The 72,089-nt window shown below is 33.5% G+C and overlaps 2 protein-coding genes across 6 annotated transcripts; one reads left to right on the top strand and one right to left on the bottom strand.

Annotated features, from left to right (window-relative positions):
* Positions 1–40,686: 40,686 nt before the first annotated feature.
* On the bottom strand, positions 40,687–48,591 carry LOC123698360. Of its 4 annotated transcripts, XM_045644964.1 has the most exons (4): positions 48,420–48,588; positions 47,831–48,039; positions 46,760–46,931; positions 40,687–40,848 (listed from the first exon to the last, which is right to left on the bottom strand). In XM_045644964.1, exons 1-3 carry the CDS (start codon positions 48,518–48,520, stop codon positions 46,846–46,848), a joined length of 396 nt encoding a protein of 131 aa, XP_045500920.1. In that variant the 5' UTR covers positions 48,521–48,588; the 3' UTR covers positions 40,687–40,848; positions 46,760–46,845. The 4 variants fall into 4 exon arrangements, with proteins under 4 accessions (XP_045500920.1, XP_045500919.1, XP_045500918.1 ...); XM_045644963.1 differs by lacking the exon at positions 46,760–46,931 and having other exon boundaries at positions 47,831–48,030; positions 48,420–48,591; XM_045644962.1 differs by lacking the exon at positions 46,760–46,931 and having other exon boundaries at positions 48,420–48,590.
* Positions 48,592–49,190: 599 nt separating this feature from the next.
* LOC123698345 lies at positions 49,191–64,992 on the top strand. Of its 2 annotated transcripts, none has more exons than XM_045644941.1 (11): positions 49,191–49,476; positions 51,455–51,564; positions 52,550–52,586; positions 52,661–54,791; positions 55,078–55,231; positions 55,606–55,696; positions 55,944–56,108; positions 56,381–56,568; positions 62,456–62,610; positions 62,776–62,995; positions 64,251–64,992. In XM_045644941.1, exons 1-11 carry the CDS (start codon positions 49,422–49,424, stop codon positions 64,581–64,583), a joined length of 3,639 nt encoding a protein of 1,212 aa, XP_045500897.1. In that variant the 5' UTR covers positions 49,191–49,421; the 3' UTR covers positions 64,584–64,992. The 2 variants fall into 2 exon arrangements, with proteins under 2 accessions (XP_045500897.1, XP_045500896.1); XM_045644940.1 differs by having other exon boundaries at positions 56,360–56,568.
* Positions 64,993–72,089: the final 7,097 nt, after the last annotated feature.

Raw genomic sequence — 72,089 nt, 5'->3', positions numbered from 1 at the left:
AACTAATATTATGAGGGAAATAGTTGATCAAAATAGTCCTGGAATAATACAATATTGTATCATATTTATAGCTCTTTTGGTTAGAGTTAAAAATAATAATATTTATTTAATATTTTACCTTCTCTCGGTACATACTAGGTACATATAGTATACTGCGTTTACTTATTTAATAATTTATAATTACACAAACGTAAACGTTAGTAAGTTTTTATTTTTACAAAATTGTTCTCTTAAATTAGAACTCATAAGGAATAAATACCCATGTTCTGGAACCTTCCAAGGCGTACCATTATTAAAGAATAAGGGACTAAAAACTAGCGAATGTGGGGGCAGGAATAATAAAATCGCGGCCAGCTATACTCACGGGATTGTTTCGACAAATTGCTACTGAGGAATTTAATATAAATCCGGGGTGAAAAGGGGTTGGCCCTTGGCCCATGATTATTAGACACGGGGTGATAAAATGGCGCTTTCTACACGATAAAGTTTACGAATTTAATTATTTTTGGGCTTCAACTTGCAGTAATTTAGGTATTTTATTTATTTTATTTACGGTTTTTATAAATAGACAACCAATCTTTCTTTTATAATAAATTAATCATTTATTATCATATTAATACTTTGAAAAGAAGGCTATGATATTATGTTAGGCACCAAAATAATGAAGTGTATGATTTATGTATGAAAATATATGAATTACTAAAACGACAAACTTACCACGAAGTCGAAGAGAAAACTTTATTACAAAACTCTACCAATCTACTCACGCACGTATCGTAGCCTTCTAATTCTGAAATGCATGAAATACGATAATAATTTTTGAAAAACAGCATTTTAGCGCTGAGCCACAAGCACTTAAGGCACATTTCACAGTTCTTCGTGAGACCTTAGCGGCCGTTCGTTTTGTTTCGTCGAAAGCGAATAAAATACGCCATAGATAAATTTGGAACACCTTCCAATGTTTTACAGGTAATTGCATCTCTATTTTGTTTGCATTCCGTTTTAATTTGAACACGTATTTTTTGTTAAGGTACCTATTGACTTAGTTTGGCTATATTATATTCCACCCTGTATCTAAAGCTTGTGTGTTTCTATAAATACACATACATAGTAGTTCAGAGTATAATGTAGATTAGTGAAATGTATGTTTCATCGCGATACGTGCAAAAGAACATATCTGAGAATTTTTACATTGATGTCGAGTTTCAACCACGGAACAATCATTCCATATCCAAGTACCTATATCGTTTGGCGCATACAGATTTTCTCTTTACTGTATAATTACAGAACTTTAATTTTATCATTTCCATCTTTTTTTTAATGTAAAGTACAATATTATTTCCATTCGATCATAACTCCAGATATCAACAACTAACATAATAAATTTAAAACACAATCTCTCAGGCTGATTTGCATACCGCTCAAAACATCGTGAAACCCCCGAATTTGCATCGGAATGAGCGTAAAATGACCGCGACCCTCATTAGGAGACAAAACTCAAGTCCTTGCTACTTTTGTCTAAGCCCCGCCATTTTATCACATTTTATCAGCAAGATGGCCGAATGAAAAAACATGCATTGTCCGCTGTGAATGCGGTGACGTAAAGCATTTTATATTTGCATAAAATTTGCGTATTTTTGTTTACTTGAATAAGTTATTCAGATAAAACGGCATTCAAGTATTACGCGTTCTTGCAAAGAGTTTTTTAATTATGCGGACGAATATAAAATAACGGCGGTATACAATTCAACCTGGTTGCGTGACGGAAATATTATATGCCCTGGGTATGCTAGATTCATAGATTTCATTTTATTTAACGTTACACGTACGCAATGAATTAAAGTTTTAACGCCTATATGTATGTTGGTTAACATGACTTTATTATTTTATGGGAATCTAGATAAAAATTCTCGTAAAAAGCCCACTATGCTATAAAGAAAAGTAGGTATGTATGTTTGTAATACGTCAGACGCTCTTAAATGTTACGTAATAGCATGCAGTCATAATAATTAAGCTTCTCTTTTAATTATAGCTTTCTACCGAACTATCAATAAATAAACTAACGTAAAATGACAAATATTTGACAAAATACTTACCGATCTTTATCTACAACACTTAATGTTTCGCTACAAATACTTATTTTAACGACACATACTAATACAAATAGCAAATCTACAGCTACATTAAATGCTAAATTGAATCATAATTCCAAACAGAAACTGCAGCTACACCCAGCGGTGCACGGGATGTTAAATTCGCGCAAATTTTTACCGCAACATTTCCTAAGTAATGCCTGCTGGGACATTGGAATGCTTCACGTTGTCCTGCTTTATTACACCACGTGTTGTGGTATAAACGGTAAGCGGTTTTATCCGGTTATGTTAGAATAAGGATGCTTTTCCACCAATAATGTGCGAGGATGTATGTGTGTTTGTAAATAACCAATAGTATCGCTTCAAACGCTAAACTCTTCAAACTTCAAACTAAATGAAGGGTACCAAGGCTACATTTTGAAAGAAAACACTCATAACGAAAAACATTCTTAAATAATTAAATATGTAAAATATTGTTCGCAGTTGACAATACGAGATGTAAATTAATAATAATTACCGTTGCTGTGTTATTATCATTATTCGAAAAATATATAATAACAACGATAATAACTATGATCCTCAAAGAATTCATACCTTCCTCATTCAACTATATTATCCATTCCATAAAATAAATATTAATAACTGACCTGACAAATGTGTGTAGTTTGTACCACACGCTTCATAGCCCAGTATCGGTAAAGAACTATTTACTATTGTCTATAAACAGTTTATTTGTGTCGAAAAGTTTTCTCATACTGCGCTCCCGGATTGGCCGTATTTTATATACTGCAGAACTCTTTTGAAACTTTTTATCCGTTCCTCAATATGTTCATTTACATGCTATTAGCTGAATAAACGCATTGAATTTGAGGGTAGACAGAAATTCTATGCGATAACGGGATTTGTGAAATCTTGGGATACCCTAAATGGAATCATGTGAAAAGGTAAGTTAGTTAATTAAATTGAAAGTTTCAATGTAAAAATAACAGTTGTAATATTGTGCTTTAGTATAGATTTAAAACATTACCAATTAGTAATTATGAACCAAAATAGTATGAAATAATGGTGAGTCATGAAGTGGATGGAATCCAAGCAGTGTGAAAAAAAATGTCATGCGAGCCCAAGCAAAACCGGGTGAGGAAAGCAATTAAATATAACATGGGACAGATAATTTATAATTAAACTAGATTTCCGCCCGCGGCTTCGCCCGCGCAGTCAAAGAAAAACCCGCATAGTTCCCGTTCCCGTGGGATTTCCAGGATTGCGTCATTTTCCCGGGATAAAAAGTAGCCTATGCCCTTTCTCGAGTATCAAAATATCTCCATACCAAATTTCATGAAAATTGGTTCAGTAGTTTAGGCGTGATTGAGTAACAGGCAGACAGACAGAGTTATTTTCGCATTTATAATATTAGTATGGATAAATATAAATGGAGAAGTCACAATAACAATAATATTTGCTGAGTACGTCTGAAGGTTTATCTATGTCGCCAATTGTTTAGTAAGAATTGTTTACCTAACATGTTGACTGTAGTTTCAGGATTAAATACAAATTTACTATGTAACCAACAACCACATTTCTTATTTACCGTGTACTGTTGGCAAAAATACTAGGAAGTACTCGATACAAATGTCTGTGAAAGTCTATTCCAATGAAAATTATTTTCAGATCCAGTTTGAATATTCTTTTGAACGCCGCCGAGTGTCTGATGCCAATTCATGGGCCAATAAACTGGGATAAGTCTTGTGGGGTGAAAATAATCGATACTTTATATAGCATTCCGGTATTTTTTTTTATTTCCTGGCTACTATTATAACGATAACGTTCAAACTCCGATTTCTGTTGTTCTATATTTATAGAAAGGAAAACTTAGCAAGTTTGTGAGTTTGTTTGTTGGAGTAATTCTTCTATCTTTTATTTTAATCAGAAATCGGTAGTAATAAACAGTAATCTTGATCTCATTCAAACCTAAAATAGCCAATGTTTTCAGGCATAATATCAATTACCAATAGTAAAAGAACTGCTGCGAATAATTTTATTGATTACAAACAAATCGTACATCTATAATATTCATTATCGATTATGTAAATTAGTGTACTCGTAGAAATTTACTAGCATTGCTATAATATTATAATTATCTAAATTTATATACCAGAAACAACACAGTACATAGCTATACTACAATTAATGACGTCATTAAAATCCTCACATAATTGAGACATGATTCCCAAATTCTTAACAGTACTTGAGGTAATACGATTATAGAAACTCGAATTGAATAGACATCAGTTGAATGCTTGCCTTGTTAGCCTTTGCCAATAACCAGCCAATTAGTTCTGCTTTAAATGATACAATATTAAATGTTTCGGCATTTGATGTGATGTTAGACTTTGTTTGCGGATTATGTGTAAAGGTCTCACCTGCGTGTAATAGACAGACATTCATGTAAATTGTCAATATTTTCTTAGGAATAATTGGGAATTGAGTACTTTTAGTATGTAAGTTCATTCGTCTTCGTTTTTTAGTTCCTAAGGTAATTATTATTTAATCTATTACCTCAGTAAGCTTAATTATCATTCAAAACGAATCAATGTTTTACTAAATTCTACCCAGTTTTGGTTCAACAATAAATCAACATAATATTATTTTGTTGAAAAAATTGCACACAGTTATTATGTTCCTGTACTATGATATGAGCATAAACCAATAGCGAGAGTAGCGATTGTTATAAAAATTCTAAACAATATATTTCCAAATAACAACCACTCATAAGACAATATAAAACACGTGAATGATCATACCTAGCATAAAACGCTATACGATTTTACATACAAATGTCACAATAGAATCGATGTTCAATCTTGGCTCCAGTAATTGGTGGTTGCATGGTGATTGAGCCCAGATCAATGGTCTATTCAAAGCAGACTCAGACGGTCTGAATACACTACACGATATTTATCAATAGATGCGGTTGGTAGCGATTTAATTGACAAGGATGCAGGATAATGGGAGTGCAGTACAATGATGGGATTATCAAGCGAGGTGAGTGGCCAAATTGGCGAGTTTTGTAAGGTTAGAGATCTTTAGTAGCCAAATTGGGAACTCGAGTTAGCTCAAAAATGTTCTAATTGTTATTAGAACATTTTTGAGCTACTCTCGACCGTTATATTTGGTAGCACTAAATGATGTATGTGATGAAATGGAGATTGAAAAGTTATATAATAATAGTGAAAGGATGCATAGAATAATGACGGTAGAACTACACAATAATAATGTTGGTGGTTGCACAAAATGGTGGGATATTGGGAATTGGGAAGGAGTTTTGAATAACTTTTTTTTTATTGTCGATAGGGAAGCGCTTGTCCACAATCTCGCCTGATGTTAAGTTGAGATGTGGTCTAAGATGGAACGCGCTTCACTAGAAGGTTGTTCAATCTACGCTTGAAGACCCCCATATTGTACTCGTCGGGGAACACTATTATAACTTTTTAGAGTAGATATTTATGACTTTAATATTTTAGTCAACTTCAAGGCTTTTCACTTATAATACCACAAGAGCTTCAAAATTATCGGGTATTTTCCGATAGGTTCGTTGCAAACAAATGAAGGAGTCAAGTTTTTAGTCAAGGTTAAAAAATCACGAGCGCGAAGCGCGAGTGATTTTTCCTGAAAAACTTGACGACTTTATTTGTTTGCAGGGAACCTTGAGGGAAATGCCAGATAATTTTGAAGCTCGTGTGGTATTCGGGAGATTATTTTTCATTTTTCCGTCCCAAATGTCGGCCAATATAATTTCACAATTGAATTCAACCTGACAGTTTGACGTCAACGACCAGAGAAAATTTTCAAAAAATTATCAGTATAATACCATGTAGGTTGTACCACGTGACGTCGAATGGTGCAATTCTATTGGTCGATATTTGGGTCGGAAAAATAATCTTTACAATTATAAAAGTTGACCTTTTTGTATCAAGAGTAATGTTTCATGGTAAGTAAAGATAAGATATTTGATAAACATCTGAATTCTGATAAACAGCTCTTTTCACAATATTTTTTCTTTGGGTCAACTGTGAAAAGAAATGAAAAGGTTTTTAGGTTTTTTATCTCCTTTCGCCTTCGAACCCTTTCTGCAAACATGGTTATTTTAGTAGTCAAAACGTCACAATCTTTTATTTATTTTTTATTTTTTCTATTTCTTTTTTCTTAGTTTTAATAATATAAATCGGATATAAATGCTTTAAAATAATATAATATTATGCACTTTCATTTCACGCACGTTTAATACCAATTAAAAGAGACGGAAGCAGCTAATTAGCTGGTTGTACGGCGTCGCTACGAGTTTATTTAGCAAAAATAACTAAATATACAGCTTCGTCAGAGTTCCATGCGTTTGTTAACTTCCCGCAATTCCGCTCCTAGACACTGTGTGTACTTCCCTTAAGGTTAAAGCATTTGGTACTGTAAATAATATTTTAAATATTAACGGATCATGCTACTAGAAACAGCAGTGGTTTGATGTGTCTGCGTAGGCAGATTCTTAAAGTTTATACGAGTAAAAAGCTTTGCAAAAAAGCTGGAGCATTATGCAATATGCATACTACGTGATCGACTTCTTGCGACAGTGGTTAATGGCCTAGCGTAGAACCGAGGGTCCTGGGTCGATTTCCGATGGAGACAAAAAAAACACGGTCTGGCAAAGCACTGAAGGTTGATCACGTACTTGTCCAATGTCCGTATGGCAAATTTATCAGTGTAACAGATATTTATTGTATCTGCCCAACTTACTTCTTTCACTTCAAGTGCTCAGCTAGAAATTGTCACTATAAACAAAGCAGTTAAGTAATTTTATTATGAAGTTATCAAAACCTTAAAAAAATACAAATAAAAACATTCCCAAATTCACCCTGATCACGTCGAATACCAAGAAAACAACAGTAAAGTCAGTCTCCGTTAACAAAGGCGCGACAATCGGGCGTACCAACTGTTTCCACGCAAATTATAATCGTGACGTTACTGTACAGTCTACAGCAATCACTCCGCAAATTACATGTAAATTAATATTTGCCGTTACTGACGAGGATTTTTGATTGCTTTGCGTTGAAATATTTTAAGGCGGGATGAAGACGAATAATTTACTATATTTTTTATGATAATATTTGGATTTATAACATGTCGGCGCAACGACAATAAACGACTACCGTCAAACTACTAAATAATTATAACTAGCTAAAGTTTACTTAAATCTTTTTAAATAAGTGGTTAAATTAACGAAATAATTAAATGTTTGTTAAAAATGATAAAAATTCATTGCAAAAATTAGAGTGGCAACACTCTCAAACTAATTCTTGTGAGTCATGGTTTAATTTAAATACGAGCGTCCGACGGCACAGAGCACATTCACGCGCCGGCCGTTGGAGCGTTCGGAGCTCTCTCTATAATTACGACGTGGAATAAAAGGGCAGTAAAAATACCCACAGGCGTTCTACTTCGAGTATGAGCGCCTGCCCTGATGATGGTGACGTCAGAATTGCTGACGTCACTCTTTTTAAAAATGGCCTTGGGCCTCTTCTTCCGTCAAACATAATAATATCTACTCTACATAAATACCATAAAGAAGAAAAAATTGAATTTTCCCCATATGTGTATTCAAAAGAAGTTTACTTCATTATGAAAATAATATGCTACTACTCTAGGAATAGCTGTTTGCAACAAGCAAAACTCATGTTGTGTCCTATGACAATGAGCCATGAAAGTTAATTTAACGTTCACCAAAAAAAACTAGCTAAAAATATTTACTAATAATGAATTTGATTTTAAAATTTGAATGTGTATAGACCGCCTTATTTAAATAGCCTAGTTTTGCGTAGTTCCGTTTAAATAAAATTTTATTACTAAACTTACTTTAAAATTGAAAAAGGTAAAATACCTGGCGGTATTTAAGGAAGAGGAAGAAAGTTTTAATTTCCATTTTTTATGAATTAAAAACTAATTGGACGCTTGCTGAGAGTATATTAGTAGAGTTAAAAATTATAAATAAAAAAATGTGTGCGTGTACACACGTAAGAAGTAAAACTTCTTTATGACCTTATTTTTCAAAAAATAATTTACTATACAGAAATACGTCGAATCACGCGTCACGCGTGGTAGGGATAAGAAAATGATGGCGCGTAACGGAAAAATGTCACGCGTAACGGAAAAATGTCACGTGTAACGAAAAAATGTTACACTAAATTTTTATTCCAACCCCAATAAAGAAGTTTCACTTCAATTATTGCTTTTTGCCCTAACTAATCTGTAGTACATTATTAAATCTATAAATAGTCTCAGATTCGACTCTATTGTAGATTGAACTCTATTATAAATAAATAAATAGTATGGAAAATATTAATAGCATAATATTCTCCGTTTTTATAGTTCCCATTTTATGCTTGTTTGAATATTTTGCCATGCAGTATATACAATCTACATATTATATAGGCCTTATAGAAAATATTGATATCAAACCCTTCTGAAAAGGGTTAGTCCCGCTATGGTATGGTCCCGGTATGGCACCCTCTTAAAATACCTATCAAAAAGTCCCGCTATGGTACCCTTCAGTTTTTGGTACTGTTGTAAAGAAAAGTTATACAATGCGTTAAGAAAAAAATAGTATTAATAAAAAATATCTTTTCTTAACTATTATAGTTAAGCAAGATAATATTTATTAATACTGTTTTTTAAACAAATCACGCTCGGTAATTGTCGTTTCACTTCAGGTAGTTACCTGACCAACCGGTTTTTTCGTAAAACAATAGAGACGAGCCCTTCCTCGAATTCGTATCTAGCTCTTCCCTTTTGTTTTTATGAAAATAGAGAGAGACAGTATTATTCCGGGTTTAGTTTGCTATTTGCAGGATAGCTTGTTAGTTTATCTATTGCAATGTCTGGGTCAAGTAGTGCACGTGGTGTAAATTTAATAATTATTGACAGTCGACGCGGTGGAAAAACTTTATTACGTGCCGGACATAAATATATTAAACGCAGAGAAAATAAAAATTCAAGTACTTGGCATTGTGTAAATAGGAGAAATAGTATTAAATGTAGTGGATATATAACTATTGACAATACCAATAATACAATAATTAAAGATTATAAACACAGTGCGTGCCACATTTTGAAGACAATGAAGTTCAAATGGCTATAAGTGAGTGCAAAAAAGAAGTAAATTCAAATTACGGATCAGTACAGAAAATTTTCGAAAAACACATGGGTAACTTAAAAGACAAAGGGTTACACCTTACAGGAAATGTTCCTGACTATAAAAAATTAAAAACAGTATTATACAGACACCGAAATAAGTCGTTGAACGTACCAAAAACACAATTTAAGAATGTGGAAGAAATTATAATACCAGAAGAATTTAATAAGTATGTATTGGCTGATTATTGTAATGAAGACTGTAATCGAATAATTATATTTTCCTCGACAGAAGTAAAGGAATATATAAAATGTGTAACGCATTACTTTGGTGATGGCACTTTCGACGGCTGCCCAAACCCATTCGAACAAGTTTATGTCATTCATGGAGACATGGGAAGCACTGAGTTATCCACGAATGTAGCACCATTATTTTATATTCTGTTAAAAAACAAAGAAGGGAAAACTTATGAAAAAGTTTTCGAATTGATTAAACAAACTTTGCCTGAATGGCGTCCATCGAAATTTACCTTCGATTATGAAATAGGAGTAATAAATGCAGCAGCGAAGATTTTTCCTGATATCAAAATAAATGGATGTAACGTACATTTTCAAAAGAACGTTATTAAAAAAGCGAAATCTTTAAATCTCATGGAACACGAAGAGTCCTCGAACCATGTTAAGCAATGCATAGGCTTGGCGTTTTTGCCAAAACAAGATATTGAAGACGGCTGGCTGCATATAATGGAAAATAGGTATAATATCTTGGTTACTTTCCAAAATGATGTTTGAGTACTTAACTCTAATTATATGGCAAAAAAGTAAAGAACAACAATATCAGTAAGGACCTGTTAATTTCATTGCTTTACAAGTACGAACGTTTAATAAGTATTTTTTTCAGTTTCGACGATGAAGCTATGACCAAATTCAATGACTATTTTGTCACTCAGTGGCTTGAATATCCAGACCTCATTTGGTGTTGCCATAATGAACGCCATAGAACAACTAACTTGGCGGAATCATGGAATGGCAGATTCAACAAAGTTATTGGAAAAAATCCCAGTTTATTATTGTTTCTGCAAAAAATTGGCAACGACACATGTCACTTTGATATAAAACAAGCCAAGTAAGTTGTATTTTTTAGACAATATTTTTAAGCAGATATAATATTTTTAAAAGCAGATATATATTTTTTTACATAATACGAGTACATAGAAGAATTTGAAAATGGATTTGATTTTATTTATTTTGGTAGATATTATTGGCTGTCGCCTTCTATTACAGACGGTTACTGAAAAAAATATAGCTTAACTTAAATAACTGATGATTTTTGTTATAGCTTTCGACTAAAAAGATCACCTATAAATTCAAGAAAAAGAACAAGTATAGAAATCGACCGCCAGATTCAAAAGCTAACAAAAAGTTACGAAAATAAAGCTATCTCCATTGGTGATTTTCTGATTAACATATCAAAGTCAACATTTCGATCAGAACATTTAAAAAAATAGTTTATTTTAATTTTGTTTTTAGCCTATTAAAATGTTTAATACTTTTTCTCGATGTTGATTATTTTTTGTAGTTTATGTTTACAATTTGCGCCTTTTTCTCCATGTTGATTATTTGTAATTAATATATTTGTCTAGTTGGTTGTTGATTATTTTTGTAGTTTATATAAATTTACAATTACTGCCTTTTCTCAATGTTGATTATTTGTAACTAATATTTATGTCTGGATGTTGTTTTTATTTGTAGTTTATAATATTTACAGTAATACTTTTCTGAGATGTGGATTTTTTATATTTTTTTTATTGTTGATTATTGGTAATTAATATTGTTGATTATTTTAAAAATTACATTGCAATTAATATTTCGTTTTACTGTTTGATATTTTTTTATAAATATTTTGAATTAATAAAAGACTGATTTAATATCGCAAACAGACGTTTTATTGATACACTCCTAAAAGTATTTATTTATAGATACACTTTTCTTTTCAGTTGTACCTTCTATTGTCTAACGTAGATCTAAAAGATGGGTACCATAGCGGGACTTTTTGATAGGTATTTTAAGAGGGTGCCATACCGGGACCATACCATAGCGGGACTAACCGTCTGAAAACTGTATACCTAATGTTGGAGAAATCCATTTCATAACCCTCAGAATTAGAATAGTTTTCAGCCCACCCTAATTAGGAAATCTATTAATTCGACCAGATGGTTTTTAAATTAATAGATAATATTGGAATTATGTATACTAATCTATACTAATATTATAAAGCTGAAGAGTTAGTTTGTTTGTTTGTTTGAACGCGCTAATCTCGAGAACTACTGGTCCGATTTGATAAATTCTTTCGGTGTTAGATAGCCCATTTATCGAGGAAGGCTATAGGCCTTATATCATCACGCTAAGACCAAGCGGAGCTATGCGGGTGAAACCGCGGGGATAAGCTAGTAAATAATGTATTCACATTTCACATTATAAAAAGAGTCGCTTTCCGTTGTAACTGCGTACCGGATTTATGGTACTTTGTGCTTGAACATGCATTTTTTTAATAACTAATCGAATTGCATCTTTCATTATCTATTGGTATGTTTCAAAGTACCTTCAACTTTATTATTAGGTGAATAAATCATTACTTAGTTCAACACAGATAGCAACCTCGTTATTGATAATAATCAACTATAATAACATAATGTGTTAATAAGACACAGACCAATCCCCATTATAGTAATAGAGACAACTTCCTTATACCTAATGTGACGTAATACGCATGTATATTCTTGCGTTACCATAAATCTAACACTCGAAATGATCCGCACGCCGAAGCACCCTCAAGCGTCTCCTTAGTCAGACCACGCGTCCCAATAATTAAAACATCGTAATTACAGTCCCCAGTGTTGCCGCACTAATTGCACAAAGTTTTCTGACTATCTCATTAAAACTGTTCAAATCGAGATACGTCAGGCCTTTTCGTGGAGTGTTTAAGAGTTAAATATTCTGTTATGTGGAACTTTCTGGATGCTAATGCGTTTCATTCATTTCTGTGGAGTGTGGAATTAAATTAAGTACTGAGAAATGGAGTTGTTTCCGTATTTTTAATGTGTGATGTGGTTACTTGGTATAGTACTTCTATTTTTAGTTGTAGGTTTAATCACGCGTTGCTGATTAGCAGCAATGCAAAATAACATTAATATTACAATAGAAACACGGATATTATCTAGCCTTATTGCTTTTTAATGTGGAAGTTAGGAAATAAGTTTCAACTGTTGCCGTAGACTTCCCAATTTCATTACAATTCAAGGCTTTTAAGGTTAATAATATTCAATAACAATATCTAAATTCATCACATAATTATTCTACATAATATTATGTTACATCGCACATTATAATCCCTACCTTCTGAGGTCACATGTGCGCTAATCACCTAGACCTTATAAACGATTCTAGATACACTACCAACTTAAAAAAAAAACATTTTTCAATAGCACTATGAATAAACTTTTAAAATTCACTCTACTTAAGTATTCAAGGTGCATGTTGGAAGTTAAAATTTATACGATATTGTAAAACTTAATCTTATTACCAGGCATTTCCAATAACGCGATTTTCAATACTTTACAAAGTAATGAAGGAAGTTTGTTGGGTTTTACATTGTTTCAACATAATATTACTGGCAGGATAGAATACCACTATTACCTAAGGATAATATAAAAATAACACTTTAGATCAACCACAGTTCAATAGATTTAGTCATAGCTTCCATTTTGTTTTGTATACAATACATCACTACATGTCTGAACCAACGCGTCATATTTTTTTTTCTCACATAATAAAAAATATACATATTATAGCCAAATTGAATCTTCAAGTAGCTGCCAATATTCTGAAGGCCTTCGTGCGTTAAATATGCTTAAAAAGCCCATAACCTTAAGCATAGTCTAAGTCTGACAGTCGGTAGCTGCCCTTGAGCACACTACAACTTGTCTGAAAATTATTTGGTTTGGATTTCAATTAACTTCTCTTTCGAATTCTACATGCTTTGATTTTATGAGCCATTCAATGTAGTAAATAAAACAATCAATACATTCTATAAACCACATTATTAATCGGTCGTAAATCGTGAAGTGGAAATAAAGAAAATCTTAAATACAGCAGACCGCGGAATAATATTGGGGTGAATAAATCAACAATATAGGTAACGAAAAATGCTGACAATACAAAATAGGAGGACAAACCAATAATATCAGATACAATAATATCGCATCTTATTAGAGGGTATTATAAAAATAAAAAATCAGTCAAGTGCGAGTTGGACCCACGACACGAAGGGCTCCGTACAAATCAGCTAATTTTTTTTTTATCACCTATCCAATTTATGAACGCGCGTGCCCACAGTTGCTTAAAACCGATTTTTTGTAACTTGTTGTTATACTAGCAACAGTAACAAATTCTCTTAAATTTTTAAAATCACGGATCACGAGGTACATTCTGGTGTAGAAGAACGGACACATAAAACAGGGAAGCCTCAGTAATAGAGTCCCATTTTGAATGTTTGGTACGGAACCCTAATAAGCATCTTCAATTTCGTGCAATATTTTCCGGAATAGCAAAAAATGATTATTCTTTATGTATATTTATTTATGTAATAACAACGCTGACAACATTTTATTTAGATATATAAATTCTATGAAATATCTGTTGCCTTTGTTGAAATTCTTAAAACTTCATGTGAGCTTGAACTAGTTTTATTTTTATTCACTTCATTTACTTATGAATGGTGTAACTATTTCGCAGATTCTTTTCATATAAATAATACCTTACCTATCTGTCTCGGGTGTCTCCCTACTTATGTTATCACAGACCTTCTTAACTGCTGAACTTATTTTGATGAAACAATACACAACTTTATCAAAATTTTAATATTTTCAATTAATTTATGTATTTTCAATGCCTATAGTCGTGAAATAAATGGAAATCAAGAAAATACTACCTATATGATCGGATTTATTTAATGGTATGTATACGACGTAGGTATATGACGTAGGTATATGTATACGACCTACGTAAGCGAAGCCAAATGAAAAACTTGCATATAAACAAATCAGGTCACACAACGTAAGCCAACAAAATTACGGACTAATACCATTTCGCAATACAAAACAGAAAGCTTTTATCCAACCGATACCGAATCCTGACCTAAAAATACTAGGACATAGATATTTTGCAATTGCACCCGACATGGCGTTAAACCTGTTACGTCACTTATACCACTCCCGATCACACAACCTAATTTCAACCTTAAAGCAGGGCATTATAACTCCTTTTCACATGTGCTATTTGCACTGCAGAGTTTACCCCAAGATTTCTAGAACATTCTGATGTCTTAGTTTAGTTCCTGGAAGGCGGTACATGACTGACGTATTTTCTTGTTGTTATGTTATTATACGAAACATACAAATTACTGGTTTTGCTACTAACGAGCGTATAATTTACCGTGACAGTTTTAAATTGAAGAGAAATCTACACTGTAATTTTGTAGAGGTAATTTTTGCTAATTTCTCAATACGGCAATTCGTAGGAAATAATCTATAAAACTATTGAAAAATGCTAAAAAAAACTCTTTGTTATTAGAGGCTAAATTTTAACTCGGTAAAAGTAGAAGCAGGATGAAAGATTAGTATATATAGAGCGTTAAAGTTGGTACTTTTCTTTGTAGAGCGTAAGAGAGTGAGAGCCCAGCACTACCAGACCTTACGTATTTACTATAGGATAAAATGTTTGAAATTATGTAGTGACTCTACGTGTATTGATTGCGCATACCTGCTTTATTGAGTCGTAGATGTCAAATAATAAAAATAACCTACGGTTTACATAACTAAAATACTAATTATATGGACACATATTCTATGCAAATGAATAATAAGAAGACTAGATATTACCAGACACTTCCGTGGACCAACCAATACAAAAAATTGTAATATTTAAAATGACTGGTTTTTATACATGACTTTAATAACTATTTAATGCATATATTTCCAAAGTTACTAGTAATAACTATAGTGACTAGAGTATTCCCAAGATTGCCTCAAATCCAATGAAAATCAGCCCACTGACAATAAGATCATCCATCAAGGGTACCTAATCTTTTTACCAAATGCCTTTCTGATCACATACAGCGCAAGGGCGGAATATATTTCATAAATGTTCTTTTGGTCTTCGTAAGGAATATCGATCTTATATGTTTAACTTTGTGTATTATCTCATTCGATTTAAAAATAGGTATATACAGACCCGATTGAAGTGTGTTTAAAAAATATTGTGTGTTAGCTCGCGTATTCGGCACTACTGGACACATTTTGATATAATTTTAATGGTTTAGTAGCAATTTTTTATAATAATTGTTGACAAAAATGTCGCTTTTAAAAATTAATATAAATATACCGCTGGCTACAGGCTATAACGAATATTTGAGACTTAATTATTTATTTAATTTAACTCTCAATATAAACCAACGAAATCACGTCATCCCTTTTTACAGTTGCAATACAATGAACAGACATCGTAAACTTTAATAAAAAAAGAACCATAATAAAAATCCATATTTAAATATAAGAGAGACTTTTTACAAATTTTCCTTTGAACCTTTTTCCAAAGATTATCCTGTAGCCATCCGAGAGCATTAATAACAAAAATTAACTTAGTTAATGCAATTAGTGAATAATTAAATTATCTTTTATTTGATCTCTATAATGAAGCTTATTTATTTACGGCCCTGAAGGCATTTATTATGTAAATCCACGCTTTATCCAAATTGACTTCTACCATGTTGCAAAAAAGGCAACTCTGTCGTTTTATAGCAAACTTTTGCTCAATATTATTCCACTTAGGTCGAATTCAAAAAGGCGTTTATTTTGTTAGGATGTTTTAAAACTGTTCAGTAGATTTTTAATGATTTTGTAGTTTCAAATATTGCGTGTTTAAATAATAACGTCATTATCAAAAGATATTTATGTAATCAAAGTTAATGTTATTTCTTATATTTTAAATGCGATATAATTATTCAATATTTTCACGCCTCAACTACAGAATAATCTTTAATATACGAGTAGACATAGAATATAAACCTTTGAGATAAAAACGGGCTTATTTTGTCAACAAAACTTGAAGTGGTCGCGAGGAAAGCACTCGCGCAATTTTAGAACAATATTTTCTCTCTTTTAATGCGATTATGCATACTATATTATATATGATAAAATATATTGTATATTGTGAGTGTATTGGTAGGCACTAACAGCTATACAATATACGTACCTTGTATAAAGCCTTACCGTATCTAGTCTAGCCGTATTTGTCTCTAACTCTGGTGCTTAACTCCGACAAAACCACGCCATTAAAACATTTACCACTATTTAGATGTAGATACCTATTATATTCCTGAATCTTTGTAGAAATAATGTATTATTTCATAATTGTTAATAATAAAAATATCATCTTGTATAAAAATCTCCAGGATATTTAGATACTTACCTAAAATAATATTATGTACCATATCATTTACACTTAAAAACAGCGAAGCCAATCATTATCACTACATAGTATAAAACAAAGTCGATTTCTCTGTCCGTACTTTAAAACTACGCAAAGCATCTTGATGCAGTTTTTTTTTTTTATTAGATAGAGTTATTCAAGAGGAAGGCTTTAGTACAGAATTTATAAGGTTTTATAGAAAGTGAGCGAAACCGTGGCGAAAAGCTAGTAACAATATAAAACGTGTAGTTACAATAGTGATTGTTTCCATCGCGTCATAGTACAGGGTTGTGAACCTAATTATGGGCGTTTATTTTGCCGTGAAAACGTGACAGTTCGTTAGTCGCTTCTTACTGGAATACAATGTTTTATTCCTTTATTTTTGGACTGAAGGGTAAATAAACCTTGTAATTGTATAGACGTGTATTAAAGTAAGTAGTTAGTAGAGTATAATATATACAAGTACCTATGTAGGTAATGTTTGGAATTGTGATTTGAAAGCAATGAATTAATCCAGATACTTTTAATATACAAAAGCTAAAGTAAATTATAGTTTTATAAACAATATTTTATTAAAAAGCTATATTATCATAGTTCTACGTGCGATTATTTATTTTGCTAACACATTTTTTCTACCAATTATTATTTTAGACTAAATTATAAAAATTTGTCCATAAAAGGCCGGCAAAGCACCTGCAGCAATTCTAGTGCTGCAAGTGTGTATGGGCGGTGGTGACCACTTAACATCAGGTGGCCCACCTGCCCCTTTGCTTGCTCTGACATAAAAAAAAACGAGCGATCAGAACTTAGGCTCTATGCTATACAGTATTTAGGTAAAAGATTCTCAACAGTTTATAGAGTACAATTAATTCTAGAAAACAATTAAATTGCCTTTTTAATGCGTTAACGCAAACGTTCATTGAATATTAAACAAGTATTTTATCGAGAGGCGAAACTAGAGTTTCATTAAACAAGGAATTATATCGATAAGTGTGCGATAAAAATTGTTTTATTATACCAATATCGGCCGATTTATTTGTCATCAAATACACAGTTTCAGCGATTTATCTTGTACCAATATAACGGTAATTATGTCTGATTTATGGGGTAATGTTCATTCGTTTATTGGTTATAAAACTACTAGGTGATATAAATATTGTTCGGCTATACCTTTATAGTTTGTTTGGGCCTGGAGACGGGCAGCCGCTGATGGGGTCACGGAAGAATTCTACCATACCCGTGGCTCCGTCGTTGATGCGGCTTGAGGGAACACAGTGGGTTTAAGGTCGGTAGGAATCCGACATAACCCATATGTCGGATTCCTACCATATAAACCATATAAATACAATGAAATTTAGCACACATATGGAGGGTAACTTGGATTAACACATAGGATAGTTTTTATTCCGGAAATCCCACGGGAACGGGAACTATGCGGGTTTTCCTTTGCAAACGCGGGCGAAGCCGCGGGCGGAAATCTAGTTAAGTAATAAACACCAATTTTTTCAAAGTACTATTTCATCAAACTGCCGCATTTGGTTATTGAATAAAAATATAAATCGACATTTACATGGGATAAATTAAATACAACAAGAAGGGAAACCCAATTGCTTGTTTCTTCAGTTACATGATATTATATTCAAAAAGGATGTGTTTGATAATTATTAAATAAAAAACAAACGAATAGAAATGGATATCGATTAAACTTCGATACAGAATATTAATAAATAAACTTGATAAATTGATTTTGCCCTCATCATTCATAATTAAACACCAATTAAAACGTTCATCAAAGTATGGATATAGTTTGATTTAAATACGAAGATAAATTTCAGGCTTTCTAATGAAAGATAATACAACTTTAACACGTTACTTTATCTCCGTTATATGGGGAGGAAAAAAATTAGTTGAAATTATTTTATTTGTGAATGAAGTAAAATATTAATTTTACATTGCGTAATCGGGAAAAATACATAATTATTAATTTAAGTACAATTCAATAGAGCAGTATAACAAGATTTTTCTTCCGCCATCCGGGCAAAAATGATTCGCAGGAACTTTAAAGCGAGAAAATTATTAGTTACTATAACTGCTATCCGCGGTTTCACCCGCGTGGCTCCGCTCCTGTTGGTTTTAGCGTAATGATATATAGCCTATAGCCTTCCTCGATGAATGGGCTATCTAACACTGAAATTATTTTTTAAAACGGACCAGTAGTTCCTGAGATTAGCGCGTTCAAACAAACAAACAAACTCTTCAGCTTTATAATATTAAGTATTGATTTGTATTACATTTAGGTACATAATATTATGTTTAAAACAATAGTTTATTGTTGTTTGTTTGTATGCTCGTGAATTAGAACCTAATAGATGAAGTAGCCAATTTTGTTATCATTCATGATTCTTTAAGTTTTTACCCAAATTCAACAGTTCTTTTTCTTCAGTATACGGTCTTAAACAGGCTTTATTAGGTCGTGTATTACATAACAAATTACATGGTATATTATAAACAGCAAGCTATGAACTCCCCGAACATACAACGTCTAAATATCTAACCACGCTTTTAGACAATTGTCTCGCTTAAAATTATATTTAGTGCGACTTATTAAATATGTACCTATGTTAATAATTAGTTCTAATAAATTGAATAATGCTTACCGGTAGCGATACACGCCATTGCCGCTGCGTTGCCGCCATTGTTGCAAGAAGATGCTTGGAACATGTCGAGGGCACGAGATCACGTAGAATCTCGAAAAGTTACTGAAAACGATACATGAATATTTAAAAACAAAGCATTAAACAATCACTTGTTTTCATTAAAATACTTAATCAATCATCAATTCATTAAATCCATAGAAAAAACAAAAGAATAAATCGTTATGAATAAGAGTGAAGACTTTTGGTAGGTACCTAATTACATAAATAAACTAATTAATATATTTAATCGTTAGTTAGTAAAATATATAAAGAAAACAAACTCAAATCATTATTCACTCCAAGTACAATATGAGAGCAATAATTAATGATAATATGTAAATCGACTTACCCTGCGAACAGGCGAAATGGTAAAGAAGGAGGAATGGCGCCGGCACAGAATATATACTCAGGGGAAAGCGCGAAAACCACCGGAAGTAAAAATCCAGACGCGACATATTGCAAACATTACGAAAAAGTGGGTATAGACAATTTCACAGTTTTGTAATTTTTTCATAATTAAAATTCAATTAATATTTTGTGATTACGTAGGTATTTTGAATATCTCCTATGTTTATTATATATAACAAAAAAATAATTTCAAAACATCTGTTTAATATTAATATGTAACCGTTAAGCTAATGCAAATGGTATAAATATAATTCATACCTATTTTTTTTCATATTTAGAAGTTTTTTTACGAAAATATATTATAATATGTATTATAATTAATGAGTACTAATAATATTTTTTAAATAAATAGGTAGTAACTAATGTTTAATTTAATTTATACAATAATTATTATTCAAATAATTATAGAAGATTGTGTCTATACCTATAATAAATATCAAAGTCAATTAATGCTTTTTATAAACATAATCAAGAATTCAATATTTTTATAATTATTAAACACAACTATAATGTTTATGAAATTATTCTAAAATAGACAAAAAATGTAACGTCTTGAATAAATTGCTTAATAGGTAATTAATTTTATTCAAGTTTTTTCTAATCTAAGAAAAACATATCCAATGCTGCCAACATTATATTTATTTTGGTCATAATAGCAATGTTTTTAATTTTAATGCACTTGATTAAAAGTTATATGTGCTCGTAATTTTTTATTTCATTAAATCTGTTTTATTTTTATGTTATTATATTTCTTTTAAAGATTGAATGAATTAAAGTCTTTCAATTGTTAATTTAATGTACTTTTTTACTATTGATACTAATGTCAAATTTTAAATGATCATTGTAACGTCAAATGAATATTTATGTCAACAAACAACTTTCCGAAAACAATTAATAAGAAAACGACTTCTTGTATAGAATGTAAAATATTAAGTGTTTTTTATGCATATCAAAAATATGTTTTGTGAATTTATCACTCCAAAAGTAAGAAGAGGATAAGAAGTTTTCATCTAATAATTGATCTATGTACTCGTTTTACTATTATATTATTTAATTCTAATAAGACGTGTCGATACTAATAACGTTTGTTTCCAATAAGTTATTATAAAAATAAAACAACCTACGAAAACAACGATTAACAATGAATTAAAACATATATTTTTGTGATGAAAGAAGACTACAATGCCAAGTGTAAAACTAGTAAAATCTAATAAGATCAGAGAGTATGAAAATGAAGAAAAACATATTAAGTTTAATTTACCAAACATAAAGGAAATGTTTTATGATTTGCAGATGCTCACATTTTACATTTATTGAAGATTCCAGAAAGTTATTAGTATTATTAATATTGAATAACTCAGACTGATTGACCAATAAAGTGTTTACATTTCAATTTGAATAACCATGATATCTCTGAAAACTTGATAGCTATAATTGTTACTGTACATTTTATACTTCTTACTATAATATAAAGAATATACTTAATAAGTGAAAGCCGTCTACATTTTAAACAACAATGTTTGCTATAAGAAAAAAGGAACCGAGTATAATAATTTGGCCATACTGTTTATCAATTTTAATTCACCAAACATCATAAATTTAATACATCTATCCAAAAAATATCTTTCAAGAACAATGTAACTCGGGATCCCTGCAGAAGTCTTGACAAAAATATGAAATAAAAGTTACTGTCATTAAAATATTGATTGAAACATGGTACCTATCCCTACACCAAGTTATGCCAATAATTAAATTAAATAAATATGGTTTGAATATTATGTTTTCAGTGTAAATAAATATATGTATAATGAAAAAAGTTATTCATGTGTTTCATTTTCTTATTAGTCTAATTTCTGTTAGTGATAATATTCATAAAGTAGAAACAAATGATTTATATTGCTATACAAATAATTTCATAATCTCTTTCATATTATAATTTTTTTAATATATTTTACTGTCAGATAACTTTGCATAAGTATTGCACATGTTAAAGTAAGTAGGTATTCATTTATTAAATTATCATTGAATGCCTGTTGATAATTATTATTATTTCACGTTTATTTTTATTATTCTAATTTGAAATCATAGTTACTTATTTGAAAAGGGTAGGTAGATACCTACATTTTATTACAACAATGGCGAAAGTTTAATGAAATAAAAAACCAGTATAATTATTATTATGTAATAGATCTATACTTATTACTATGTACAGGTACATGTCTAAATAAAGGAATAGTATAGATAGGGTATGGTACAACAACAAAAATAACGTGTGGCACTCGGTGACTGCCGCGGTAAATAGCATGCCTTCAAGCCACACCACCGAGCCCGTCGGAGTGGAGAGCGTGAGGTCTTTTCGTTACGGAATTTCTCGATTCGGTGCCCGCGCTCAAGGCCCGCGATAGAAGCTATGCAATAGCAGCAATAGCTTAATAAAAAACCGTGGATAAGTAATGTTGGCAAGGTCTTATATTGCAGTTGCATATGTACCTATACAGAAACCTTAGTGTTGTGAGTCCAACTCGCACTTAACTCATTTTAATTTAAATCTATACCAACTTTCATAGTTAATCAACTGTCCATTTCTACGCATATAAAATAAGCTGTCCATTTCTACACATTAAATATTTATTACAAAGAACAATTTGCAAATACACACTGGTTTTATAGACCCCATAGCAATGGTGTGGCAATAGTCAGTAACTCAGTAGGTACATATATTTATTCGTCCTGTTTAACTGTGTCAATAATTACGGTATGTCGAGACGAAATCTCAACACTGGTCACTGCAACTGGTATCCGTAGGTGCGTAGGTAGAAAATCTGTATAAAAATATGGTTGTTTTACCTTGATTTTTTACTATTTTTTTTTTTAATAACATCAATAGCAATTACTCTTCTCGGTTTATTACCTATATTATATTATTCACAACTATGCGGGTTCTGCAACTACGCTGGCGAAGCCGTTGGCGCGCGGAAAGCTAGTAAAAAATATAAAAAAAAAAAAATAAAATTGATTTATTTCAGGAGTATTTCTTCTTCTTCTTAATATATATGTACATACTTCTTTACTTCTTTCATAATATATATGTACATATGTACGAATCACATTCAAGTGTTTTCAAGTTTTATGTAGGTAAACTTTTGATGTACCTAAGTAACAATTAAGGTAGACAGGTCTCTATATATGTAATATTTTGTAGTTTACGTAACGCCTAAAAATTAACTAAGAATTTACCTAATTGGCTAAAATTTTTTAGGAAGTCTGTTTATATACTTTTTACATTACATAATATTATAGGTATAACTTCGCAAGGTCGAATTGGTTCAAAAATTGAATTGTGTCAGTATCGTATTGAATTTGAATAGCATTCTACTTATTGGCGTCTTTTTCTCCAATATTATTTTAAAATTCATATATTAAAAACTTATGAAGTATGGTCCCTACGTGAGGAATACACGAATACATTAAACAAATTTAAGATAAATTCCAGATAGAATAGCAACTGCCTACCATTGCAACAAAATCAATCTTTTCTGCACACTATTCAGCCTTTCAACCAGAGAAGATCGTGAGGTAATCCGGCACTTGGTGAGCGTGCTGGTTTTTTTACTCCGTGAGACTGTCCACGTTCGAGGGTGCGTGGAGCGCGGGCTGCAAGCAGCCCACGGCCCATCCCAGGTCAGAAATCTTCAGTCATTTGAAAATGCATTCGAATATCTTGTCCATTTGTTACTATCTGGTAGCAGCGATTCAACAGTCAGTCGGTAATGTTTATAAATACCCCATTCAAATATTTTCTACTCCGGGAGGCTGTCGACTTTCGCGGTTGTGCCATGTGCGGGCAGCAAGCAGCCCGCGGCGCCGTCTTTTGCTATTGCTATGCGATTACCCTTCCTACTATGGAAATTTCCATACAAAATTTTCGAAAAAAAAAAAATTCGCTTTTTACCAAAAATTTTTACATGTCTGGAAGCGGGCCAGGTTTTGAAGCATTTTTTACTTCGACGACCCCAACCTACCTGCCACCGGTTCAGAGAGCCGTTGAATTTCGTGATGTACCGAAAATGGAAACCAGGGGTCGGAGAGAGATTCTGAGTATGCAGTTTTGTAAATCTGGCCGATCAAAGCACAGAAGTCAATTTTCAGACCGATCGTGAAGTAACCGGCGCCACCATCTTGCTTTGAAAAATTGGCCATTTTTGAAAAAAAAAATGGCGTCCAATTTGAAATTTCTCGATTGCCCTGGTAGCGCCCCATCTTCCTGATCATTTTTTAGTTCTACACCCCCCACCTATCTCGCACCGTTTCGGAGAGCCGTCGAATTTCGCGTTGTATGAAACTCGGAAACCAGCGGTGGAAATTCAATTATGAGTATCCCACCTTAATTTGCGGCTCGATTAAAGCCCCTGTGCCAAGTTTCAGCGCGATCGGCCCAGCAATGGCCGTTTTAGAAATTGTATGGCGGCGGCCATTTTTTCCGCCATTTTGAATTTTTTTCACTATCTGTGGTAATTGCTCGAGGTCTACTCCAAGTTTAGTTCGAGCACCCCAGATGTATCTGCTACCGTTTGCGCGGGCCGTTGACCGTCTTCGAGAGATGAGGGAAAGTTTAAGATTTCGTATTTTTCTGGATATCCTGGGAGCTGGGCGAGTACGAATGCATCATTGGTGTATTTCTCCGTTGCGCCACCTCGTCTAAATTTACGTTTTCATGTTTGCGCCAAAAATGGAAAAATTCCAAAATCGAGCGTCCCACTGTGGCTCCCTGGTAGCGTCCCAGGGTGGTGATCATTTTATCATCATTAAATAGGTACATATTTATATTCGCCCTCGGCTTACAGGCCGATCGTGCTGCTCGATGAGGTGAGCAAGCTCTTTGAGCGCGTTTTCGCAGCTCGCCTCATCGATCATCTGGAGGGAGTGGGGCCGGACCTGAGTGAAAACCAATTTGGATTCCGCCGGGGACGGTCCACCATTGATGCGATTACGGCGCTGCGTGATCTCGCAGACAATGCGGCTGATGATGGTGGAGTGCTTTTGGCGGTGTCTCTTGACATCGCCAACGCCTTCAACACGCTGCCATGGAGTTGCGTAATTGAGGCGCTCCGCTACCACAACGTGCCCGAGTACATGGTTCGTTTGATGCAGTCCTACCTGTCAGAGCGGGCTGTGGCGTACCCCGCACGCCGTGGATGGACGGAAAAGGAGATGTTTTGCGGTGTTCCACAGGGCTCGGTTCTTGGGCCCCTTCTGTGGAACATCGGCTATGACTGGGTCCTGCGCGCCACTTATATCCCGGGTGTAAGCGTGCTTTGCTACGCGGATGACACCCTGGTGACTGCGCGCGGGGCCTCGTATAGGGAGGCGGCCCTTCTTGCGACCGCTGGTGTGGCGGAAGTTGTGCGCAGGATCAGAAGACTTGGCTTAGAGGTGGCTTTGGACAAGTCGGAGGCGATTTTGTTTCGCGGCCGTCGGAGGGCGCAACCTGCTGGTTCAGCCATCCAGGTGGGTGGTGCGTCCATCAGCGTCAGTTCCACGTTGCGCTATTTGGGTATCGTGTTAGACAGCAGTTGGACATTCGTGGAGCACTTCCGTCGCCTCGCCCCCCGTCTTGTTGGGATGGCCGGGGCACTTGGAAGTCTGCTCCCGAATCTTAGAGGGGCTGGGGGCGCGTGCCGTCGTCTTTACACCGGCGTCATTCGCTCCATGGCCCTCTATGGTGCGCCCATTTGGGCCGACTCTTTGAGCACCCGTAACAGACCCTTCTTGCGTAGACCGCAGCGGGTCATGGCGCTCAGAGTCGTGAGGGCATATCGCACGGTGTCCTTCGAGGCCGCGTGCGTAATGGCCGGGACGTCCCCGTGGGACCTGGACGCCGAAATGCTGGCGGACGTTTATCGCCGCGTCGCCGCGTCCAGATCGCATGGGATCAACCCATACCTGGAACAAGTCCAGGAATGGAAGGCTGAGGCTCTCGAGCGGCGATTCAGGGAGTGGAAACGTCGGCTCGAAGAGCCCAGCGCAGGAGCAAGGACGGTCGAAGCCATCCGACCGGTCCTACGTGAGTGGTGCGACAGGCGGCATGGGGCCACCACCTTCCGCCTGACACAGGTGCTGTCCGGACATGGCTGCTTCGGGCGGTACCTGTGCAAAGTCGCCAGACGGGAGCCGCAAATGGCTTGTCATTGGTGCGACTGTCCTGAGGACACGGCAGACCACACTCTCGCCGTGTGCCCCGCATGGTCCGAGCCCCGTGCTCGTCTGGTCGCAGTCGTCGGCCCTGATCTCTCCCTGCCTTCCATAGTTCGTGAGATGGTTGGCAGCGACAGATCGTGGAGCGCGGCTGTCACATTCTGCGAGGATGTGATGTCGCAGAAGGAGGAGGCAGAGCGGGTCCGCGAGAGAAACCCTGCCGCGGACCCAATTCGGCGTCAACGTCCTATTGGGCGTCGTCGCCGTGTCGCGGCCGCTTTACACGGTCGCAACTTGCCTCCTTGATGATGGGCGCCGGATGATGGAACGGGGACATAATCCATCATCCGGTGCGGAGAGGCGGCGTGAGAAGTGTTCCGTTCACGCCACCCCCCAGGAAGGTAGAGCTGGCGGCCTCCCGCCACAGCTTTAAGTCGTGTTGGGCCTAGAGATAGGTTGCCGCTGACGGGTCTACGGATGCGTTCCAACGAATACCCGCGGCTCCGTCAATACAGCGGCACGGCGGAACACAGTGGAGTTTAGTCGGTAGGTCCCTGCACTCTGCAGGGTGAGTCCGACATAACCCAGGGCCCTTTCCCTGAGCGCTCTGGGTATGCCTAAATGCATTCTCCACTATAAAAAAAAAAAAAAAAAAAAAAAAAAAAAAAAATTTAGTGCGACGTCACATATCTTTAGATGTACCGTGTCGTGAAAAAGAACAAGTGAGCGCAGTAGTTCTTGCTTCGTGATTTTGATGTTAATACCATTGTAATATGGGTGAGTTTTCTTTGTATTTTACGTGGTTTTAATGCGTTTAAACCGTGTGGAGGTGTACACTTTATTCAAGGCAGCATCGCATTAGTTTCAGGCTCTCACCTGCGTTCCTTAGTCGGCAAACATATTTTACAACGCTTTTGATTTGGGAAATTCTATATGAAGCCTTGCAACTGGATGCATTTTAAGATATGTTACTGTTATTTGTTTTACGCAGGTGTAGATCTTCATTTTAATACAGGCGCTAAAATATGATGCACGAAGTGACTAGACATTTTCTGGGCTATTTATTTTCTGTGTAAGTTTCCTGTGCAATTTTTTATTCGTTAATTAAGTTGTTTAATATTATTCTTTCGTTTAGGTATTCTCTTTATTAATTACATGCCTTCGTTATCACGAAATTAACATCCCTCCTTAGTCATTAGAACAATGATATTCTTATAAGTAAAAAGGTAGGTAGATTAGTAGTGGTACACCAAATGTGGCTTATAAGTCAGAAGTATTTTACTTCAGTTATCTCTTTTCCGCTTGCAATAATAGGCATGACGACAGTATCCATAAATGATCGTATTAGTGTTTTTAAGGGAAAATATATAGTAAATTAATTAAGTATAGAGACTTAAAAATCTTAAAAACATTAAGATTAATGAGATTATCAATAAAATAAAACATTGAAATTCTGCAGTTGGCCATTTTGACTAAAACACGCGTGACGTCACGCTTAAGTAAACAACTCACGTCAGATGTATTTTGTTGTTATGAATATGTTGAGAATACGCATTTTTATTTATTTTCTATTGTTTCACGTATGCTTTATCGACTCAGAACAGAAATATAATTGCGAATTCACGAATACGTGGTTTCGGGGTTCTTCGCGCCAACTTTTACAATCATTTCTTATTATTTTCTCGCTTGAAATAATCACTAACACATTTTTGAGAATTATTTTTATGTGGATTCACACTGCAATACTGCACACCACATATAAACTTTGAAATTCGTTTCTATAACACATATTAAATAAATATTTTTTTAATTTTCTTCGCAATGCGTACAAATAAATACGTATTTACTAGATCGTGTCGTCACGTCTACGCCATGACACCTGCGAGCTGTTTTGGCACAGTTAATAAATATTTTTTGAAAAATGGCTTTTATCTCCGTTAAATTTAAGTATATTACCGAAATATAGGGTTTTTCTTGTATAGTAAACGTATACACACATTATGGAAGAGGATTTCAAAATCTTTCGTCATGCCTATTGGATAATTCCATCTTGCTTTGACGTGTGACGTTTTTGAAGATCGAATGTTATGTTGGTAACCTTTTTATACATTTTTAGTTTTTAAGTTATATATCATTGGCTAGCTCTAAAGAAAAATTTGCGAATTCCGTATATTACAATTTAATTCCCGTATTCATATTCCAGTCGAAGTAATCATTGACAATAGGTACTATAGCTTTCTTAGGGCTAATTTTTCAATCGTTGGTTAAAACTTATTCATCGAATAACGTATTTAAACTACCATTTCAAAAATGTATTCTAATCTTATTCTAATTCTCCGTATTTGACAGTTTACAGGTGACATTTTAACATGTTCGTGTAATACTTTATTGGACGGATACATTTTAACCAAGGATTGAAAAATCGGCCCAATTTTTTGCTTAATGCTCTAAGTCCTAAGATAGCTTTAGAATTTAGATTAACAATTAGCTGACGTGAGTTGTGAAATTCATTGGCTGGACCACGAAACCCTTGTTCTGTCGCTGATGTCACTTTTAGTGCACTTTCTGTCACTTTATTTTGTAGATTCCACTTTATACAGAAGTGTATTTATTTTTCATCTATATTTTTTATTAAGATCTATGTAGGTATTAGGTAATGAATTTGTTTTTTATTTATTTAAAGTATACAAAATGTAGCATATACCTCAAGAAAAATACAAATTAAATAGGTATCCTATATTAATACCTACAACAATTACTTACAAGGCAACAACGCAACGCAAGAAAAATATTGCATACTTAAATTAAGAGCCTAATTATTTATACATTAAAATATTAAAATAATTTTAAAGAATTTTTTGAATAAACGTTTTCTTTCTTTCTTTATTATTTCTAAAGTAGGTATAAAAAAACATAATACATGATTCAAATTCGCGTCTTTTCGCCGTACCGTGGCATCTAGTCGCTTTTTTAATTATTATAAAAACACGAAATTAATTAATGATAACGAGTTAACACATCAAGAGCTTTAACACGTTAGCTGCGAAACAGGGCTTGAAACACCCTGTCCGTGTCTCGTCGTTATAGCGGTAGGAAAAAACTTAAACTTCTCTGTCGTGCGGGAGGCATAACTTCCATCTGGTTCAGTGTAGGAAAGTGATATCTATATATCTGAGATGTGCTATTGATTCCTAGTTCAATGGTATACCGACCTTAATACCGGGTTTCTTAGACCTCGTGCCGCACTGAACAAATAAAAATTCTAACACAGTGCGGAACGAGGTTGCGAACACCTCGTACCACCACGCACCTCGTACCGCACCCTAAGCTAGCTTCACGCGGTTAGTGTTGTGCAACGCATTCGAGACTATTTGTGGAACAACTTATTGAAGCTTTTACAAAGAAGGACTTGAATGTGGATACAGGTAATTTTCAAACATCCTAACTACTCGTTATAATAAATATCGTTAATAGAAACGTGAATGTGACATGTTGAGTAACTTTCTTCAAATAGGTTGATAATCATGATTACTATTAGTGTGTTTGTTCATTGAATCAACTAGCGGCAAATCCAAAACACCCGGCAATCGGTGTATGGCTCATCAAAATTTAACTCTTGCCCAAGTCAACAAGCCAACAAACAAGGCACATCATCTCTTAAAGGGATCAAAGAAGAGTAGATGTGTAGGATGTTACGAAAAACTCCGCACCTTCTTAACAAGTCGTGAGGCCGAAAAAGGTAAAGAAATTTCTCACAGAATGCACTGGTTGCAAACAATATTATTGTTTGGCCTGTTTTAATGAAAAACATCCATAAGATAAATAAATACAATTAAATAAAATCGATATTTCTTTTCCCATCACTAAATTATATGAAAAACTGCTATTGTTCAGTGCGGTATGGGGTACATCAGACCCCACATTTTATTTTACCCCTAGTATCTAAACTAACTAATTTAACCACGGGCGACGGTAGATTTAGGTTAATGAACTCATTGTTAATAATAATCACGACAAAAGCCGCACACTTTGTCTTATTTGGCGCCAAAAAAACGATTTTGGTCTCCTACGAGCGGTGGGGTTTAATATGCCTCGTGCCGCCACAATCTCTGGTATAGGACAAGGTTTAAAACGACCCGTAACGCAGTAATGGAAAGTACAGATATTTCTGTGCCGCAGTGAACGTGTTAATAATGGAATTAAAATAGGAATTGCAAAAGCATTTTAGCATTATTTCCCTTTATCTTAAGTTCGAGTAACTGCTAAATAAATTGACGAAGCTTAGCTCTTAATTCTCCGGGAAACGCGTCCATTTCCTACTTTTAAAATATTTAATTCAAATAAGAACTGGAAAGTATCAGGCTTATTAATAGCGTATTTTAATCTTATAATTAACAATGCTATTCAGTTTTTCCGTAAATAATAAACCAATAAACAATCTAATTTTAAAGAATTAGATACCTATTTATAAAATATTTATTATATGCATTAGGTTATTACATTGCATTCGTAGAAATTTGATATGGTTGTTTTCTACACAAATTGCTGCTTCCAAGAAATACATAATATCTTGAAACCCGCATGGTAGGTACAGACCAACTACAATGGATAATTGCATAAACTAATACCTATGTTATAAAATTAAATACAAGTTTCTGTTTCAGGCAAACTCTACATGATGTCAACAGACTTGGATAAAGAACTACAACTTACATTCAGGTATCACGCAAACGAAGCCGCGTGCTAAAAATACTATCAATCGATCTTTCTACCATTCTCTTCATAAAATCCGCTGACGAAGCAATGCAAACATCGACTCATCGATATAAAAACTTCATCGAATTTTTCGAGCGTAACTTGAAATTATTTTACGAATAATTAAAAGTGTTTTATAATTGAGCCTCGCTCGGCAATTCAGTTTTGTTCAAATTAGATGGGGTGAGTCGGGGAAGTGACATGACCTTTTTAAATTTTTATGAAACAGTCAAGCAAATGGCGACTTTTGTAACTAAGTCAAATTTACGAGTCAGCTAAAATTCATATTTTATACCTACTCAAATAACTGGTTTTAATTAAAATAATGGGCAAAACAACTTTGGTTTTAATTCAGTCAGTTAAAACCCGTTTTAATTTCAGAAGATTTTCAGGGTGCCTGAACGAGCAATATCTACAAATGTCCAATTTTACATATTAATCCTATCACTCCTCGAATTGTACAGATAAACTGCACTGACACATCGTAGGAATGAAAGTTGAAAGTTCTATGCCATCATCATCATCAGCCCATCTACGTTCCCACTGCTGGGACACGGGCCTCCTATGAGGTGTACCCTCAGGCATAATACAATGTGTTGGTTGTATCGTAATATGCTGGAACGTAACTTGATAAGTGAGGTTTGGCTTTAACTATCATAGAAGGCATAATATTATAATGTTCTTACAATGGACTATTAACTATTGAAAGTGTGTTATGATTCTTATCCCAATCCCTTAGCACTTAAAATAGAACTTACGTGATATACAATTCGATAAAACAGAATAAAATACCAAATCGAACATTTGATAGGACGCACGGTACTTCCAAACGCTCATAAGACCTCATCAAATTATTGTGTCTAGACAAAAACAATATTGCTTTTATTCTGCGCGATCTTCGATACATTGCATTAACAAAAAATAACTCCTTTTTATTAGACTCATATTTTAAACACTATTTGATTTTAAAGATTTATAACACTATTTTACTTACTTCGAAACTGCCCCATTAAATAGGAAGGAATAATATATACGTGTTGTACTCTTTATACCAACGACATATCGTGAAAATTTAAAGTTTAATAACTCAGCCCCCGGAATCACAGACACAATAGAAAATCTATTTAGTCCATTGAAAAGTTACATTTGGGGTTGCGTTTTTTAGAGGACGCAATTTTATTTTTTTGATGTGTAGGGGGGTTAGAGTACTGAAAAATAGTGCTCACTCAGAGCGCTGTAAAACCTTAGCTATTGACGTAATGAAAAAATGTTGAGTATAAAAGTTGTTCCTCGAAAAACAATCTACAAAAATGGTCTGATATAATTTCTTCGTAAAATGATTAAAAAAAAAAGTTTTATTGAAAAATATAAATAGCTCTAATTTCTGAACATTTTCCCTTATAACTTTTTTATTTATAGTTCTACGACAAAAAGTTACTGGACCAAAGTTGAAGAGAATTTAATTTGCAACAAATAATGTTAACAATTTTTTTTATCAGATAAATAGTTTAAGAGATATATAGTAAAAACCATTTCAACCGCTATTTTCAAGATGGCGGCCGTGGGACAAGAGTGGCGACCCCACAAACTTGGTTTTACCTTCACACTGACCCCCCTCTACATATCAAAAAAATAAAATTGCGTCCTCTAAAAAACGCAAGGTGTGTCGTTGTCAGCGGGCCGCTCGGGGCTCAATGGGTTCAAACGCGAAAACAACACCGCCGTTTGATCAGAAGCCTAGACTTCTAATTAAACAACTGAATTAACTAGTTTGCCGCCAAATATGCGAGATAATTCGTGATCAAGAGCTTCGCAAATCATTTAACCAAAGCTTATGAATAGCAATTGAAATTTCTGAGTATTAGGTAATATTAAAATGAAATTATTATACATTAGGATTATCTATAATTCGAACATTTTGACTAGGCTCCCTAAAAAGCACTTTTTAATGAACAATAAGTTAGTGAAGTGTAGTGTAGTCTAGTGTTTTATAAATACTACAACTAAATTATATAAGTAATTGTTATACAACAGTTTAAGACGCCTTATGCTGATTTTCCGCTTGATTTTAACTAAAAAGGTATAGGTAAAGAAAACTTAATATTAAGCCTCCGCAATCCGCCGCAACCCGCACTTGGCCAGCGTGGTGGATTATGGCCTGTATCCTCATCGGAGGCCCGTGTCCCAGCAGTGGGAACGTATATGGGCTGGTGCTGATGATGACGTATCTATATTTGTTTAGTTTACAATCTACACTTTAAAGTTGACTTTATATCCATAAACTAATACCTATTGGTACTACTTACATTATAATAATGTCCAATTGACATAATTGAACAACTTAACGATCTCTTTACACGTGTTTACATGCAAACATAAAATTCATTAAATATAACGGACTAGAATTTATTATTTGACATCTGTGTAAACACAGATATCTCAGAGGAGCGATATTATTTAATATTTATAAGCCCGGACTCATGAGAACTGAGAACGGTGTAACTCGATATTTGTGTAAAATATAAGAGATATTTTTTTATTTGCGCTATGATTTATTAGTTTTGTTCGAATACTTTTGACACAAATAACTTTAGTAAATAATGTTATTTGTCCGTTAATAATTAAAGATCATAATATTGTACCTCGAGCTATTTAATGACATTTAGATTTTTCTCAACATAATATAATGCGTTTATTGCAAAATATATTTTACTACCTGTGCTCCGCAGTTTTAACCGCATTGCTCCGCTCCTGTTGGTCTTAGCGTGATAACAGACTATTAGAAGGCTATAAAGCCTTCTTCGATATATGGGCTATCTAACACCGAAATAATTTTTCAAATCGGACCAGTAGCTCCTGAGATTATCGCGTTCAAACAAACTCTTCAGCGTTATAATTGAAAATGAAAAATATAATTATTTCTAAACCAAATGTTTTTACACAGATACTATTGACAGGATTGACGTTGCTCGCTTAACACATATTCTATGTTTATTAAAAAGGATTCCCTACAGTACCCACACTAGGCAAGCCTGTAATTACAAAATATATTCAATTACAATAAAGAGAAAATCATCTCACAAATTAGTAAAGGCACCATGGCGTACCTACCTAATGTAATAAGTACGTACTAAGAGAAGCGAAAGGTCTGTGGTGCAATAACAGTTTTAATTACGTTAAAAATTACCTACAGAATCTTCCGTATCTTGCAACTCCATTTTGTTTTTACTGTTATTTTTATGTTGCTATGGCGAATATTATTTCTATTCATTTAGGTATGTTTGAGAACGTCACGTGTGTTGATTTTAAAATTAAATAGGCAATTTTACTGCTAAATAATTTTCTAAGTTTATCAATGAACAGATTTAGTAATTGCAGCAACTTAATAGTATTATGTGCAATTTTTCATTATAAGTACTTAATCATATTTAAAATGTTTAACGGAGTTACAAAGTGATAATTATCTACATTTTCCGTAACTTTAATTAACTTAAAAGAAGCTCCTGAAAATAATTATATCAGACTAGCCCAAGGAAAATGATTATACGTTACATTAGGTAACGATATCTCTGTGAGAATAAGCTGACCTTTCAAACAGAAAGTTCAAGAGATCCTTAAATAAAAATCATTCATATCCAACAAGTTACAAAACAAGGTAAAATTAAGGTTTTACTTACAGTAAAAATTTTTCAGTGTAGATAAATGTTTGTTAATCTATCCCACAGCATTGGATCTAGATTCATTTTAGCAATTTTTTTTTATACTAGAACCACGCGCACAATAACGTGTGGTACCTAGATAATATGGTAGGTAGTTTATAAAATAAATTGTGTAGCAAACATCATTTATAATCTGGATTAACCCACGTCTTCACATAATATTATGTTAACGGCTAAAAATGCTGTAATGCAGTGTTTTAACACCTTTGTATAACATGATTACTTGCAAATAAACTATTTATTTATTTATGTTTTACTAATTCTTGTATTAAGAGTGAATCCACTGCCTAAATCTATAAGATAAGTAGTAAACATGATAACTGTAATAAATTCTCCGCGGATTTTCCATCAAGAAACAATCAACTGGCAAACTTTGAGTTATCTGAAATTAACAGACGTTCTAAAGCGTCCAAAGTTAATCCAATCGCAGTTGGCAAGTAACACAATGGAAAGATTAGGGGAATTCTTCAGAGGCAAATACATTGTCCAACTTGGCAATTTTCAAAGTAAATCCCGAATCGCAAAGTAAACTGTGAAAATTAATACAAGAAATTGTTAACTTACATCGGATATTGTGTGACTCAAATAATGGGTTTTGTTGGAAATGTTTAAATGCTTAGCGTATTCCATGGGTATTCACGGATTGCTTCTGTTTTCATTTCGAAATTGAAATGTAAGAACGTGATGTTTTGTGTTGTTACGTTATACGTGTTATGTTATGTACCAATGTATTTGATTTGATACCTATGTATGTTAGATTGGAGTGTTAGATTAGGTTCTATTTAAGGTATGTAATGAAGGCAATTAAATGTATTTAACTTTTTAGAATCCTATGCATGCTTGTTCCTCTGATAAAGTTAAGTCAGTCTGTCAGTAAGTAATAAATTTGTATTTTCATTCATCAGATTTATTCAACCGTTTTACCTAGACAATTTCGAAAAAAAAATGTGTAGGTACGTGTACTAGTGCACACACGTAAGAAGTGAAACTTCGTTATGACCTTATTTTTCAAAAAATAATTTACTATATGCAACTTTACAGAAGTACGTAGAATCAAAGATGGCGCGTAACGGAAAAATGTCACGCGTAACGAAAAAATATTACCTACACTAAATTTTTTTCCAACCCCGATAAAGAAGTTTCACTTCAAATATTGTAATTGGAATCCTTTATATAAGATAATTGTGCATTAATTTCGAGAGAGCAAAACTTAGGCATACTGTTTTAATTCCATAATGGTGAGACATACATCTCTCAGAACAAAACCAAAAAGCATAAAACTATTCAGTGACCGCTGCGAGCAATAAATTGCTAGAAACAGAATCTTACGCGCCAAAAAGCAAATCTTCCCGCCATTACTAGAAAATTAAGTTAAAAGCTCGCAAGAAATTTGGCACGTTACGCCTGATAGCCATCTAATGCTCTTCTTGTTACACAATAATTGTTTTTGTTAATTCCACTTGAAATTGGTCTGGTTTAAACATAGTTTTATGTACCCAGAGATTTTTTTTAATTGACCATACAGACTTGACCATACAGACTTACACAGAGTGTAATTAACTAGGTAGATATTAATCTTATACTATATATAAAATTTCCCTGTCACAATGGTAATTACCATAATATTATCCTCCAAAACGGCTGGACCGATTCTCATGAAATTTTGTGTGCATATCGGGTAGGTCTGAGAATCGGCTAACATCTATTTTTCATACCCCTATACAGTAGTAGATAGATATATTTAACGTATGTACCTTTATTATCTCATAAATATCGTGATAAAATACTTAGAGTAACGTCACAAACTATTCGTGCATAATGTATATTATGATAAGCCAGACATATCATTCGATGCGCTCATAGAATGTTCCTGAAACTATTCAACGCTGAGCTCTTCATCCTACTATCCTTGAAGTTGTCGTCTAGTTTCATATATCTAATATATAAAATTCTCGTGTCACAGTTTTCGTTGCCATACTCCTCCGAAACGGCTGGACCGATTCTCATGAAATTTTCTGTGCATATCGGGTAAGTCTGAGAATCGGCCAACATCTATTTTTCATATTAGGTACCACGGGCGAAGCCGGGGCGGACCGCTAGTTTAAATATAAATTTTGATAAAATAACAGTACACATTTTAGATTAATAGAATCATAACCAAGTACTACAACAAGTACATAATTGAAAAAAAAATTAAGAATTATTGCAAGCACTATACGTAATGACTGATATTTTATTTGTGTTTTTTTTTTCTATTTAATTCAACACTGTTTTACAAATTCAAAGCTTTGAACAGGGCAACACAGAATTTATTTTTTATCCCGTAGCTCGTAGCTCTTGGACGTATCAACCGGGCGTAGCCGGGATAGTTTGAACTGGCTAGTAATTAGTTATTAATACACAGATAGGAAAGTTTCCAATACAACTTTGTTCTATTATCTGTCCTATCAACAAACAATCAAACCTAACAAAGTATTCAGCACTAGGTACTGTATGTATAAGGGAATACTGTATGTATATTGCATACTGAAGTTTAAAAACATAGTTGCTTGACATATAAACCTTATCATCATAATATTATATATTACTGTCCCTTGTGATCTATATATTCCTGAAAGTTATTCAATTATATTGTGACTATTCTTTGTTATATTGAAGCGATATTAAAATGTATTTCTATCTACTTATAATTGTATTATTAACAATTATTTCGACAGAGCACAGACTCCTGAAAATGGCTTTTCCTTAGGATAAATCTTACTTCAACATTGAGTTCAACATCTAACGTTTTATATTTATACCTACATGGTTATATAAATTAGAGACAAACAAATCACATAATACTTCTATCAATGCTTATTAGTTTATCATTCCGTACCTCCTAAACAACTATTCTCGTACAAAAACTTCTCTGAAACTAGTTAGTTCACACAGATTCTATCACATGTATTTATCATACGATAAGCCGCGTGGCTACAATAGCGAAGTCAATTTAAAGTTTGGGAGCTAATTTATGTTAGTTGCGATACCGCTCAGTATGGTTTAAACTATGTACAAACATAATTTGAGTGCTCTATTCCTGTACTTTGATGGATTTAAGCTGCTTTTGTTTGATTTTTCTTATAATAAAAGGATATTATCTTAACTTAAGTACTATGTTTATGTATTAAATTTGCATACTTAAGTGGTTAGGTACCTCTTAAAAGTATTATAAGCCATCCCGGAAATAAATTTACTTCCGCATTTGTATGGTAATAAGACGTATAAAATATAAATAATTTATCACAATATTTTTTTAGGTAACCTGGATCATTATATTAATAGTTCATAGTTAAGAAAACAAATGAATTATGTAATTAGATGGTAATTAGTATTTCCCTCATATCATTTTAGCCACTTACGTCATCGGTATAGAACAAATAAAAAACCAACTAACCATTTTTACAGTCACAAAAAATTATAATTAGCCTCCTATCACACCGTACTGAACAACAAAACAATGGACATACCACACAACTCCAAACTATTCTAAAAATAGATTATATTCCGGAAGCTCCTGAGGCGACACTGCGTTCGTCCGCAAAATGACAGGCTGACCACAATCACACCGTAACGTAATATAAGGTAAAAAGCTCTAAATATTTTTGAAATCATGTTTTTTTATTCAAATTTAAAAATAATGAAATAAACTTGGACAAACGAGAAAAAATTACATAGGTACAAGGGCAAATCTGAACATACAAACGAAATCGGTTCATGTAGGTAGCTAAGAAGTGATATCTTGCAGGAAATCGTAGACAAGCATTGATTAATTATTTTCATTGCATCTCGTAGACATAATTAACGTTATTTTTAACAATATAATAAGGAGTATGATGTAAAGCTGCTATCACGATTTTTTAAATTCATGTGAACAATTATTAATGTAAAGAAAAAACACAGCTATTGCAGCACAAATTATGAACCTCCTTCGTTTTTGGATCTCGGAAAAAAATTATAAGATTTAAAGCTCTCTAAAATGAGATCATATTTCACTTGAAGATATTCTTAAAAATATCAATAACTGGCTGCTCCGCGCGGTTTCACCCCCGTGGCTCCACTCCTGTTGGTCGTAGCGTGATGATATATATATAGACTATAACCTTCATCGATAAATGGGCTATCTAACACCGAAAGAATTTTTCAAATCGGACCAGTAGTTCCCGAGATTAGCGCGTTCAAACAAACAAACTCTTCAGCTTTATAATATTAGTATAGATTAACTGAAACATTATTCCCATATATTTTGACGAATAAAAATTAATAATAGGTTCAATGTGGACTAAATCCGAGAGTGGCTTAAACTCAGAAAATATCCATCCCAAAATAGTATTTATTAGATTTACAGAATCAATGTATTTCACGCTAAAAGATGTATCTCACGTGCAAGGTATAGAGGTGAGAGGGGAAATCTAATATATCGAATTGTAGCCATTCCGAGGCATTCGAGACGCCAATATTTTAAGGTTTCATAAAATTGAACACTTCATAGTTATCGCGGATATTATAGCGGATTCTTAATAATCCGGGTTGAGTGATTTTGCGTTTTAGAGGCTATGGCTTCTGCTAATATGGGTGTTATGTTAATTTTAGCTGATGAAGATGGTAATCCGTAATTGGATATTGGATGATTATGTATTTCAGTATATTTGATAATGAAAAAAATATAAGTTTCTAGTTTTAATAACATATAATATCGTGTTACATGTTTTATTTATTTTAGTAATTAGGTATACTTTTCAATGCTTATTTTTCAGATAGGTAGGTATGAATCAAGATGAGCCTGGAAATTCTATATCATCCATTCTAATTTCATAAAATCATGGTTATAGTGATATTACACGAAAAAAATTAATCATGTAAATTCTAGGAGAATTCCAGTATAAAACTAAATAAAATAAAATTACAATACAGTGTGACCGCGATGCACAACGTCTGTCCGTCTGTCACATGCTATCTGAAGTTAGTTTTTGTGACTCGTTTATTTTTAGAATTCCGGTGCAAAAATATCAGAAATTCGTATGCAAATGTTTTCTAGGTACAGTCAATGATACAGTGGTTAATTCGTTATAGTTGAATTGTCCTGGGTTCGAACCTCAATGCAGAATAAATTATTATCTACTAGCTTTTCGCCCGCAGGTTCGCCCGCGTAGTCAAAGGAAAACGCGCACAGTTCCCGTTCCCGTAGGATTTTCGGTATAAAAACTATCCTATTTGTTAATCTAAGTTACCCTCTATGTGCAGTGTTTCATGAAATCGGTTAAACAGTTTTTGCGTGAAGGAGTGACAAACAAACATACAAACTTTCGTATTTATAATAGGTACATAATATTATTAGGATGATGTTATAAAACGCGCTTTCACAACCTGATCATGGAGTCATTGACAGCCTATTGAACATTTTAATTTTTTGAAGTGAAACTCGGTCGGAAAAAAATTTTGTGTAACATTTTTTCGTTACGCGCCATCTTTTTTTATACCTACCCCGCTTGATTCGACTTTTTTCTTTGATTTTAAATTATTTTTTGAAAAATAAGGACATAAAGAAGTTACACTTCTTATGTGTGTACACTAGTATACGCACACATTTTTTTGTCTTCCTTTTTTATATTTTGTATACAGCAAAGTTGTTTCAATTTTACTTGTTCCATTAAAGTGAAGAATTAATTTAAAGGGTGACGTTTTCGTAACGATAAAATACAAGTTCCAAATAATTTACATATTAATGCGACGGTACAGTTTTTTTAATTGAAAACAAAATTTATCAAACTGCACATAAGATATTGGTATCTTATGTACAATTTGGTTTTAAACTGATGATTTTTTCCTCTTAATACATAGTTTTATAAACTTGATGTTTGGTGTTATCCCTATCTTTTATGGTTTGTTAATTCAAGATTTTAAAAAAATACCTATATTGAAATTAGTATTATAAACTGATAAATTATTTAATAATATCAAAACAAAAATGTATTTGTCGAATAAAATCGAATAAAAAGTCTGGGACATTATATTTCACCTAAAGCAACGTCACTACATTTTCATTATAATCATTGTGAAAATCAATAAAACTTCCAATTTAAAATACATATTTATTAATCATCCATATATAAAAACATCGTATTTAATCTCCCGCCCTCTGTCACTTTTCATTCGTAACGTCACATATGTGTAGCCAATACCACCCTGCGTCACGTTCGCTGATGCTGAACTGTTTGTTAAATCGTAGGCGAGAATACCCTGAAAAAAAAACATTTTAAAGATTATAATATATATCGTTTATACCTCATACATACTGTCTGTAGGTACTATATCTATACTAATATAATATTATAAAGCTGAAGAGTTTGTTTGAACGCGCTAATCTCAGGAATCACTGGTCCGAATTGAAAAATTATTTCGATGGTAAATAGCCCATTTATCGAGGGAAGCTAGCTATATATCATTACGCAAAGACCAACAGAAGTGGAGCACTGGGGGTAAAACCGCTGGGCATACATGACTAATTTATACTTAAAATATTTTCTTCTTATTCTCTGTCTATAGAAATTCCCGATCCCAGTGAGGACGGATTCTGCCAATGTCAAGTTTTGGACAGTTGATCAGAGACTTTTAGCTATTGTTTATATTTACTTAAATTTTTACATATACCTACATAGCTTGAAGCATAGGCTTCTTGATACATAGTAATTAAAAAAAGTTGCCTATATATTTTATATTTAATATTTTTACATTGCATATTAGGTATCATTTCATTAAGGCTATTAGTAATACTGTATATTATATTATGTTAAATCATGTTGGGAATACAAACAAAATACAAATTAATACGTTTCAAAAAAACAAGGCAAACGTTAAACAGAATGTAGGTTACTTTATCTCAAATACAGCATCTATAGTTCTTTCTCGTAGTCATTCTTTTAATCTTATCTATTATCTGATTGCAGTAACATCTAGAATCGGTCATAATATTTCAAATAAAAAAATAGTTTAAATATAAAATTTAACTACATATAAATATAATACCTGAATGCTCTGGTGATACGATGGCGTGGAGAAACTGAAATTCTCTACACGTTTGCTGAACATATGCGAGCCGTAATGTATCGTACGGTGAAACAAAAGAGGTCGGAACACATTCGACCCCATAAACGTATGGTTACACTCCACATACACTAACACCGCCACTAATAAACACGTAAACAACAACCTCATTGCTACACCTTTTTTTACGAAAAAAAAAATAAAACCCAACAAATGTCAATCGATATTCGAATTTGGAACGCTATTGAAACAAAAGAAATTGCGCTCTATATAATCTGTAGCGTTATCAAGGCGGGGAAATTAGATATTTTTATCACAGAGACCGACGTACTTTAATTAAGTACTTTTTAATTGGGCAAAGAATTCTTCCCCCGTTTTCGTCATTTGATAAGTTAGTGTAATAAAAATATAATTAGTCATTTTTTATATAAAAAATCGTTTATATCATTAATGTTTCTTGATATATTTTAATTACAGTGATGATGACTAAGGTCTTATAACTGATACGCGTGTAACGGTATTTTAGTAATAGTCCAAACACTCTACATCTCAACCCTAGTAGTGAAAAGACGCGTGAACGTAACTAAATAATTAATCTTACTAATATTATAAATGCGAAAGTTTGTATGGATGTATGGATGTAATGGATGTATGGATTTTTGTTACTCTTTCACGTAAAAACTACTGAACCGAGTACAATGAAATTTAGCACACATGTAGAGGGTAACTTGGATTAACACATAGGATAGTTTATATCCCGGAAATCCCACGGGAACGGGAACTATGCGGGTTTTCCTTTGCAAGCGCGGGCGAAGCCGCGGGCGGAAATCTAGTACATTATAATCAATTTAAAAGGCACAATTTAGCGTGTAATTATAAACCTATTGTTCCATTGTGCACTGAATTAAATATAATGTTTATAACGTAAAACTGTACAAATATTAAAAGATTTTATGTACCTATTGAAAAACATCCTTGAATCTTTCTTGAATCATTTCTGAACATAAAGATTGTACTACTGTCAAAAATATTTTACATACTTAAGTATGTACCAACTCATAATTCTGATAAAACGAAAGAAAAAGTACATAATAATATATTTTATTAATCTCCAACGCTACCTTTAGATCTTAAAATGGTTTTTATCAAAGAATATGTTTCTATGTGCATACCTATTTTAAATTCAGAAAATCTCACGATATAAAATGTTTTCCATTTTCCTAAGTTTTAAACATAAATTTTGCATAATATTTTTAATAATGCACAAGTACAATCCCCTTGACACATATGAAGTTGAAGGAATTCACAGATCTTGTAAAAAATAAAGAAAACTGCTCTCACGTTTGTACGAAATTGGTCACAGGATTTCGTTTCCTTTTGTATTCAGGCAGACGAAAATATTTTATTCCATTGAAAAATGTTCCTCGTCCGTGTCCGAAATATTCTAAATTTTTGTTGCTAAGATCTTTCTGTTCTTACAGTGTTGTGGGTTTGTTTATATAGAAAATTATTAGATTTATTAGTGTAAAAAAATCTATACTAGGCATATTAATATTATAAACCTGAAGAGTTTGTTTGTTAGATCGCGCTAATCTCAGGAACTACGGGTCCGATTTGAAAAATTCTTTCGATGTTAGATAGCCCATTTATCGGGGAAGGCTATAGGCTATATTATATCATCACGCTAAGACCAACAGGAGCGGAGCAATGCGGGTGAACCGTGGGGCACAGCTAGTAATAAATAAATGTTAGCCTATTTGGTCCTCTGCTACTATTTTAACTTGAATTAATTAATTAAGAATAAAATTATTTAATAAACAAGAAGACCTTCTCTTCCATCCTTTATACATTTGTCTCACAATTTTTCAGTTTTCCACAATACAAGACGAATAAATCAAGATGGATGATCACATCGTTTATTTACCGCGACGAATAGGTTTTTGGTTCAATGGAAACGTGACGTGGAATCAACGAATGTCTTTTGTGTTTATGTAAATGTAGGTTGAAATATGTAATTCTAAATTTGGTAGATATTCGTGTACAATTTGTATTTGCGCTATTTATATATCGCGTTTAGATTGCTTTTATATTTGTATAGTAGACTAGCTGCTCCGCGCGATTTCACCCCCGTAGCTCCACTCCTGTTAGCCGTAGCGTGATGATATATAGCCTATAACCATCCTCGATAAATTGGCTATCTAACACCGAAAGAATATTTCAAATCGGACCAGTAGTTCCCGCGTTCAAACAAACAAACAAACCCTTCAGCTTTATAATATTATTAGTATAGATTAGCATATAGGCAATAGGTCAGTTATATTGGTATCAGTATCAATATGATTTCTAAAATAACTTTTTTCATAACTTAATACGTTTATTATTATTTATAGTAGTCACTTGATAAAGGCTTTGTCACGAACAATATCCTTAGCTACATCAAGAAAAGTATTCGTAATTATTTGTATATTATAGATGTTTTTCACACAGGAAAAGGACACTTCGGAAGAATTCAGTATAGGCACTTCCTGCCCTGCCTTATTCCTTTCAACACCTGAACAAAGATTTCAACCATCTCTATAAGATAACCATACCTACTTTATCATAAGCGCCTTTCAGCCAAAGAAATGAAGGCCTTGTAATATAACCTACAAATCATGGACAGGAAGCAGGAAGTAGCCAAGTCTGGTAGGAGTGCTCTCGTAACGGATGTAACAATTTTGGGACATCCTAGCTACTTGAGATCGATACTTGACCTTTGACCGCTTCTTTCTCGATTATCAAGCTGGGTGATAAGAATTTTGCGCACTTTTTCGGATATTATGGTATAGGACCTATGTATACCTATTGTCACAGCTGTGTCGGTTTACACGCGGACGAATCCGCAAGCATAAGCAATGGTTTCTATAGGTTATCTGTTATTCTAATATATAAACTAGATCACTGTAAGGTATCATCAAAATTCGTTCAGTGATTTTCGCGTGATAGAGGAACAAACTTACACCTATATAATATTATTCTCACAAACTTTCACGTCTAAGGTAGGTATATGATATTAGTAGGTACTACATATATATGTTACCGGAAATGTATGAAATCAAGGAATTGTATACAATTCCGATACCATTTAGGAAATGTATAAAATATTGTTTAAAAAACTATTTAATGCATTCATATCCTAGGAAAAGTATAATCTTCCTAGGAATTGTATACAATTCCTATATCGTATTAGGAAATGTGTAAAGTAAATGCTTTCTGTAATAAAATACGTTGTTATATTTTTTTATTATAGCTCTTATTGATACAATCGGGTAACAGTCATACCGTAAAATTGTAAAAATATTATGTTCATATTATTATCTTCGATCGTTCGATCTTCGTCGACGGAGCCCCGCTTCGCGGGGCTCCTATTTCTGTGTAGTTTTTTTTTTAACAAACCTAACCTAACCTAACCTAACGGCTAACCTAACCTAAACCTAACCTAACTTTGAGGGCGAATATCTCGGCTATTTTTGATTTTAGAGAAAAGTTTTTCCTATAAAACATGCTTTTATAAGCGTAATCTTTACGATAAAACAATAATAAATAGGTGTTATAATGACACCAACTCCATCAAAAATTTTTTAAGTCCTGCGCCCCCTTTGCTTTAGTCCAACCCTTGCCTGCGACATATCAATATCTTAAATGTTTTACATTTCCGATAGCTATTCAGGAAATGTATAGATTTCCTAGGAAATGTGTATAAAATAATTTATTTCACACATTTCCGTACGATTTTAGGAATTGTATACATTTCCTAGGAATTGTATACAATGACGGATTACATACATTTCCTGTAACATATATAATATAAAGTTCGATCGAAACTTGTTACCGAGCAAAAATTTACTTGATTTTTCAATTTATTTGCACATTTTCGAAATCACCACAACTCTAAATGGTGAAGAAAACATCGTGAGGAAATTACACAAAATTGTAGGGAAAAGGATAAAACAAAATCCTATGTTCGTTACTTGGTTTGCTTTTTCTCTTTGTTTTATTATATGAATTTACTTAACATAAAGAAAAAGGTACAAGGGTACAATATAAAATTGTTTTGTATGCACTGTAGGTACATATTATTATCTTTATTGTATGTTAAAGTAAAATTTATTTAATTCTAAACTTCTCAAAATTTGCTTATTTGCATTTAACGTAGGTACGTAATCCGAATTTATTTAATTTCTTGATTGTAAAATAATTTTGGAGCAGCTGTTAAAGGTTATAAATTGAAAGTAGGTACTCTTAATACCCAATCACAATAAATTAATGAAAACTACCTTTTTACTAAAATAACACTCCACAGAAAGCGAAACTATCCATAGATAATTTAAAGATTTTCTGGCAAAATTAAAAATGGTTAAATTAAATGCATAATAATTAATAACTTCTGATAGTATGAATTTGAATTCAAGAAATTGATAAGTAAATAAATTCTATTCATATAGCAATTCCAAATTTTCTAACTTGATTAGTAGATAAGTAGTAGCACGTAGTATATTATTATTAGTCTGTGGTAGTAGATAGTCATTTGTCGTTTTTTTTTGTAGGTACCTAGTTCATCGAAATGAAGCGACATTTTCAAAACTAGCAAAGCTTTTACTGGCAAATAAGCTTAAAAAATGTCCTCATCAGAGCCTTAGAAACAGATGGCTTTTAACTTGATTGGAATTTAATAATGGTTATATTCGGGTACGCTTTAAAATATTTAATTACGCACTTTGACCGGTCTGCATAATTTTATTAAAAACGGTTAATGTAAACGAGTTTTTGATACTTATAACCCAATTAAGATAACGCTTATTGTTGTAATCTATATTTCCATATTTATATTGTAAACTAATTTTTCGCCATGGCTTCGTTCGTGTGCATTTCGTGATATTGCACTTAAAACTAAATTACATTATTTTTCCCATTACGCATTAAATGTACACGTACTGTATATATCCGATCAGCTATCACTATGTCAAATTTTATCAAAATCGATTCAGTGGTTCTGTATGAAAACATGTCTTAAAACAAAACATATTGTGCAGGTTGACTTGAAAGTAAAGGTATAAAAAATACTCACTGTCATTATTTGAGGGTTTTTCGTAAAAATGAATGTTTCCAGATTATTCCAGAATATTATTTATTAATTTCATAATTACTTTGTTATTAATATAGTCTGTATCTCTTAGTACATACAATCAAGTCATCTCCCATTCGTTTTGATTTTAAAACTGTTGTTTCAGTTGAGATAGCTGTAAAAGAAACATACCTGAATATTATTCGCTATAACTACCTCACTATTATTTTACAATATCTATACTAATATTAATAAGCTGAAGAGTTTGTTTGTTTGTTTGAACGCGCTAATCTCGGGAACTACTTGGTCCGAATTGAAAAATTCTTTCGAACGGGTGGACCGATTTCGATAATTCTTTTTTTATTATATTCCTTGAAGTACGAGGATGGTTCTTATGTAGAGAAAACGTAAATATGTACCACGGGCGAAGCCGGGGCGGACCGCTCGCGCTTTAAATCTAGATACTTAACATTATAAAGAGGAAAGGTTTGTATGTATGTATGGTTTTCACGCATAAACTACCTACTGAACCGATTATAATGAAATTTAACACACATATAGAGGGTAACTTGGATTAACACATAGGATAAGTTTTATCCCGGAAATCCCACGGGAACGGAACTATGCGGGTTTTCCTTTGAAAACGCGGGCGAAGACGCGGGCGAAAAACTAGTTAATAAATAAAGACATTCTTTTAGATTTAATTTTCCTACATAATAGTACTAGCTTTCCGCCCGCGGCTTCGCCCGCTTTTTGAAATAAAAATCCGCATAGTTCCCTTTCCCGTGGGATTTCCAGGATAAAATCTATCCTATCTCTCAAGTTGGATCGAACTGCACATGGTGTGCGAATTTTATTATAATCGGTTAAGTGGTTTAGGAGTCCATTGAGGACAAACATTGTGACACGAGATTTATATATATTAAGATTTCTAAGTTGCTTTAGATTCGAAATAATAGCGGTAGATGGCGTACCTATCTATTTACACTAATTTAAATCCATTTCAACGTAAACAAAGGCCTGGTTGAAAATCTAGTACAACATCACTGCATAAAGAGGAAATATTACACTTACCGCTACATTTATTAACCGGCAGAAAATTCTGCATCTTCTTCAACATTTTTCTATTTCGCTTGTAAAACTTAGCACGTCGCTCCGAGCCAAACTTTGTAGCTAATTCAAAATGATTTAGACGTCTTCTTAAATTTCTATTCGACATTATTATCCGCTCCCATATTTTGCACACTCGGCTTGCTATGCGAAGTGCTGCATCGCTCAAATATCTGGATTAATGAATTTATTTAGTATGTGGTCATTTTGAGACGAATTTTTTTTGTTATGTGTTGAGAACTTTTAACTTTTAAGAAAAGATGAATAATTAATATAAGGAATATAATGTAGGTAGGTAAAATGATTGATTTCATAAAAATATTTGACATGTATTACATTGTACAAGGGTAGCTGAAGCAAGAAGCTGAAGGTACTTATATTTAAAATATAAGTATTTTTGAAAGAAATTTCTAATTATTTATAATTTTAATCTAGAATCTTAAAAAACTATTTTCATGTTGTCGACAGTGGCTAATAATTAGTAGTATTAGTCTGTGGTAGTATGTATAAGTACCTATAATACGTCGTGCTTAGGGCATAAGCAAAAACTTACAAGAATATTTTCGAAGATAACTCCAGCGGTAAAGAAGAAATAGCATCGCGTTTCCTCTCTTGAAATATTTTAGTGCCAAAAACAAAAACTTTCTCGTACATTATGCCATTTATGTGATATTATTCTAGAGCCTACTTCGCGGGTAAACGAAAATAAACATAAAAATGTGTTTCATTACACGCGCGGTGACAAGAATAGTGTCTGAAATATTTTATTCAAAAAAATGGTTGCATGCATAGCAGTATTTTTTAATACCCGCGTGTTCATCTTCCTTTTTTAAATATGATAATATTTTTTTTTAAGCTGATACTGTTCACAGAATATTTTAGTAGGTACCTTAGTTTAATACGTACACAATAATAATTAAACAATAATGATTGATTGTAAATTATATTATAACTATGTTTTGATTAAATTATTGACTAAATAATAGAAAATATATGGTAATGGATTTTATTCGTAACGTATTTGATTTTAATGATAAATAAAGCTTTTATGCATTCACGCCACCTTGATATCGTTGCCATCTATGGCAATGTAATGGAACTAACAGTCTTTTCCCATGTTGCCTTACATAAGCAGATTTTATAAATTAAAGTCTCTACATAATGCGTATTAATTTATTGTGATGATAGGTTACACAAGATAAATAATATTAAACATAAGATGAAGACAAAAACATTATATATTTTTTATCAAACTTAAAATTAAAGTGACATTTTCAATTTTCATCTTGACGTTAAAATTTGGTTAAGTGGCAGCACTGGCCAAATCAACAAGCGGCAGAACGTTTGCGTTTTTGCAAATATTAGCAAAAATCATTTTACTTTAAATTTTTATGTCTTTTATTTAGCTTCTTTCTTTCCAAACGTTTTTACTATATTTTAGAATTTTTTCATCCCCCTTCAGTGATTGGAAATGTACAGAATTGCAGTTTTATGACAGATGTTAAAGTGTTAGTACGCGCCAGTTTACCAAGATCATTACAACAAATTAACGATAATGGAGAAATCTCTTGTCAGCTCCAGTGCAATGGCCTCTACCAGTGATGCAAAAGGTAAAAACACTCATGAAATTCCCGTTAATTTCTTTCGGCATCTATTATAACGCGACCAAATAGAAAAGGTTGCCATGTTACTTTGGCATTTAGAATTGCGATGTTTGTTGTTACTGTACTTATAAATTAGTATAATATGTATTTAATAAATTGAAGTTTTTAAACCCAATATATCATGCAACTTGAATCCTATAAGTATCGTTTATCGCATAATTCATGTTACGAATAAAAAAAATGTGTCATTTTCCATTGGTCGTATGTGCGCACAAAAACATCAATACGATTATAATTCGTTCAAAAATATGTTTCATAAAAAATGAATGTATCAATGCGACTGATATTCATTTATGCGTTATTTATATTGAAACTTGTTAAAGCGAATATTATGTAACATTCGAATAAACGTAAACAGAGAAGCAATTTTGTTTATTTTAAGGTTATAATATGTAATGACAGCCTGGGTTGTTTCGTAGCCGACTTCACTCCACTCAACCAAATCAATAACTTGTAATGTGCACTTCAGTTGCAATGCCCATGACATGCATTATCTTATCATGAATTTATCTGCACAATGTATTAATAAAGCATTTTTTACATTATAATAATTACTTTCTAATTAGAATATATTCACAGAATTTGTCTGATTATCCCAACTAAACCCTTCTGCTTATTACAATAGTATTTAATATTTATGTATAATGTGTACTACCTATTGATATTGATTTTTACACCTAGGTATTAATACATCCAGATATAATGTTTGTATTATACCACAGTACTAGGTACATAGGCTATTAGCCTAGGCAATGTGGTAATTGAAAAGAGACATCAACAAAACTTTTTAAATATGAACGAAAATCTTATTTTGATTCAAAAACAGTTGCATAATATTCAATTTTTGTTATTGGATAGTTATAAGGCATTCTCATAGCATAAGTAGCTTTTGCCTACAGCTGTGCTTATATTCTAATTTTATAGCAATACCATTCTTGAATCCACCTAATGACAGCAAAAAATTTTATTAAATTCAGTTCAGCCGTTTGGAGGATTTGTTGACAAACACACACATGAAAGAAACATAATATCTATGTCACTGTAAAATTGTAATCACCGTTGATTCTGTTATGGTATAGATTTTTTTTATAAAAAAATAATGCATTTATTGTAAGCAATATGTCACAAATCATAATTTTTCAATATACAATAATTATTATCGCACAAGTAAGATTATAATTTAACCATCTTTACAATTTATGGGTACACTAGTGGTCCGCCCCGGCTTCGCCCGTGGTACATATTTCGCAATAAAAGGTAGCCTATGTCCTTTCTCGGGTATCAAAATATCACCATACCAAATTTCATGCAAATTGGTTCAGTAGTTTAGGCGTGATTGAGTAACAGACAGACAGACAGACAGAGTTACTTTCGCATTTATAATATTAGTATGGATAATTATATTTACAGATTAGTTTTAAATTTTAATTGTATAGTAGAATCGGAAGAAACACTATCCATTGGTGAAAATACAAGGATTGAGACTGCAACATATTTGAGTTTATGTTTGAAAAAGGCAGACAGAATACTTTGTTTTATTACAATACTAACTTTCCGCACGCGGCTTCAAAGAAGCCTGTGCTTTCAAAGAAAAAAACATAGATAGTTCCCATTCCTGTGAGATTTCTAGGATAAAACCTATCCTATGACTGTGTTAATCCAAGGTACCCTCTATGTGTGAATTTATAATATTAAATTATTAACTAGTAAGAAGTAGGATATTAAGATAATATGTTGAATGATAATTTTGAGATTATAACGCAAGTGGTGTGACTGTTAATCAATGATTTAGTAGAAAATTCTTTTCAAAATTCTATTAAAAAATTTAGATAGTATTCTGTATGTTAAGACAATATTCTGTATATGAAACATATCAAAATAAAATATAATAAAATAATTTAGGTAATATGTATTTAAATTTCAGACGACCAAGTCCAACAAGTGTCGACAACAGCAAACACATCAGAGAATCTCTTTCCGGAGAGTCCAGTGTATGAGCCAGAGGATGAAGTTTACCTCATAAAAGATGACTCCGTAAGTTTATTATTAAATGACTGAATGATGAATATTATGTGTGTTTCTAATGAAAATAAAAAACGACGTGTGGCACTCGGGGACTGCCGCGGTAAAGCTATTGCATGCTATGCCTTCAGCCACACCTCTGCCCGTCGGAGTGGGGAGCGTGAGGTTTTTCGTTACGGAATTTCTCGATTCGGTCCCCGCGCTCAAGGCCCGCGATAGAAGCTATACAATAGTTTAAAAATATATTTATTTCATACACACAATTTTTCAATGACTGAAAATGGATGGGTCCTCGTAAGTTTACAAAAACCTATGTCTATGTTGCAGTCAGTTTTTGATTGAATGACTAGCGCGTTCATTGAATGATGATTATTCTGCCAATTCTCAACCTTGTTCTTGTGGACGTTTAGAAAAGTTAAATTCTCAGCATAATATTACATTATGCCAAGTATTATATCCTCTCTGTTCAAACGTCTTTGTTACAAACAGCGGTTTGTAGTTAGCAAACTAGTTGGACATTGAGTGACGTCTGTTAATAACTCAGGCCCCGGAACCACAGACACAATAGAAAATCTATTGTGTTTGGGACCGATTGGGCCGATTGGGCCATTGGGCTCAATGGGTTAATGAATGTTCGGCCTAGACATTTGAATGTTTTCATTCATTCGAATAGCAGATTCAATCAGATCCATAATCTACCAACATTTATTTCTACATAACTATTTTGTTTTATTTGTCGACTCTGACCTGTGCATGTCTTCTTTAGTTATTCCTGATGGTACATTATCTATATGGCTTATAGATTTATTGAATAATAAAATATAAAATGTATTTCAAATATCATCATAACAATATTATATGAAAACTATTAACATTTTATGTCAATCATTGCTAACCTGACTACATTTTACTTTTTCACTGGTAATTGTGTTGTCTTCAGGGCACTGCATTATAACCATAAAATAGTATAATTTTCAATTTATTAATGTATTCCCAGATAAAAAACACCAGTGTTGCAGAAGCAGAAGCAAAAGGTAATAAAGTAATCTGTTTGGACCTAAATTGTAAGTTTGAGATATTCCTTATTAATTATTATTTTTTTTAACAGGTGACTCCATAACTCCTGTTAAGCGTAAACTATCGGAAGACAGTTCTGATAGCAATGCGAAAATTCAAAAAATTGACTTAACCGATAATGAAGCCGCTGAAGGGCCAGCCTCTTGGGCTGACTCTCAATCTTTGGATGATGAAGTTTCTAGTATAACCAGTGTAGCTAAGAGGAAATTAGAAGACGAATTACCATCAACATCTCGCGTTCGCACCCCTGTCCGCTCTAGCCCCAGAAAAGTATTAAAACGTAGTAACAGTGCTGATGTGGCTACCCCGAAAACACCAAAAACGCCAAAATCGCGTTCTGTCAGTGTTGACATAAGCAAAAATCGTAAAACACCAAGAAAAGGCCAACTTGACTTTGTCAAGAAGGATGAAGACAGTCAAACTAGAAATACTGACAGTCCGAGCCGCCCGAGTGTGGAATTTGTGAGAGAAATACTACCAGCCAAAATTCCAGAAACTATCGCCGAGGAGAGTATATCGGAACCGCTTAATGACTCCCAGAACATCTGCTTAGCTCTTTCACCAACACCTGAAGATGAAGAGGATAGTTCAAAGGCGAAAATTACCAACTATAGTAGTGAACCCACAGTGGTAAAGGATAGAGATGAAGTTATTGGTCCCAGTGAGATCAAAAAAGCTAAAAGTGACAGCTATGTGTTCTCAGACGCGAATAGTACAAATTCAATAGGAAAAGAGTTAAATAAAGGTAAAACTACCGATCAAGAGAGTACAGACAGTATAAGTTCTGTAGGCTTAGATAGCCCTGAACTTATTGTGCCAACTGTTACATCGAAATTGATATCCAAATTATCCAATGGCAATTCATCTACGCCAACCGAACTGGCCAGTGCTAAAAATGGTACATCAGATAACATCACACCTGATATCGCAATGTTGAACGGCAATAAAGTAAAGCGAGGGAAAAATGAGTCATTCCGGGCTAGCAATACTACAACGCCATCGACTATATCACCTTTACAGAATGGACATTCGATACCAATCAGTACTCCACAAATACCAGTTTTCGATATCCACGTCGCACACAATGACGATTGCGAGTTTCTGTCGCTGTATGTCGTACGAACAGATAACGATGTAGGGATGGACATGTGCAAGGAATATCAGCGGATATCAAAACGTTTCACTATCGATCCCTATTTAGGTGATGTGTCCGTTAGCACTTCACCATCAAGCGTAACAAGCGGAGGAATGTTGAATCTTCAAAACAGGACATCATTTGCATCAACAGTCAGTTCTACTTCCACATCCAGCAACCGCACAAGCGATGGAGCATTTGTTGTACCTCAACCACCTCGAAAATCGGTGTCCAATCCATCAACATCGGTCAAGGGTTTTGATGGACTGATGAAAAAACTCCAAGAGATATTCTCGCACATCAGAGAGGCCTCCATTGAAGATAGCAATCGTTCTTTGAATGAAGAAAAAGTGTCAGTTGGAATACAAACATCCGACTTGCTAAGTAACGGCAGTGCTAGTCCTGAAGAAGTTGGGAAATGTGATAAGGCAACACCAAAGAGCTCCTTAAAGAAAACAAGGGTGCGCGGAAGACGGCCTATTGCAGGAAAGACGAAACGTGCGCTCTTGCCAACACAGCACGAAGAAGCAGAATACGCGCAAGCAATGTCACCCGAACCGACTACTACAAATGGAGACAATGGCAAAATGTCTCCAAAAGACATCAAGGACGAGAAACCGCTTTCAGCTTTAGTTGGAACACCAAAATCAGTATCCAAATTGAAACAAAAGCGACGACCTACTTCACCGCGGCCGGCAACGCCGGTGGAAAAAGTTGTAATCAAACCAGAATATCCAGGTTTTGCACCTGACACTGTAGTATTGGCCAAATGGGTTGACAAGCGCTACTACTCAGGGAAAGTTCTAGAAATCACAGAACCAAACAAATATCTGATTAAATTCGATGATGGTCAGAGCAAAGTGCTTTTAGATGACTTCATAATATTTGGCGATATGAAAAAGCTGCCATTACAAGGTCAATCCGTGTACGCTTTGGTGGATGAGGAGCAGAATTACGAGCCAGGCTTAGTGCTTGACGTCGAAGAGAATAGCAATGGAACTGTCACCTACAAATGCACAACTGACGGGTAAGATAAATTACGTTTTGAACACTTTGTATAAAAATGCCTTTTTCTACTATCTCCAATTTTAAACCTCAATTCAAAGTCTTCAAATTTTGAGTCTCAATCTATTCATTACATTTTTCGTTGTAAACATCGTTTTTCATTTTCTACATACGAAATAAATCGTGGTTTATTATTATTTTGCTATCCAAATTGCGCAACAATCAACAAAACAATATACCCTAAAATTTACCAAGTTACATTATCTTGTTTAAAAACTTCTCAATTCATTTGTACTTAAATTCTACAGGGACACGATAGTAATAGTAACAGCTAGTGAGTTATACCTCACGGAAGACCAAGCCAGGTCTCTAAAGGAGTCTGGTAGACCTCGCTCACCCTCTGCACCAGCAACACCTCGCCGACGACATAACAGAGAACTCGATCTGGATAATATTATACAGGTAATTGTTAGCCAACTTTATCTACAAAATGTATATTTCTTTAGTTAAGGTGAATATCTATGCAATATTCAATCTATCTCAATCTCTCTCCCTCTTTTTTTAAATAATGGGAAACGATTAGATTACTTAAAGTAATATTAAGTGGTGTGAAAATAACATTAGAAATCGGGAAAAATGAAAGCACTGGTCTTTCATTTTTCCCGATTTGACCTGTATTTTTCTTTATTAAATGAAGTTTCCACTAGTTTTCAAACATACGTCCTCTTTCGTCACGAGTGTGTTAGAAATTTAAACCTGCCTTATTCTTTTGCAAATCATAGTTATTTCAATGGCAACAACTATGACAAAATATACTAATTTTAAAACCAATCCAGGGCCCGCGCAGCGCTCGCAGCCGGGACAAGGGAAATTCGAGCGCTAGGAAACGCGTTGCATCACCAAAGAGCCCTAAAGCTTCGACATCAGGTATTTGTTTAAAGTTAAAGTGAACACACAAATTTCATATAACCTATAATAATAACAACTGTACATTAATTTATTTTAGTATCATGTTTTTTATACCCTATACAAATTTATAACATTATTGTTGTTAAAATAAATGCTTTCTTTCTTTCTAATGATAACAAACATCTCTCGGGCAATCTTTTAATAGGCGATTGTGAGTATTCAATTGTATTTTAAATAGCATTAAGCCTACATCCATGTTCTCTAGGGGTAAAAACAAAAAGCACCCCAGTGGCCGGTCGTAAGCGGCTAGCAAGTGAGTCGAGTGAAATGAGCGAAAGCAGTAACTCAGCTCCGCCGGTACGGTTGGAGGAAGTGACGGGCGTGGAGCCAGAGGTGCAGAAGACACCCCGAAAAATTGATGGAGTTAAAGGTAAGTGATAATAAACATAACAGAAAAGGAAAGCGCTTGTAACACACGTGGTAATGAATGCAGCTTCTGTCGCATAGCGTAATTCCAAAAAGTATCGTAACAACATTTGAGCCAGATTTGGAGTATCTTTGTTAAACTTTACTATATATTAATTTGCAAACCTAACTTAGGTTTGGAAGTTTCTTTATTTGGGAATTTGTGACGTTTTTAATACATTTAACATAGAAACGCTCAATTCTACAACCTTCCAGCCGGTCCTCTCCAATTGAAAGGTGCGGCGAAACAGAACATTGGCAAGAAGAACTCCAAACTGACTAAATTTGAGAACGACGAAGATACCGTATCGACTTTGGGACCTATACCGCCTGCGGGAAGCACTCTGTTCGCTGGACTGCATTTCCTGCTGACTTGCACTGAACAGCCAAGGCTGGTGGACAAGAGAGAACGGGAGTCGGAGAAGGTAGGATTTTTTTTTATTTTATAGGTATTTTTTTATTTCAGGAAATCCAGATTTTTTATTTCCTAATCGTAGGGTTTTTGCATTGCATATATTTTGAAATTATCTTGTGTATTCCTTTGCGTAGCTGTATATATAAGGCACAAAAAAACTGCAATATTAATTATTTGAATAAAAGTAAAAATAAGTGTAAATCAAAATCAAAACTACCATAATCAAATCAATATTACTAATAACCCCTTCTCTATGTACCTGAGACCAATGTCTGAAACGGAAGTTTATACACAAATTATGTCATTAAATAATACCACTGCAGAGGGATATGACGAGGTGTGTACCAAAGTTATTAAACAATGTCAAGCAGAATTGGTACCCGTACTGACACATTTAATTAATTTGTCCTTTTCTTGTGGTTCTTTTCCTGAAGAACTAAAAATATCTATTATTACCCCCTTGTTTAAGAAAGGAGATAAAAATAACATAGAAAACTATAGACCCATTACTCTTATACCTATCATATCCAAAATTTTTGAGAAATGTATGTCTTTGCGCTTGAGAGAGTTTAGCGATAAGTTCCATATAATTAAAGATGAACAATTCGCCTTTCAAAAAAACAAATCTACCAATGATGCAATTTATTCCTTAACATATTCAATTCTTCAAAACATCGACGCAAAAATATTGACTACTGTATTATACTTTGACATGTCAAAAGCGTTCGATAGAGTGTCTCATGAATTATTATTAAAAAAATTAGAGGCATATGGAATTCGGGGGATTGTGTTAGATTGGTTCCGATCATATCTAAAAGATAGAAAACAAAGTGTTATTATTACTCGGACTAATAAGACTAATGAGAAAGAAAAATACCAATCAGAATATATATTTAACCAGTGTGGTGTACCTCAAGGAAGTGTCCTGCGGCCTATTTTATTTTTGTTTTATATTAATGACATTATAGACATAACAAATCGTAAAATAATTCTATACGCAGATGAAATATCGATAATTTTTGAATCTGACATTAAAATCTTTGACATTATGAATTTTAACAACGACATTATAAATAATCTGGACAAAATGATAAAATGGCTTAGCACAAATAATCTTAAAATCAATCTTACTAAATCTAACTACATGACATTTTCAACTCCTCTGCGCAATAATTTAAAAATAGAATATGATGATGTTATAATGGAAGAAAAAAGTGAAACTTCATTTTTAGGTATAGTTTTAGTCAATGAACTTAAATGGTCATCACACATTAATAAGGTATGTAGTAAAGTTAATAAATTTGTATATGCCCTGAGACGCCTACGAAAAATTACGGATTTAAGAACCACTCTATCGACTTATCACGCTCATGTAATATCTATCTTGAGATACGGTCTTATAATCTGGGGTAATGGCGTAAACATCAGAAAAGCGTTCATCTCACAAAAAAAATGTATACGCGCGATTTGTGGCGTAGGTCCGTACGAATCGTGTAAACCGCTATTTATTAAACTCAAGTTGTTAACTTTGCCGTGCTTATATATTTACGAAGTTTGTATTTTTGTAAAAAGACATAAATATCTCTTTAACACAGCCCAAGAAATATACAGCCACGACCACCGTCATCCAGATAGACTTGTTTACAATAAAACACCCAGGACCACTTTGTATACCAAAAATTGTCATGCTATGTGTATTCGTATATTTAATAAACTTCCCGAAACTATAAAAATGTTAAATATCGGTCCTTTTAAGACAAAACTATATGAGTGGCTAAATAACAAAAATTTCTATAATGTATCTGAATATTTAAATTTGTAACATATTAGGTTTAATTTTATTTATGAATCTATACATATAATAAAATCGTAGGAAAGTCAAAACTGTACATTAAATATTTTTTTAAAATAATACATAATCCATGATCTATAATCGATATAGAAGCCAAAAATATAGTTTTTAGAATTTTTGTCTGTTTGTCTGTTTGTCTGTTTGTCGGTTTGTCTGTTTGTCTGTATGTATTTCCGAGCTAATCTCAGAAAGTACTGCATAGATTAACTTCAAATTTTGCATTAATGTTCCTGAGAGGTCGGGTGAGGATAGTTTAAACATATTATCATGATATCACCTTCGGGGGAGGAGCTGTGGACCTTTATTTTTCTTACATATTCCGTGTACTACGACAGCGTACAATCTAAAGACTCATGTTTAAATGTTGGTTTCGAGTAAGCCATGCTATTATCTAGCTTTACAAAATAAAAACTATGTCATTTACGTAATTTGGGCAGAGAAACAGTTAAATGAATCTTAGTAGTATAAAGACAAATTTGAAACAGCGCCATCTATTGAGATTTCATTAAAATCAAATCAATTTACATAATATTAACGCTTCTTGCAAATTTATAATTTAAATATTATGCTGTTGGTGGGGTTTTTTATTTGTATCTTTTTAACCCATGTCTTCCCAGAGTCCACTTCAGGTACTTATATTTTATGTGAAGTGAGGGTAGATGTTTATTATTTGATGTCAAACAAGACACCATTTAACAGTTAATATTGGTAATAATAGATTGTGTTCATTGTTGACATTTTTAAAAATCCTTCTTGCGTTCCCACAAAAGGTAAGTTGTAGCTTTTATATTTATTTCTTTATAATAATTATATAGTTCGACTCATGTTTTTAATTAGAATTGAAGTTAAGACAAAATAAGAATATGATGAAATTCTATTTTTATTTATAACACGCCCAAAGAAGGTCACTTTACTTCTTGATAAAATTTTATTTGTTAGTAGCTTTTTAATAAAATTAGGTAAAGATATCTTTTGATTTTTTTATTTACAGATTCATAAAAATTGATGATTTGTGTGAGGGTGTAGTAGAAATTAGTATCCTTGCGCGTGGTCAATTGTTGACTAAAGTTAATGTACAATCATTGGAAGAATCTTGGGTAGTTTTAGAGTATATTTTTTATTTCGGGAATGAGAGAAGGGGCAGCCAACCACGTATCAGCGTGCGTGCGTGAGAATCTACCTACGTTTTAGTACCACAAAAGAATGTAATTTTGAAACGTAAATATTGCACTCACAACTACTGTACAAGTATGATTTTAATTCGTGCTTTAAGGTTATCTGATTGTTTTATGTATTATATTATCGTTATGGCTATCGCGGTACAGATCGTACTGGGATAGTACATATTATTTATCAATTTAATATACGTACCACACCAAGTAAAATATTTACAATCATACCAAATGGATTAACGCGGTATGTACATAAGGCGGTCTTATCGCTTACTAGCGATCTCTTCCAGACTGCCCAAGGTAAGAGATAAAGAATTATACTCATGATCCAGCAATTTTCAACCGAAAAAGAAGTTTTTCTGTAATTAGTACATAGGTAGTTGTTTCATTTATTTATTTTAAATACCTAATTTTACTTTTAATATTTGCCCATTTGCATTACATTCAGTTTCCATAAAACTTATAAAAATTTAATGTTTATTTCTGTCTATTAAAAAAGCTCCTTTTTAGATATAAATAACAAAAACAACTTTTTTATTAAAATTTGGGAAGATATTATTATCTATGTGTTAATAGAACAATACATATAGGAAATTATGTTACGATTTTATACAATGAAAATAGGTAAAAAATAATTAGCAGGTGTTGTTGTTGAAAATTGATCCCGAACCCAAAACTGCAGTTAATTTTTTTTTTGTCATTTAGTGTTTATAATTTCATGTCAATTGGTTCATTAATAAAAAAAAATTATGATCATTTAAATAATCACGGCGAACATTTGCTAAGGCATTCATATACAGGGTGTAATCGTTAATCGTTAAGTGTGCTTTTGTGCTTTTTGATATTTCTCGATTTTTTTAAATAAATCGAGAAATATCAAAAAAATTATCTTTAAACCCTCCCATACATTAAGTACATATGAAAATTGAAATATGAATATCCCTTATACATTTAATATGAAAGATTTTAGCTTTCTTTTTCTTTTTTTGGTTGTCTGCTTTAATTACTTCGCAAATTTAAAGTGGCATTTTCCACGCTTTTTCCGGACATTTTACGCATTTTCCGGATATATTCCGGACATTTCCCAGGCATTTTCCGGACATTTTCCAGGCATTTTCCGGACATTTTCACGCATTTTCCGGATATTTTCCAGGCATTCCCCAGGCATTTCCCAGACATTTTCCACGCTTTATCCGGACATTTTCACGCATTTTCCGGTTATTTTCCGGGATTTTCCCAGGCATTTTCCGGGGATTTTCCAGGCATTTTCCACGCTTTTCCCGGACATTTTCACGCATTTTCCGGATATTTTCCAGATATTTTCCAGGCATTCCCCCGGCATTTTCCGGACATTTCCCTGACATTTTCCGGGGATTAGCCAGGCATTTTCTACGCTTTTTTCCGGACATGTTCACGCATTTTCCGGGGATTTTCCAGGCATTTTCCACGCTTTTCCCGGACATTTTCACGCATTTTCCGGATATTTTCCAGGCATTCCCCCGGCATTTTCCGGACATTTCCCTGACATTTTCCACGCTTTTTCCGGACATTTTCACGCATTTTCCGGATATTTTCTAGATATTTTCCAGGCATTTCCCAGGCATTTTCCGGACACTTCCTTGACATTTTCCGGGGATTTTCCAGGCATTTTCCACGCTTCTTCCGGACATTTTCACGCATTTTCCGGATATTTTCCGGGAAATTTCTGGGTATTTCCCAGAAATTTTCCGGGGATTTTCCAGGAATTTTCCGGATATTTTCCAGATATTTTCCAGGCATTTCCCCGGAATTTTCCGATATTCCGGATATTTTCCGGACATTTTCCGGGTATTTCCCGGACATTATCACACATTTTCCGGTTATTTTCCGGGATTTTCCCAGGCATTTCCCGGATATTTTCCAGGCATTCCCCCGGCATTTTTCGGACATTTCCCTGACATTTTCCGGGGATTATACAGGCATTTTCCACACATTTTCACGCATTTTCCGGATATTTTCTAGATATTTTCCAGGCATTTCCCAGGCATTTTCCGGACACTTCCTTGACATTTTCCGGGGATTTTCCAGGCATTTTCAACGCTTTTTCCGGACATTTTCACGCATTTTCCGGGGATTTTCCAGGCATTTTCCGGGGATTTTCCAGGCATTTTCCACCCTTTTACCGGATATTTTCCAGACATTTCCCAGTCATTTTCCTGGCATATTTTGGAGATTTTCCAGGCTTTTCCCGGACATTTTCATACATTTTCCGGAGATTTTTCAGGCATTTTCCACGCTTTTCCCGAAAATTTTCACGCATTTTCCGGATATTTTCCGGACATTTTCCGGGTATTTCCCGGACATTTTCACACATTTTCCGGGGGATTTTCCAGATATTTTACAGGCAATTTCCGGATATCCCCGGAGAATGCCCTGGATTTCCGGAAAGTACGTAAGTTTTTTAGCTTAGATTAGTAATAAATTCTATTAACAATTCTTTGAATTGTTTATTGTAGTACGTGTTTACTAAATAATTGTATGTAAAGTAGTAACTACTATGCAGTCGCTATTCCACGCGGACGAAGTCGCGGGCACAGCTAGTATAATATAAAATGTGTAAATTTTATCATGTGACAATGAAATAATGTACTTTTTATATAAAATAATGTTGCGGAATTTGCACGCCATTTATGGCTAATGTGTTGATTCTACCTAAGTATAAGTAATATCTTTGTACACACATTATGCAAATAAAGAAATTTATTTATTTATTTATTTATTTGGTTTTATTGATATGTCTCTTCATTAAAAATTGTTTTTGATCAAAAAATGTGATTACAATCAAAAGTGGTACGGGCATAGTTATAACTTTATTTGTATTTGTACATTTTTAGAGTCATGACACGCGTCACTATTCTTCAGAAGAAGACGGTGAAACCACATCGTCAATGGTAGGAACCGATACTGAGGAATTGGAATTCTGCGATCGTCCATTCAATAAGGAGCGGCTGAAGGAGCAGTTAGAAGCTGGAGGTGGCATTGTTTACAGGTATTGTTTAAAATAATTATTTTTTAATTTTAAATTTACATTTTTTATTTTTGAATTGTCGTGTCAAAATAGGGCACAGGTTCTTCATTCATAGTGTTTTATTTTTCTTTTTTATCTATTGTAAACTTTAATGCAAACGGGCACATTGATTGATTCAACTTGCAGCGACTTCGACGACGTGCCAAAGAGCAAGTACGCGTCGTGCATGCTGATCGCGCCGCGGCCGTGCCTCACGATCAAGTACATCCTGTGCCTCGCGGCGGACGTGCGCGCCGTGTCGCACGCGTGGGTCGTGCGCAGCTGTGCGGCCGGCCGGCGCCTCGACCCCGACGCGTTCCTGCTGCCCGCCGGCTTCGCGCTGCACCGCCGCGCCTACGTCACCTGGGTGAGTGCGCGCCTCGACCCCGACGCGTTCCTGCTGCCCGCCGGCTGCGTGCGTGCGTTGCGTTGCGTTAACGCTGCGTGAATGCGTTGCGTTTACGCTGCGTAAGTAACAGCAACGTGGTGCTGTTGCGTGACCACGTGATTCTGCTGACAGCTGCGTGAGTGACAACAATGTTATTCTGCTAGTAGCTGCGTGAGTGACAACAATGTTATTCTGCTAGTAGCTGCGTGAGTGACAACAATGTTATTCTGCTGGTGGCTGCGTGAGTGACAACAATGTTATTCTGCTAGTAGCTGCGTGACTGCGTGAGTGACAACAATGATAGTCTGCTGGTGGCTGCGTGAGTGACAACAATGTTATTCTGCTGGTGGCTGCGTGAGTGACAACAATGTTATTCTGCTAGTAGCTGCGTGAGTGACAACAATGTTATTCTGCTAGTAGCTGCGTGAGTGACAACAATGTTATTCTGCTGGTAGCTGCGTGAGTGACAACAATGTTATTCTGCTAGTAGCTGCGTGAGTGACAACAATGTTATTCGGCTGGTAGCTGCGTGAGTGACAACAAAGTTATTCTGCTGGTAGCTGCGTGAGTGACAACAATGTTATTCTGCTAGTAGCTGCGTGAGTGACAACAATGTTATTCTGCTGGTAGCTGCGTGAGTGACAACAATGTTATTCTGCTAGTAGCTGCGTGAGTGACAACAATGTTATTCGGCTGGTAGCAGCTGCGTGAGTGACAACAATGTTATTCTGCTAGTAGCTGCGTGAGTGACAACAATGTTATTCGGCTGGTAGCTGCGTGAGTGACAACAATGTTATTCTGCTGGTAGCTGCGTGAGTGACAACAATGTTATTCTGCTAGTAGCTGCGTGAGTGACAACAATGTTATTCTGCTAGTAGCTGCGTGAGTGATAACAATGTTATTCTGCTAGTAGCTGCGTGAGTGACAACAAGGTGATTCTACCGATAGCTGTCAATTACATCCAACTCATACTGTACAGTGTATTTTTAGTTATTTCGATTCCCGGTCGAAGCAAGTGAATTTTCGAAAATCTTTGAATGGAGTTATATTTCTTTTTAAAAATTAAAAATGTCCTTTTAGCACAATTTATCTTCAGTATTTCAAGTACTTTTCCTCCAGGGCCCATCGAAAATTTCCACACTGTAAATCCAAATTTTATGCTTTTCTCACTTACGTAAGCATAAAATTATGAATTCTAGTTGTTCCAAATTTATATCACAAACTTTATTTACAGGTTCCACCTTCCGGCAAGCGGAACACGACATTCTTCGAAGACAAAGTGATCCTCATATGCGGGGAACAAGACACGTTCGTCAAGTTTTGGGGCAGAGTCTGCACACTAGCCGGAGCTACCACTCGAGTGGTGAACGAAGAAGACCTCAACATGTCGGGAGCCTATGCTCTAATTGCTGACTTTGACTGTCCCCACGAAGTCCAAAATAAAGCGAACCAAGACAACATACCAATAGTTTCTCCGACGTGGGTGAAACAGTGCCTCATCGAAGGCAAAGCCCTCCTGCCAACCAGCCACGACCGGTTCTCATTTATGTATACGGAGAACGAATGATCCTGGGACTTCAAAAAAGTGCTCATTATACGTGAATATTGACACATGGTGAGTGCTGTGACAGGGACACGATTTAGTGATAGTGCTAGTGTAAGTGTTGGTGCAAGCGACACTTTAACTTCTTGAGTAAGTGTAAGTGACAGTGTTGGTGCCAAAGTGACGCTAATGGTGGTTAAATGGAAGAATTTGGAACTATTACTGGTGGAATCTTGGATGATCTCTTAAATAAGGACTTGGAACACATTCCGTTGTTAAATATAGGAGTGCGTGGAGGCTTCAGTCTTATAGATGGATTTAAATGTAAATTTATAAGTGTATGTGCATAGTGTAAGGATGATGGTAAGATTTCTCAAAGAATATGTTAATATAGATTTATGAGATAAAAATGTAATCCTTGAAACTACGATCTCAGACAATTACAATAAGATTTAAATATTGAACTGCTATTTGCTCATTAAATAGAACTCTTGTGAAAATATAAAATAACTTAAGCACCATTCTCTCTCGGATACAGGATGTAATATTTCGAAAAATATCTATATTAATAAATTTACTATGAGAATTCTTGCCCTACTAATCTAGTATAAACACTATAGGACTAAAGTGTCTATGCATTTACGAAATGTATGGTTGAGCATTGATAAATTCTTACAGAATCTATCAATATCTTACTATTATTAACATAATGTGTACAAAACTATTAATAAATATACATAAGCTCATGTAATAATTAAGCTCTGTTACATAGTTATAGATGTACAGAAAATTTAAGGTAATGCACAACCCCTCTTATGAATACTAAGGTTTTTTTAAGAATTATTAAGGGCCAAAAAAGATCATGGTCCTGTAATAGAATTATGCTAAGAAGTATGAATCTATTACAAATAAATTTAACATCTAATAAAAGGTGCATGAGTCAAGTTGCATGACATGCCAGTTATGCATGATCAAGCAATTGCAGATTTTCTTTCCTTTTTATATAGGTACTATTTAGAAATTAATATTATTTCTATTTGAAACTAACTAACTTACGTTTTTTTCCATAAGAACTATCCTCGTACTTCAAGGAATATTATAAAAACGAATTAATGGAAAAGGCTCAACCATTCTCAAGCTTTGCGCTTACACTTAACATTTGGCGATTCATTTTTATTAATTTATTGTTGAAGGCATATTACTAGCGACAGCTTTATTTATTGAAAAGTTATCATGCTTTTTCGTAAGTATAAGCTAGTTTTAAGGTAGTTATAAGAAATGCTGCTGTTATTATTTGTTAAAAATTGATGGTTTTTCAATAAATACTGATGTCGCTATTATAAAAAAGATCAACTCAACTGTACCATGTATACTGATTTAAGCCTAGGCTTAAATCTGTATACTTAGTAAATATTATCCAAATTTATGCCGCCTCCTTGGTACAGTGTTAAGCCGTGAGTTTAATTCCTGGTGGGGACAAAGAAAAGTGTCTCGGTCTGGCAAGAACACAGAACCTGCTTGTCCCTAAAGAAAATCGATCAGTGAAACTTATGTATGCATAATGCATCTGCCCCATACCCCACTAGGAGACAAAGGACTTCACATATTATTTATATTATAATATATGATGAAGTTTAAAATAAAAATGTTCACATTCATACAAATTCCATTTATTTATTAATATTTATGTTAAAAAGATTATCTGTAACTGTGTTGATCATTAAAATTCTGGCAAAGTTTGATTTTTTCAAACGTATGTCATGCAAAATGACTATAAGTCTTATCGTTAATTATATACCTAAGGCTGCTAATAATGCACCATATTAACCCATTTTTGGGTTAATTTCACCCATACTTGCTCATAAATCATAAAACAATCATAACTTTAAATTGTATCATAACCCCATTTTGATTTATTTATGTTATAACTCATGTATTGATAAATCTTTATTAATCAGAATTATTGACAAACTTATTTGACAAATTCATAATATATTATCTTGGTAATCATTCGATAATCATTCTAGACTACATGCATAGTATAAAGAGAACAAGTAGGCCAACTCCCGGCGTTTAGGAGCGCACGGTACCTAAACTCGTGAGGTGCAGGGTTGTCACTTGTCACGTTGATATCTATACTAATATTATAAAGCTGAAGAGTTTGTTTGTTTGAACGCGCTAATCTCAAGAACGAGATTCGATTTGGACAATTATTTCGGTGTTAGATAGCCCGGAGCAATGCGGGTGAAACCGCGGAGCACAGATAGTTTTAAATAATTGTATAAACAAACAACGACCGCTCATAGCAATGGCGCGGCCCTCACGAGACTGGTCCATGATGAGAAGGAACCGAGCGGCGTTGTGTGCGTGCGTCAAGCATGCGTATACCTTTTTTCGAAGTTAACTTACTTGTTTTCTTTATACTATGGTACATAATTAAATATCATAATATTTTATTTCTAATCATGACTTATTTTGATCTTTAATCAACATAGTACTATGAACATTTATGATTAAGGAGAGTAATAATGTTTTTTTTTTCTCTTTAATAATCATTACATTTAAATAATAATATTGTACATCAAAATGTATAATAAATTGAATATTAATTAAATTATTTTTTACATACCTTGGTATATATTTTGTAAATGATATGTAATTATAAACATTTCAATTTGGGAAACATTATTTTAAATCCAGGATTTTATTTCAAGAATATGTTTTCAAGGAAATAAATAATAATCATATGGTTTAAAAATATATCAAAAATTGTGCTAAATTATGTGTAAGTATTTCACTTTAAAATTATAATATAATATGTAATATGCTTGTTTGTTTGTATGTTACAAATAAACAGGCCACCTACTATGTGTTAAAAATTAAATAAACCAATCCATGGATGGATATGGTTATAATAATAAAGGTTTGTACAAAATAAATAAAAACGCGGGTGATGTTGTAGGCAACAATTAGGACTAAATTTCAATTAATATTTTTTGAATTTTTCATTTTCATTATGTTTTCAGTTTTTGAAAATCAGTAATACTTCTAAAAATTATGAAAAGTGAAATTATTTTTCAATTATCTATATTCTATTTCTATTTTCTATTCTATTTCTATAATTTTTTACTTCAACATTTATTCGTTTGAAGCATTGAATGATTTTCTTATGTTCTTGTTTTTTCTAGTATAAAGTAAGTACTAATAATATTTTTTGTGTATAAATAATTTACCTACAGAATATATGAAATGTGTTCCTTTTTGTTAAATGTAATGAACAAATAAATGTTAGTCGTAAGTTCTTATGTTTAATATTATTTGCATGTGCATTGTTCTCAAAAAGAACTAGTCTTTTTTTGTTATATTTATTTTCTTAATAATTGCATTGTAATATTCATCAGGTATTCGTCGAGAGCTAAAATCTGACACTCCCTACATTTTAATCATCTATCGATCCACACACTGGTGGCTTGGAAGTCACCTGAGTGGCGACAAGGTCACGCGTGCTTACGACTTCTAGTGTCTTGTTAATTAGATTTTTATGATTATATCAAATAATTTTACCTATTCTTACACTACAGAACTGCCATCTTTCCATTTACTTATCCATAAAACCTATACCTGATGAAACCTAATTTGTAATAAATTGAACTGTTTCTATTAGCTTAGTGAAGTTTCAATGAGCCTACAATCTGTTTGATGAGAATTGATATAAACATTATCATAAAAACCTTGTTATAGTATCACTTAGCAAGTATGGATTTGTACATGGTGACTAGCAGCCCGCCCGGCTTCGCCCGTACATTTTTACGTTTTCTCTCCACAAGGATGGTCCTCGTACTTCAAGAAATGTAATAAAATAGAATTAACGAAATCGATTCAGTTGTTCTCGAGTTAGGCGCTTACCAATACATTTTGCGATTCATTTTTTTTGTCAAATGAAGTAAGGAGAATGTATTATGTATCAGAAGTAATTGATAAAATGCTATTATTAAAGAATATTCCTATCAATTCTCACCACAGATATTTTTTTTGTCATCATTTGTCTATGATTGTTTATTAATGGGCTATGTTACTGCTATTTATGTTAATTTTGAGTCTGCATTTTTTATTGTGTTAATAAATAAATGTTACATATTAATGGAAAACTGTGTATCTAATTAGGAACCTACCTCTTAAGATAACCTGGCTAGAAACAAAGTTTTGTTAGACTTAATGTACTGTTTAGGCCTTGAAAAATTACTAAAATTGTAACTATGTTAGTGTTTTGAATTCGATTTCAGTATTGATTTTTTGATCTTCGAAATTTCTGTAAGATTTAGATAAATGAAAATTATAAAATATTTAGTCCTGATTAGTTATTATGTAATTATTCATTTAATATATAAGATGAAATCTTGATATGATCTGACTATGTAAATATGTCTAATGTTAAATGTGGGTTTAATTCTGGCATTTGTGAAGCTTTTTTTATATAATTTTTGATAGAATTAAGTGTAGATGGAATTGGTGTAAAATTTAAGTTAAATGGTATGTGTTGTAATATCGTTTTTGTGTTGCAAGTTTTGGAAATTCGTTGTATTCTGGGTGTATTTGTTGTTCAAACAACTATATGTAATGTGTAAATTATGAATAAATGATAGAAATAATTTAGTTGTTTCATTCAGTCTATATGTATGTTTGTGTAACATAATGTACTCCATGATGATAAATCTAATATAAGGTTACTTTCATTTTCAGTTATTACACTTTGATGAAAGGTGTAATTGATAGACTATTCATTTTATTTTAATATAGATTACTGAAAATATTTCTAAATTAAAATAGATTATAAATATTAAGTATTACAATGAATAAGAAATATTATTAAATTATACTTTTTTTATCTTCCAAGATAGGTTGAAGATAGGTAATCCAAATTATGTGATTGACCGGTTGGCTTGATTGGTGGTGGCCCTGCCTTCCAAGCCAGAGGTCGTGGGTTCGATTCCCACCCGGGGTAAATATTTGTGTTTTGAACATAGATGTTTGCTCTGTGTCTGGGTGTTAATTATCTATAATATAAGTATTTATTTAAAATTATATATGTATGTTTATCACTTATAAACTTGCAATCTTCGTTGCGTATCGTCCCTGTAGAAAAATATGGACCATTTTATGTCTGATCGTGCGGGGTGAGGTAAGTGTTTAATTTTGGCGGGAGGCGGAGAGTGTCCGTTCTGTAGCGTTTAGCTACTATTATGTATTCTGTGGTATGGGATCAGATCGTGCCGTGTGTGAAAATTGTCCTGAAATATTTATTTATTGTACGGGAGCTAGCAACGTTTAAAAAAAAGTCATTTTAGTATAGTTGGGTTTTTGATATACTGTTTCTCTTGCTATTTCGGTTAGAGTCCGGGCTGTCTGGCTGGCCGCAGTGGTTGCGTTTATTAGTGCGCATCTTATCTGCACAGGAAAATATCCTTAATTTAAAGTCATTTTTTAACGCGTAATTTTTAATCTTTTGCCTTTAGATAGATCCATCAGACATAATTTTTTTATTGCAAGACGTTTTTTTCGTTGTAAAATAGGTGCCATACGCAATTTTTATTTCAAAATAACTAAAATGTCATCGAAATAAGTGAAATTACATGAACATGAGTCCGCTTAAGAGGTAAGTAATAACTTTATTATTTATATTATATTATCCTTTTTTAATACTTATATTGAACAATTAGTAAACTAATATTTTTAATAGATGGTTTCATATTTATTACACTTTTGGGTATAAATATGAATTTGATGATATTTGTATTTTCTAGTGTTTGATTTTACGCGAGTATTATACATTTTGAAATTAAAGACTTGGGAAAATAATACAATGAATAAATCGCGTTTAAAATCCGTTAAAAAGTCTTTAATTTCTTGATGATATTTGGTTTTTATCAAGTTTACATTAACGTCCTATTTGAGGTTCGTTGGGAAAAAGGAGGCGATATGGTAGATTGTTGCAAAAAAACTGTAAATAGTAAAATGAATATTATATATAGTATAAATAACACAGTGATTACTTATCCTTCACTGGGACTCATGTTGATGGAATTTCACTTATTTCGATGATATTTTAATTATTTTGAAATAAAAATTGCGTCTGGCACCTATTTAACAACGAAAAAAACGTCTTGCAATAAAAAATGTATGTCTAATGGATGTATCTAAAGGCAAACGATTAAAAATTACGCGTTAAAAAATGACTTTAAATTAAGGATATTTTCCTGTGCAGATAAGATGCGCACTAATAAACGCAACCACTGCGGCCAGCCAGACAGCCCGGACTGTAACCGAAATAGCAAGAGGAACAGCATATCAAAGAACCAACTATACTAAAATGCTCACTTGTCAACGTTGCTACCTCCTAGAATATTATATTTATATACTAAAATCGACGAAAATTATATTTTCAGAGTATACTAATTTAATTTTAGTTTCAACGCCATCTATCGGCACATTGCTGAACTAAAACAAAGGTGATGCTTTGTAACTCGTATTGAAAAAGTCGTTACGAAGCTAGCTCATAGATGGCGCATTATGAGTTTGTTTTCATTTTCATAGTCTATAATATTTTCCTCAATGTCAGCTATAATTAAATATTTCCATTCTATAATAAAATTTAAAATCGTATCAAACATTTATTGAACATATTGACAATATAACCGAGACTGACTTCTATTTTATATAGGTATTATTATATACTATCCTATCTGTATCTCTTCTCAAATTTTATCGAAATTGGTTCAGTAGTTAAGGATTGAAAGAGTAACAGATATTATAAACATTTGTAACGTACTTACCTTTATAAATATTTTCTTACGCACTTTAATATAGTTGCGTATACCTACTATAATAATTATAGTATATTTGCCAAAACTGGGTAAGTATTGAATACTGAATACAATACCTACAACCACCCTAGGTACAACCTACGACTCTTTCATTAGGCTCTATATATTTTGTCGAGTTCGACGCTAATATAAAAATGCGATATGAAAATAAGGTGACCTTTACCATTACAATTATTTAGCATCTACGTTCTACGTAGGTACCTACCTAGGCATTATCTAATTATATAATTCAAGCTGAGTGTTTATAGGTACTTCCATACCAGCTTGTAACGTAACTACATTTTGTAAGCTCAGTCGATGTCCTATGTACTTCGTTGTTGTAACATTATATTGTTGCATTTTTTGAATAAAATATCCAATAAATAAAAATACCAATGATTATTTTATAAAAAAATTGAACTTACAGTTTCACGTGATTTTTCAATAGCCAGCAAACCGAACAATACCTACAATCATACAGTACGTTATCCACATCGGAAATAATTTCCAATTCATTGTAAATGTTAAGTTCTATTCAAATTTCTTACATTTTCGTCATTTCTGTGCATAGTTCGAATTTACATACAATCGACTATTATTCCCTAAGTATAAAAACACCTACATAATTATTTATCGTAAGAACAATGAGCGAGTGGTTGTGACCCCTGGG

This window comes from Colias croceus, chromosome 16 (assembly GCF_905220415.1).
Source record: "Colias croceus chromosome 16, ilColCroc2.1".
Lineage (NCBI taxonomy): Eukaryota > Metazoa > Arthropoda > Insecta > Lepidoptera > Pieridae > Colias > Colias croceus.
The sequence above is the reverse complement of the archived record's forward strand: the minus strand, read 5'-3'. Positions and strand labels throughout refer to the sequence as shown.

What these genes read in the sequence shown, in the direction of transcription:
- LOC123698360 (XM_045644962.1), bottom strand. Translation starts at nt 48,520, where the DNA reads ATGTACGAGAAAGTTTTTGTTTTTGGCACTAAAATATTTCAAGAGAGG. An exon ending in TTATCTTCGAAAATATTCTT is followed by an intron (nt 48,040 to 48,419) that starts GTAAGTTTTTGC and finishes TCATTAATCCAG; the next exon opens with ATATTTGAGCGATGCAGCAC. An exon ending in GCCGGTTAATAAATGTAGCG is followed by an intron (nt 40,849 to 47,830) that starts GTAAGTGTAATA and finishes TTTTTTTTTCAG; the next exon opens with GGTATTCTCGCCTACGATTT.
- LOC123698345 (XM_045644940.1), top strand. Translation starts at nt 49,422, where the DNA reads ATGGAGAAATCTCTTGTCAGCTCCAGTGCAATGGCCTCTACCAGTGAT. An exon ending in ACCTCATAAAAGATGACTCC is followed by an intron (nt 51,565 to 52,549) that starts GTAAGTTTATTA and finishes ATGTATTCCCAG; the next exon opens with ATAAAAAACACCAGTGTTGC. An exon ending in AAAAATTGATGGAGTTAAAG is followed by an intron (nt 56,109 to 56,359) that starts GTAAGTGATAAT and finishes ACAACCTTCCAG; the next exon opens with CCGGTCCTCTCCAATTGAAA.